Below are 72,089 nucleotides of genomic sequence, written 5' to 3' on the forward strand. Positions count from 1 at the left end.
CACTCTTGTTGCCCAGGCTGGAGTGCAATGGCGCAATCAGCTCACTGCAACTTCTGCCTCCCAGGTTCAAGCAATTCTCCTGCCTCAGCCTCCCAAGTAGCTGGGATTACAGGCATGCACCACCATGCCTGGCTAATTTTGTGTTTTTAGTAGAGACAAGCCTTCTCCATGTTGGTCAGGCTTGTCCTGAACTCCCGACCTCAGGTGATCCACCCACCTTCGCCTCCCAAAGTTCTGGGATTACAGGCGTAAGCCATTGCACTTCCATGCATTTTTTGAAGCAGGTATAGAAAGACAGAATTCCATGACATAACAATTATTCTAGAATATAAAACATAATTTTAGAAAATGATAAATATGACTGGGTTTAAGTATTTATTCATAGTTCTGGAAAATAAAAATACATTCACTATAATATTTAACCAAAAGGATAAACATTCTTTTAAAAAGTAGTACTTGTTATTCATTATGTGCATTTTCTAATTAATTCAATTCTTTTTACTGTATATGATTGTCTCTATATAGATTTCTATTCGGCAGGTTGCATTCTATTTTTTAGTAAAAAATAATACCAGTAAAAAATACAAGCAAATCATTTTTTTAAACTTCAATGTGTTAACTCTCTTGAAGTCGTGTGCTATCAATAAATAATAAATAGTATTGAGACTATTACCTTGAAAAACAAAATAAAATAAACAAGTTATGTTCTTCCAAGATACAATGATGAAACAGAGACTGATAAACATTTCCATTCCAAAATGGAGAAACAGGCCAAAAATAAGGGGCAGCAAGACCCACAGAAATATGCAACCCAGTAGGGCAGACATCCATGTTCCACATCCAGGCCACAGTGGTGCAAGGGGTGTGCTCCTTGCACCCCTCTTGGGCAGCCCCACCCCCATGACTCTGCTGGGTGCAGCTCACTCAGCTGCCCTCAGGGTTGGAGTCGAATGCCTGTGGCTTTTTGAGGCTGAAGATATAAGCTGGCTCTTTCATTCTGGGATCTGGAAGGCAGTGCCTGTTCCTACAGCTCCACTAGGCAATGCCTCAGTGAGGACTCTCCATGGGGGGCTTCAACCTCACATTTCCCCTCAGCACTGCCCTATCAAGTATCTCTACAGGGCCTCCACTCCGGTAGCAGACTTTTTCCTGGGCACCCAGTCTTTCTGCCATATCCTCTGCAATCTAGGGGAAAAGTTGCCAAGCCTCCACCACTCTTGCCTTCTGCCCGCATGCAGACCTAACACCATGTGGAAGTCTACAAGGCTTATGGCTTGTGCCCTCCAGAGCAGTTACTCAAGCAGGATCTGGTGCCTTCTGAACTGAGGGTGGAGCCAAAGCAGGTAGGATTCAGGGAACAGTATCCCGACATTGTGCAGGGCCATAGGGGCCCCAGACTTGGTTCCCAAAACCATTCTTTCCTCCTAGACCTCTGGGCTTGCGAAGGGAGAGGCTGCCTTGAATAATTACCTTCAATAATTTATAACATAACCAGGAATCAAATTTCTTATTACCTTTCTTCGTGGGTTTTCTGGCCTCTAAAATGGAAAAAAGATTAATTCTGTTCCTAGAGCTGTGTATCCAGAAAGAAGATTTGTAACAAGTCAGATACCAAGCAAAGTTAACCACACAGTAGAAAAATGTGCCCATAAATGCTATCACTGGGTGCCAACTTCAACCTCTCATGTGAAATTTAAGTAATGGAAAGAAGAAAAGTATTTTTTAAAAACCAAGAGATTTAAACTGAGGAACAGTTACAGTTACAAATACCCAAAGGAATGATTTGTCTACCTGTGTTTAAAAGTCTTGGTGCTAGACAAACAAGGATGCTTCCAACATGTACCTAGAGGATTCTGACCTTCTAGCCCCTCTGTTCAGATGTTAAACCAGGCCAGTCCTATGTGACTACCTGCGCCTCTCTGTATTCGTCTTTCACTCCCAGCTGCAGCTGGTAGCTGGCAGCACTTTGACCTGCAGTGAGAGCTGCGGCTCATGTTCGTGTAACACTGCCATCCTGTGGATAGATGGGGTCTGCAGCAGCCAATCAGAGCTTCAATTCAAGGTAAGCCTGGGGAGACCTCTACAGGTGCCTGCGGTTTCACAGTAACTAAACTATTCATTCTCTTACCAAGCCCCCAGTCCCAGTATTGTCCAGGTACAGTAAGGAGCTCAATGATAATTTTTTTTAAAGATTAGTTACTGCTATGAAGAAACTAAACTCAGTGTACCCTTGAAGGAGCTCCCTCTAACTTGTCTTATGACGATTAGGGTGGGAATAAAGCACTGTGGCATCTGCAGCACTTAGATTGATGAGAGTATTCTGCAAGACCTGTGCCATTACTTTTCTCCAGTTGGCTCCAAGGGAAAGAGGCCGCCAAAGAAATAGGGGTCTAGGGGAAAGCCTGTACCCAGAGAAAAGACCTTTCTACAACTGCAAACCATACTAAGAAAGCAAACCTATCCATCTACTAGGATTAAAGGGAATACAAAATGAAAAAAAAAAAAGTTACTCCTTGCAAAGCTAGGATGACCAGATGGCCCCTTACCACCTCCTAGAAAGTCATCAAAGCTAATCACCAGCCTGTTTGTGAGAAGGAGCCAGTAAGAACTCCGCCTTTGCACAGCAATCTGTATCATCTATATTATTTTTCCTTCCACTCAGTATCCCTACACCCAGCCAGCATGCACATCAAGGAAATCAGGCTAGTGGTAAACTTCAGGGCAGAGATCCTCCTCTGAGAGCAGCTGATAATGTCTCACCCAGCTAAACCTTGCTTCTAGCCAACAGCACTGCCTCACTCAAGAAATTACCAATCTGTATCAGGCCAGGTGCAGTGGCTCACGCCTGTAATCCCAGCACTTTGGGAAGCTGAGGCGGGCAGATCATTTGAGGCCAGGAGTTTGAGACCAGCCTGGCTAACACGGCGAAACCCTGTCTCTACTGAAAATACAGTAAGTAGCCGGGCATGGTGGTGCGTGCCTGTAGCCTCAGCTACTCAGAAGGCTGAGGCAGGAGAGTAGAAGTTGCAGTGAGCCTAGATCGCACTATTGCATTCCAACCTGGGTGACAGAGCAAGACTGTTTCAAAAGTCACTAATGTGCAAGAGACACAGATGCTTTGACAGAAATTCAGACAGCCGTGGAGAAATACTGATGGTCTACTGAAGCAGTGCTTCGTCCTTGCTAGAATTCTTGACTTTGAAACAGGGGAAGCACCAGAACTTCCAGTGTGTCTGATCATTGCAACTGAGCTCTAGAAAGAGGCTGCTGTTGTCTATGACCTACCCTTTCCCCAACCACCCAGGCATCTCTTTGTCCACTCCAGTGATGTCTGCAGACCTCCCTAATGTCACCTCTTGAGGGGTGATCCAATCTTCCACTGGCCAGCATAGCCCTAGGGTTTCATCCGATTTCATAGTGAATTCGGCTTTCAGGACAGTATTTAGTTTGGGATGAAAAAATGTTTCTATTAAGTACTGTATTTGAATCCTGGGTTCTTCAATGATTGATGAAGACTAATAAAGAAAAGTTTACAAATAATCACATGAACTAAATTAGGACTCCACAAATTTAAGGTGAAATGAATAAATAATACCCATCTCTCTTTCTCTTCTCAATTTATTCACAATCTATATACACAAAAACTCCTTTGGGTTGTCTACAACATCAAAAACAAGAATTTCTATAGTAAGCAAAATAAATGCATTATTCTGACTTTGCAAGTGTTGTTAACGTTTTTGTCAGTGTGGTGTTTATCTTGATTAAATTGCAAAGTTTCCAGCATTAACTAAATTCTGATAAACTTTCTTCTTGTACTGGAGATACATGACATGCAACATTAAATATTGGTGTCCTAGAGCTAAAAGTCACACACCTTGTATGCTGTAGAATTAGAGGCAAGCACCTGGATCCTCAATCCTCTCATAGCCTCATTACCCCAAATAAAGTCTGTCATTAGAGCTGGGGAACCTCTCAGGACACAAGAGAACCTCAGTGGTAACAAAGAATGAAGACCCATGTTGCCAGTCTTAACTTGGATATCTCAGGTGAGGTGCCAGTCCACTTCTGAAACAATGCTTTGCCTCCTATGCCTATGGAGAAACAATTTTATTTTTTTTTCTCATTTAGAATCATATCATTTCAATCTTTTTCTTCTTACTTCAATGTTGGTTCTGGTATCATAGTCTTTCCTGGTAACTACTGTAAAAATGCTGCAAAAGCCTAATCATTCTAATAAAAATTTTAACAGATCCAAAACGATTCTGGTATGTACACAGTGAATTCCCTGTAGCACTGGCCCACACCAAGAATGTATTTTGCCCATTATCTGTCATCTGAGGGATGCTATCACCTTTGATCATGACATCAGATTCCAACAGGTAAGGATATATTTTGGTAACAGTTATGCCCCTCAAAGTTTCTACTCTGTTAATACCTGTCTTCTACCATTCATCTGGATTTATGAGTTCATCAATACACCTTGTGTCATTAATCTAGTTTGCTTAAATTACCCTCCTTAGTACCTATTTTTTTTAGCAATGTCTAGGCCCACACGTTCTACTCCAAAACAACTGGTTTGAAATATAGCAGCACATCCTTTCAAAGAGGTTTGTGTTTTAGATTAAAAGGGATAAAACAAGATGAAGTTTTTTTTCAACTCAGAATTTTTTCTGGAAAACCACAGAGGTGTTTCATCTTTTGTTTTTTTTTTTTTTTTAATCGAGATTCAGAAAGGTACTAAGCCAAAGATCATTTGTATAATCATTTATATAATTAAATGCAGATCAGTTCAAACAATCATTATTTTAAATACTCGAAAGTACAGATTGAGCAATCCTTATCCGAAATCCTTGGAACCAGAGTGTTTTTAACATTTTCCAGACTTCAGAATACTTGCATTATACTTAACAGTTCAGCATCCCTAATCAAAAAATCTGAAATGCCCCAATGAGCATTTCCTTTGGGCATTCAGATCTTGGAGCATTTCTGACTTTAGATTTTTTGATTAGAGATGCTCAACCTGTACTCTATGCCTCGGATTTGCTTCTCTCAACTTTATGAAACTTACACTGTAGGCCAGGTGTGGTGACTCACACCTGTAATCCCAGCACTTTGGCAGGTCGAGGCAAGAGGATAGCCCAAGGTTGGCATTTGGGAGCAGACTGGGCAACATAGCAAGACTCTGTCTCTACAAAAACTAAAAAAAATTTAGCTGGGCATGGTGGTGCACACCTGTAGTCCTAGCTACTTGGGAAGCTGAGGTGGGAGGATCACTTCGGCCCAGAAGTTTGAGGCTGCAGTGAGCTGTGATTGCACCACTGCACTACAGCCTGGGTGACAGGGCAAGATTCTGGCTCTTAAAAAGTAGAAATAAATCTGGGTACGATGGCTCACGCCTATAATCCCAGCACTTTGGGAGGCCGAGGTGGGCAGACCATGAGGTCCAGAGATTGAGACCATCCTGGCCAACATGGTAAAACCCCATCTCTACTAAAATACAAAAATTAGCTGGACGTGGTGGTGTGCACCTGTAGTCCCAGCTGCTCGGGAGGCTGAGGCAGGAGAATCGCCTGAACCCCAAAGACGGAGGTTGCAGAGAGCCGAGATCACACCACTGCATTCCAGCCTGGCAACAGAGCAAGACTCCATCTCAAAAAGAAAAATAGTAATAATAATTACACTTTATAAAAGCTGCCAGCACTTTGTCAGATGTACAATTAAGCACTTTCATGCTTTTTTGTTGTTAAAAAAAAAGACACATTTAATCAGCATCATGATCAGACTATTACATTTAGCAGTCAACAGCATGGATGCAAAACAAACAAAAATCTACATAACACCTGTGTTGGAATGCCTTACACTTTCCACAGAACAGAAACTAAAACCTATTATACAATTAGTCACAAATAGTCATCAAGTTCTGTGGTCGTGGTGGCTTTGGTGGCAGCATTGGTGGTGGTGGTGGTAGACACAGTGGGGATTGCTATAATAGATTTGGTAATAATGGAAGCAATTTTGGAGGTGGTGGAGGCTACAATGATTTTGGCAATTACAACCATCAGTCTTCAAATTTTAGACCCATGAAGGAAGGAAACTTTGGAGGCAGAAGCTCTGTCCCCTGTGGTTGTGAAGGCCAACAGTTTGCCAAACCACAAAACGAAGGTGGCTATGGCAGTTCCGGTAGCAGTAGTAGCTATGGCACTGGCAAAAGATTTTAATCACTGCCAGGAAACAAAAACTTAGCAGGAGAGGAAAGCCAGAGAAGTCACAGGGAAGCTATAGGTTACAAGACATTTGTGAACTCAGCCAAGCACAGTGGTGGCAAGGCCTAGCTGGTTCATGCTTTTTCCAAGTGAGTTTTTCTCTTCACACAGTTTCCATGTGAGTCCCTAAGCTCTCAGAGCTAGCACTATACTTGATTCATTTTGCATTTCCACTGTGTATCTCCCTCCCAGTTTCTCTTCCTCTTGAAAACATCACTTTTGTGACCTCTGTAAGTTTTCTTCAGCCTTACATTTTTTCAATTTCTTTTATACTGAGGTCATAACTGTTACAAATTATTTGTTTCATGAAAAAGGTAACCATTCCTCATGCATGTATTAGACCTTTAACTGTCAAGACTCTAACATTGTATTTAAAAAGTTAATTTTGAGAGAGCACTAAATAAGTTCAAATTAGTTTACAATTTGCCATAAACACTGCGTTTTTGACATTAACAGCAGCAACTCCACATTTCAAGAAATTAAGCAGTATTAGTAATACTGCAGGTATCAGGTTTTTTTTTTTTTAAATCTCCAATTACATGTGGGCAGATGAAAACTACCAATAGAAATTTAAGAGGAAGAAATCCAATTAAGGGAAACATTGTGTCCTAAGGAAAAAAGTGAATTAAAATTGAGAAAAAGATTAATGAAATTGAAAGAAAAGACCACTTTACAGATTATAAAAGTTATATTTATTCACGATGCTACATTTATTGCATTCCCTTAGAAAAATGGAGAACTGTTTATGTACCCAATCTGCACATATAAAATTTTATACAAATTATGTGTAGCACATAAAGGCCTCTGGTACAGCTAAAATCCTGACACTATAATTTGGGTATTCCTGCTTTAGGGTCTCCAGTTTATCAAGTCTGTCCATAGAAAACAAAAACTGGAATTATAGTCAGTCTTGCTAACACTTAGAAATGACTTTAAAATATAATAAAATTTTCATTTACTCTAAAACTCAAAATGGGAGGGGATACATTTTGTTACCAATTTCAATGTAACAGTATGACAAATTCACACTTCATTTTGGCTGGGTCTTTCAAAGTTAAAAAAAAAAAATCACCTTAGTTCTGACATTATCTAAGGCCATGGCTGCTTCAGAAGGTCATGTCAAAATATTTACCAAATAATTAGAAATAACAATATTCCTTTTACAAAATGGTACAGTAATACCTTAAGGAACCAGAAAATACTAAATGTCTTTGGCTATACAACTAAAAGGCCATTCTTCCAAAAGAATAGGGCATATTTATTTCAGAATCACCTATAAAAACAGAAAGCATAACAGAAATATGCATAGAATTTAAGTATACTTTGTCTTGCCTTCTTTTCCCATTCTACCCACATAAGCAAAGAGAATGCAATTTACATAATCTTTCCAGATGAGACTCAATAGCACTACAAAGAAAATACCCAAATTTCTGCAAAGGCAAAGTGGATTAAAATAATTATACAACCAAGTGAAGTCTGAAAGGGACAAATGTTATCTGCAATTTTCTTTTTTTTTAAACTTGCTTGTTTTTAAGCCTTACAAGTGTAGAAATTATAGCTAATAAACAAAAAGTCACAATCTTCACAAATGGAACTACAATAGAAAAATAAATCAAATGAAACATTTAGTAATAAATGAAGCCTATTTTATTACTTCAAGTGTTAATGATAAAAAAATTTCAGCACAGCTGTTGCATTTAAAAAAGTGAAACTACATACTATGTTTCTAGCTCAGTAAACAGATGAACCTGATGTCTTTAAATGACATAACAATTGAGCATTGTACAGTACATCTTATGAAGACCCGTAAATTAAAGTACTACTGGTTTAAAGTTAGTGATTATGAAACAAAAACATATTCATAGTTTCAGCTTCTTTTTTCTTCCTCGACCATCAGGTGCTCCATCCATTTTACGTTTCTGGGTCTACAAACAGAAAGAAGGATTACTTTTCACAACAAGACTAATATAAACATGAAATACAGTTGCAGACACATTATAACACCTTAGTAATAACTAGTACGAAGTAACAGGTGAGATTTTTCTCCCAGACTATATAAATCTTTCAAAGCAAACTATAAAGCCTCCAAATAATCTTATCTACTTATTTTACTTACACAATAAAAACATTTTAATGTTAACGACGTTATCAGAATGCAGAATTAACAATAGTAAATCAATATCAAATAAATGCACTCTTCCCAAAAGAGTGTAAGAAATACTTGAGTTTTTAAAAGGCAGTTACATAAATACCAAATATTATCCAGAGATACTCATTTATTCATGACTCTATAAATTACTTTTTTCATTTTAATTAAATTAACTATTATTAAATAGTAATTTTTTTCCCCTTAAAGTGTTTGCCTTCAGGTTGCTAAAACATCACTGATAAAAATCAAAGCTTAGAAACTAACAGTAAAAGTCATAATGCTATTGTTTTTCTAATGTTTCTTATATTATCCTAAAATTATAACTTGTATTCCCAATGAGATGTGTACACACTTGGCATTCAGAAGACATACCTTTCCAGATTTTCATGAAGACCCATATTAAGGACTACCGCATCATCAAGACGTGATTTTTCCTACACAACCCAATCAAGCTAAATTTGTACTTTTTAAGTATTTCAAGGAAGTCCTAGCTATAGCAATCAGAGAGAGAGAAATATAGAACATCTAAACTGGAAAAAAGAAGTTAAATTGCTGTTTGTAGATGACATAATCTTACATTAAGAAAAACCCAAAGACTTCATCAAAAAACTGTTAGAACTCATAAACAAATTCAGTGATGTTGCAGGATATAAAATCAACATACAACAACCAGTAGCATTTCTATACGCCAACAGTGAAGAATGTACAAAAGAAAAAGTAATCCCATTTACAATAACTACACATGAAATAAAATACCCAGGAATTAACCAAAACAGTGAAAGACTTCTACAATAAACTATAAAATGCTGATGCAAGAAACGGAAGACACAAAAAAATAGAAAGATAATCCATGTTCACGGTTAGAAAAATCAATATTGTTAAAATGTCTATACTACCCAAAGCAATCCACAGAGTCAGTGCAATCCTTATCAAAATATCAATGACATTCTTCACAGAAATATGCAAAAAAAAGAAACTAAAATTTATATGGAACCACAAAAGACCCAGAAATAGCCAAAGCCACCCTAAGCAAAAAGAATAAAACTGAAAGAATCATATTACCTGACTTTAACTTATAGTACAGAGCTATAGTAACCAAAATACCATGGTGCTAGTGTAGAAACAGATACACAGATCAGTGGAACAGTGGAAAAGAACAGAGAAACCAGAGGTAAGTCCATACATCTACAGGGAACTGATTTTTGACAAAGGTACCAAGAACATACACTGGAAAAAAGACAGTCTCTCCAATAAATGGTGCTGAGAAATTTGGATATCCACACACAGAAGAATGAAACATGACCCTATCCCTAACCACATAGAAAAATCAAATCAAAATGGATTAAAGATTGACTCTAACACCTCAAACTATGAAACTACAACAAGAAAACATTGGGGAAACTCTCCAGAACACTGGACTGGGCAAAGATTTCTTGAATAATACCCCACAAGCACAGGCAACCAAAGCAAAAGTGGACAAATGGGATCACATTAAGTTAAAAAGCTTTGGCACAGCAAAGGAAACAATCAACAACAAAGTGAAGAGACATCACACAGAATGGGAGAAAATATCTGCAAACTACCCATTTGTCAAAGGATTAATATTCAGAATATATAAAGAGCTCAAACAACTCTTCTGAAAAAATTCTAATAATCCAATTATAAAATGGGCAAAAGATCTAAATAGATAGACATTTCTCAAAGGAAGACATACAAATGGCAAACAAGTATATGAAAAGCTGCTCAGTATCACTGATCATTAGAGAAATGCAAATCAAAACTACAATGAGGTAACATCTCACCCCAGTTAATATGGCTTTTATCCAAAAGTCAGGCAATAACAAATGCTGGCAAGAATGTGGAGAAAAGGGAATCCTTGTACATTGTTGGTGGGAACACAAATTAGTACAATCACTGTGGAAACAGTTTGGAGGTTCCTCAAAAAACTACAAATAGAGTTCTCATACAATCCACTAATCCCACTCCTAGGCATATACCCAAAAGAAAGTCAGTGTATCAAAGAAGTATCTGTACTCCCATGTTTACTGCAGCATTATTCAAAGTAGCTGAGATCTGAAAGCAACCTAAGTGTCCATCAACAGATACACTGATAAAGAAAACTTAGCATGTATACACAAAATAATACTATTCAGCCATAAACAGTGAGACTCTGTAATTTGCAACAACATGGATGAACTGGAGTTTATTAAGTGAAATAAACCAGGCACAGAAAGACAAACTTGGCATGTTCTCACTTATTTGTGGGAGCAAAAAATTACAATTAAACTCACTGAGATAGAAAGTAAAAGGATGGATATCAGAGGCTGAGAATGTTAGCGCGGGTGGCGCTGGCTAATGGATACAAAAAAATACAGAGTGACTAAGACCTAGTATTTGATAGAACAGGGTGACTACAGCAATAAATAAAATATCTCACGTAACCTATAAATATATATACCTACCCATAAAAATTAAAAATTAGAAGTTTATACCACTACCTAAATTTGAAAAGCGGAAGAAATCTCCAATTATGACCTTAGGTTCCCCCTTAAGGAAAACAAAAGGTAACTCAAGGCAATCTGGGGGAGGGAGACAGGTGGCCAACAGGGACTAACATATCAATGACAGTCAAGCGGTGTTCAAATACTTAAAAAGAAAGGGAAAATTTACATAAGCCACACATTTACATATTCATGAATACTTACTGAAGGCTTTGGTCCTCGTTTCTTTTTCTCTGCCTTCTCCTTTTCTTCTAGTTCCATGTTTTCTCTTTCAATCAAAGTAATTAAGGTGTTACATCTCCTCTGGAGCTCCTAAATTACAAACAAACATGGCACAGGCACTTTCCATCTACAAGTTTCATGATTTCAATTTTAAAACAAGGTATGTTTTTAAAAGGATAATATGAAACCACTACTACACCCCAGATTTTTTAAAAAACTGATTTTCATACACAATTCATGCTATGAAGATTAAAAGCAAGTTATCTGTAAATGTTTTTACTCCATTATTTAAAGCCAAACTACTGTACAGTCTTCAAAAATTCTTCCTTCACTTAGGAATTAAAGCAATAAAAATGAACATCTCATAACACATGCAACACTGCTACTTAGTGTGTATGTCTGAGAACTACTGTGCGACTTATAGCCAAAACTTAAAAAGATTAATACAGTGCATATATGTGAGGGTCAAAAGCAACAAGAACTTTAACAGGTGTGTATAATCTTTCCCTTCAAAGTGTTATCACTAGAATTCTGGTAGTCAATGAATCACATGGCACCTTTCCCAATTTTGGAAAACCAGTCATGGAAGTCTATGGTGAGTTCTACTTTATTTCTCTGGCAAACTGGACGTACAGCCTCCAGAAAAGATTTAAAGTATAATGTAGAAGTAGTAAATAACCCTAAAAGAAAGAGAAGTCCATTTGCATAGTTGCTGGTTAGCAGCTCCCTTTCTTATAGGGCAAAATTATTTTTTTCTTATAGTAAGTAATACTACCATACACACAACCACGGTAAAATAATTTTAAAATACTACTCTAAAGAATACCCCACACAAGGCTTAGAAATAGTATTACAGATAGAAGACTATCATTTTTTGTGCATCTTAACATGACACAAGTTAAGAAGTAACAGTTTTAAACCATGGTATTATACTAGTAAATTAACATGGCACTGTCTTGTTAACAATCACTACAAAACTATTCTTTATTGACTCTATAAATTCTCTCCACTTAAGAAGAAGTAAGACCAAGCTTACAGCAACTGGATCTTTTCTCTAATTATGTATTTATACAGTGTTTTTAATCTTAAAAGTACCTTCATGTATTAAGTTTAGTACACGTCCCAAACTTGGGTATCACAAAACTGTGATGTCTAGTGAAAAAAAAAAAATACTGCTTTAACTATCCACTGTCTTACAAAGTGACATTTTTAATACACAGAGAAATCTTAAGAAAAACAAACACGAAGATGTTTAAACTTTGCTTATCCCAGAATATCCCAAACTTAAAACTACAGAACTTACTAGCATTATCCTCATCTGGCAAAAAAGTTGAAGCTCAAAGTTCAATGGTGGTGAAATAAGGAAGAAAAGCCGTATCAAAGCTAAACTTTTCTGAATTCAAATTTTAGGTTGTTTGAAATGGGGATATTTGGTCAGAAACAGCCAGACATTGAGAATAAAAACAGAACTTAGCATTAAGTCAGTATAAAAATAGTGTTTCACTACATTAAGCCATCTTAAAATAACCCAGACTCAGCATTCTGATGTGCGGATGACTGAATGCAAGAACCATTTTTCTTTATAGAAACGTGTTCATTTGAGAAACCAAAAAGTCATAACATTCAGAAGTTGGAACTGATGATATTTCCTCTCACTTAGAACTTGAAAAGCTAGTTTTAGCATATAGTGACGTTTAAAGATGTAAGATATTAAAGAATGGGACCAATAAACTTATAAGTTATCCATGCTATTAGGTTTTATGATACCAACAATATTTTAACAAAAGTCTACTTCAAAGATTTTTTTAAGGTCATCTTAAAAAATACCAAAGACTTATTCTGAACTTACTCTGAACTTTCTGCTACATTACACAAAAGAAACCCTTGAGCACTCACCATTGCAGTTCTGGACTTAAGAAACCAGTCAAATCTGAACTGAGGAGAGTTGCGAATACACTGTCGCAATTCATCATAAACATTTTCTTTGTCAAATCCAAGTTTGTGAAGCATACAAATCAGAAAACGATCTTCTTCTTCAGTATAGTTTTTTCCTTTGTTAGTACCATATGATATTCTCAGCTGATGAAAAGGTGCTTTGTACCGTCCAATCTAGGAAAGTGAGATTTTATATTATATAAAATACAAATCCTATATAATCTGTATTTTAAACTCAGCTTTAGTAGAATTAGCTAAAATGTTGCATTTCAAATCAGAATTTTCTATCCAGAGCACCTTAACTGCTTTATATATAACCTTTGTCCGGAAAGACCTTTATAGTCTTTATTATTATTATAAAGAGAAAAACAGACTCAGACTTTCTGATACTACTTAGTAAAAAGCTAATCTTAGTGCCTCTGACTATGATCTATCAGTCTAGTATAGAGGTAAATTCTGTTGACAATACCATGTTTGAATGCTACTCTGAAGAAATTTTAAACTTGAAACTCTCACTTCTTTTCCTTTTATAAAAAACTCTCATATTCACAGCTAGGAGTTATTTTATTAACTACCCTACTTATTAACCAGCAAATTACCTTTGTGTCAAGTGCTTTCTTGATGCTTATTCTTCTTTGAATTCTTGCCTCTCCCCTTTCAATCTGAGCCATAATCTTCTCTATGTCCTGGAGCTCGTTGCACCTTTCCCAGAACACAGCTATAAAAGTTGGACAAATGTTAAAAAAAAAAAAAAAAAAAAAAGGGGATCAACTGGATGATTTCAGTTATCTTCTAATTCTTAAATTTCTGCTATTCTAAGTAGATACTCACTACGGCATTCCCTCATATATTAACATGCTAATACAACTGACTTCCGCAAACACACACATAATACTTGGATGTTATGGAGAGAAGTTAAGATAAAAATGAAAATGCAATTATCCTGTGACTTATTCTGATTTTCTTGGCTGTAGCTAGAGTTATCTAGGGTTAAAAATTTTTTTTAAATTATGCCATTTCTGGGAAGGAGACATTTTCTAATTTGTAAAAAAAAAAACGACAGGCCGGATGCAGTGGCTTATGCCTGTAATTCCAGCACTTTGAGAGACAGAGGTGGGTAGATCACCTGAGGGCAGGAGTTCGAAACCAGCCTGGCCAACATTGTAAAACCACGTCTCTACTAAAAATACAAAAAAATTAGCCAGGCGTGGTGGCGCATGCCTGTAATCCCAGCTACTCGGGAGGTTGAGGCAGAATTGCTTGGACCTAGGAGGCGGAGGTTGCAGAGAGCTGAGATCGCACCACTGCACTCCAGCCTGGGCAACAAGAGTGAAACTCTGTCTCAAAAAAAACGAAAAACAAAAAACAACAAAGAACGTACTAACTACACTATGGCAAAATTAGCTAATCACAATATAATTTAGAGTAAGAAAACAAGAATCTTCCAACAGCTCCTACTAACCTCCAACAGCCTGGTTAAAAGAATTACCTGAATATTCAATGACTTCTTCTGGAGTTTTGCCTTCTACTTCTCTAGCTATATTTTCAATATCATCACGACCCCACTTCTCATTAGCTTTGATAAACTGGTTAAAATCTCTCTTATTCCAATTGGTAAATCCCTTCACAGGAATAGAAACAAAACATTTAATCACAGCACATTAAACTTGGAAAACATGCTATTAAAATTTTAGCAATCCTTCTAAATATTACAAAAACAAATTTTGAATTGCTCCTAGTTTTATTTATTAAGTTATTTTAGAATGGCATCTTTTTATTTACATAAATGTACACTTTTGGCAATACGTTATATATTGCTCAAATACCCAAGCAATTAAATGTAAGTGGGAGACAGTAAGAAACACTGTATGAAAAGGTGACAGTTTTGCTGAACTTTGAAAGATTATTAGCAGCTGGCCACAAAGAGTGAATAACCTAAAGGGCAAAAATATGAGCAAGTAGAAAAACGGAAGGAAAATAAAGCTTTAAAGGTAGGTTAAAGGCCAGATTCTAAAAGACCTTGATGAACAACAAAGGACGTTAAGAACATACCAAGCCAAGATTTATAATTGAAAATGGTGACTAGGTAGCAATGTGGAAAATTCATAGGAAAGACAAGAACATTCAAAGTAAGGTGATAAAAAGGATACCCACCCTACCATGGCCAGAGTAGTCTTCTCAACTACCTCAACAACTAGTGACAATCAAATGGAGCATTTATGCCCATGCCCATGCTTTGTTGTCTCCAATTATTCCATCTTTAAAAGCAGAAACCTATACTTATTTGTATGCCCCAACATCACCCAACACAGTACTTTACAATAAACTGTTACTAAAGTTTGTACTGATTAAAGGCTATACCTGTGTTAGAAGCTTCTCTTTTTCCTCTAACTCTTCATCATTAAGGGGTTCAGCTTCATCGATTTTAAGCTGTTCTTCTTTTTGTGTCTGTGCTGCATTAGGCAGCTCAGGATTTCGAGGTACCTAAAAGATATTTTTCTATGCCATCAATAAGTAAATTTTAAAGAGCAAGTGATGAACTAAATTCTTAACCAATTAACTGACATTTCACAAGTTTCCATTCAACCAGGAAAGAAAATATACTGATATCTTGCATTATTACATTAAAAACAACCTAGATTGGTCATGAAATCTTATTTTTCAAGAGTAACAGACACAAAGCTTATGTATATGACATATACAACTAGACTAGGCTAAAGCAATATTCTTTCCCACTAGGTCCAAATTAGATAAATATTAATAACTAATGTTTATACCTTCCATAAATTCTGGATAGCAATGGACAGAAAAGTGGACAATTTCAATTACCTTGTACCCAATAGTTTTTCTGTAAAACAGAATTTCTTTTTCCAGTAATTCAAATAAACGTGGAGGAAAGAACTGGAAATCCTGAACATTGGGTTGTTTTGGAGGTCGAGGAGCCTAAAGAAAAAAAAAACAGTGTTATCTATAAAAAAGAAATTTTGTTTTAAATCCTTAGTTCTTGCTTCATAAACCATGACAGCCAATTTTCCAAGCAAATGAATGCATCTTTCAATAAAACTGAATTGATACCTTAATTTTAAATGCACAGATTCAAAACTGTTTTTAAAAATGTTAACTAAAAACAGAATACAGTCTAAAGAAATACAAAATGTAATTATCAATGTTTTTGCAAGAATATAAGAAAAAAATTACATTTTTTAAATTTTTAGATATTTTTATGCTGTGTCAGTCAACTCACCTTGGGTGCTTTAGGTTCACTAACACGAAGAGCTTCCCTGAAATATGCATCAACGGCATAATTGGCTTTTCTTTCTCGTTTAGGTGGCTCAATCCACTCTGTGAATGCAATCTAGCACGTGGGAAACAATTCAGATCACCAACTTTTATTACACACAGTAACAAATTATCATCAAGAAGGATGTTTGTAAATGGAAAGATACTCAATCCTGGCTATAAGCTCTATGAGGGTGGGGACTACGATACTTTGCTCAATATTATGTATATAATTAACACATGAGACAGTGTCTAATAAACAACGGTGTAAACATTCAGTATTTCTTGCTTAAAGGAACAACTGTTAAATGAGAGGAAGAAACACTATAGAATGTTTGCTATAAATCTAAACTAGGAGAAAACTGTAGACATATGTTTAGCCTAGAACAAATTCTGAAGATATAGACCTAAATGTTAACAAGAAAAACACTGGGTAGAATTATTTTTTTCTTCTACTCTATGGGTATTTTCCAATTTCCCTCTATATTACCAAGTATTACTTATGAAATTAAGAAATTTTTCCCTTTATTACCAGCCACTTCTGCTGTTTAAAATAAAATGAATCAGATTAACATCCCAAATTACTACATTCATCCCATACAAGAATATATTTCACTGTAAACATACACTACAAACTTCATCACAGAAACTGTAAAAATATTTCAGAGCTTCCCAACTCAAAAACCAGCCTTAAATTTTACATAATAAAGATTCAGATGTGAATAAGCAAAAATGACTGCTGTTTTAAGTGAAATTACAAGACATTATAGTGCCACTTAAAATTCCAAGTTTCAAGTAAAATAAAGCTTTCATGTATCCCAAACCTATTTCTAAATTACCTTTTGTTTTTCTCTATAGTCTTCTCCTTCAAAGTTATAAACACTCGACTCTGTATCCATTGTAAAGTTTCTAAGTGAGCTTTCACCCATCTTGGAGAGCTTTTCATTCATCTCTGCAGTCTAGAGAACAAAACAAACAACTTCTTAGACTCACAACAAAGCAAGCATAAACCTGTAGTCAAAATAAATTAACTTCATGTACACAAAAGCCTTTTTAGGGAAATAAAATTATTTATAAGCAACGTAACAAATATTTCCTCAGTTTCTGGTCTGAAACATTTTATATTAAAAGCATTATCGGGCTGGGCGTGGTGGCTCACGCCTGTAATCCCAGCACTTTGGGAGGCCGAGGCAGGTGGATCACAAGGTCAAGAGATCGAGACCATCCTGGTCAACATGGTGAAACCCCGTCTCTACTAAAAATACAAAAAATTAGCTGGGCGTGGTGGCGTGTGCCTGTAATCCCAGCTACTCAGGAGGCTGAGGCAGGAGAATTGCCTGAACCCAGGAGGCGGAGGTTGCGGTGAGCCGAGATCGCGCCATTGCACTCCAGCCTGGGTAAGAAGAGCGAAACTCCGTCTCACAAAAAAAAAAAAAAACAAAAAGCATTATCATTTAATCTACATCTCACCTTCTTTGCACCTCTTTCCAAAATACCATCGATATCTTCATCCGTGATCTCACTTTCCTTTGAAGCAAACACATGTGTTGCCCCATGTCTAATCATTTGAAGCATTTCATCTTTCCCAATTTTGTTCAGATTCTGGTCCACAAGCCTCCCTGAAAAAAGATTGTGTTGTATAATGTTAACTGAACAGACTTTATTTTACTGGTAACTTGAAATTTTAAATGTAAGGTTTAATGCCTTATAATTTTGTCTCACATGTCAATCATTTCTGTTTACTGTTTATTCACATCTGATAATTTTCATTTTTACACTAAATTTAATACCAAATTTTCAGCTGGTAAGCTACAAAAAATTTCTAAAGCTTATATATCATATAATGAACCCTACTGCATACTGTGTCAATGAAATACAATCTTTTGTCAAAGCTGCATATAACAAAATTAATTTTCAAAAATCCAGAAGTTTCAACAGATAGAAACATTACATACACAAGTTTCTGATGAGCAGAAAGGTGTTATTACTAATACTCCCCAAATCAGCTTTTTCTCCTTTAAAAAGTAAAAATATCCTTCACATAGGCCAAACTTTACACTAGAACTGAAATATCTAACATCAGTTTCTTTTTAAAAAAAACTTCCAGAAGAGCTGAAACTCCTAAAATCTTATTATTTTTTTTGCAGTCTTGCTCTGTTGCTTAGGCTGGAGTGCAATGACAGGACCATAGCTCACTGCAGCCCTCAACTCCCTGCTCAAGCCATCCTCCTAACTCAGCTTCCCAAGTAGCTAGGACCAAAGGCATGCACCGCCACACCTGGGGAGAAAATGTATCTGGATCATCAAAGAAACTCAACATTAACAAATTAACAAAGATCTTCAGTTGGCAGGAATTTGGACAACCTTGTAATCTGTGTTTTCAAAAATACAAGTATATATTAAAAAAAAAAAAAAACAGAAACACTTGTTTTCACCCTCCTCAAGGGTCACTCACATACACCTAAACAAAGTTTTGATTTTTATATGCCAACCAACTTGTAGTAAATGGATAAAGATCCAAGTTTTCAATAACTTCTTTCAATATTTGTATCATGGTCTGGAACCCATAACAGAATGCACAATCAAACATTCGTGACTCTGAAGGTGAGGACATATCCACAAAGCATGTTTCTTTGAATTGAAAGCTATCTCATTGCTACCAAAAGTTTCTTAGACTTATACAAACTACTTCCCAGTTGGGTAGGGAGGGAACCTTCAGATGTAAAGTGCTTGGGTACTCTTGTTTTTAATTATGTCCCTCAAACAAAAAACAGTAACAGAGACATGCACTTAAGGCCTGGTGTTCGACTAACATGTCTACAAATGGCACAAGAAAGCTATTAGTCTGAAGGTTTGCTCCCAAAATTGCCACAGTAAATATGAAGTAAAAAACCACAAGATTTCTAAATGTATTATGAATCAATTAATTAAGAGTTTTTTAATGTTTTAAAAAAAAGTGTTCCAGCCAGGCATGGTGGCTCACGCCTGTAATCCCAGCACTTTGGGAGGCCTAGGAGGATGGATACCTGAGGTCAGGAGTTCGAGACCAACCTGGCCAACAAGTTGAAATCCCATCTCTACTAAAAATACAAAAAACTTAGCCAGGTGCAGCGGTGGGCCCCTGTAATCCCAGCTACTAGGGAGGCTGAGGCAGAATTGTTTGAACCTGGCAGGTAGAGGTTGCAGTGAGCTGAGATTGTGCCACTGCACTCCAGCCTGGGCAACAAGAGCAAAATTCTGTCTCAAAAAAAAAAAAACAGTGCTTCATGGATGAAAATAACTCAGAACAAAAGCACATGGCAGGTGTTTTTCAAAACATATGGATGTGTGAAGAAAAATAAGACATTAGCCATTATATCACCCATGAGATAACCTCATGCGATGGCAGCCTTTCCTAATTAAACACTTAATAGTTAACAAAGTTCTTGATTGTGCCCCCCTCCATCACTTCCCAGCTGTATATATAATGAGCAAGTAATTTAACCTCCTCAAAAGTCTTTACCTCTGATGCTAAAATCTCAAGTTGGCACGAAGACTAAAGGAGGAAATGGGCCATGTGCCATGGTCCAGGTCTGTAATCCCAGCACTTTGGGAGGCCGAGGCGGGTGGATCACCTGAGGTCAGGAGTTCAAGACCAGCCTGGCCAACATAGTGAAACCCAGTCTCTACTAAACATACAAAAAATTAGCTGGGCATGGTGATGCATGCCTGTAATCCCAGCTACTCGGGAGGCTGAGGCAGGAGAATCGCTTGAACCCTGGAGGCGGAGGCTGCAGTGAGCCGAGATCACGCCATTGCACTCCAGCCTGGGCAACAAGAGGGAGACTCCGTCTCAAAAAAAAAAAAGAAAATGAAATTTTAAGTATACAGCACACTGCCTGACACAAAATAAACACTTTATTAACAGAAACGATTTGTAAATATAAGCAATAGTTGTCTTCACGTATGCAGACATATGGCTAACACTATGAGTAGCACTACGGATGCCAAAGAAATATAAAATACTCTCTTACATGGAAATTAGAGACTGACAAAATCAAAATACTTACATAATCAGTAAACAATGTACACACGTCTCTCAGCTTTATGGACAGATAGTAAATATATGCTCACAATGCAGTTATAAAGGAAATCAATGTACACTTGAAGTTATTAAGTTCCCCACACCTTTTCTTGCATTTTATATTTCCCATCATCAACTTATAGTAAGCTTCATGAAAACGTAAGTTTTGTCATCCTTAAAAGCTGCTCTGGAATGAGAAGTTTTCTTCAATCCAAAATAAAATCTCACTCTCACCCCCTTCTCTACTTATATCATTGTTTACTTCTTCTTTCCCACCCAACTAAATTGTAAACTCTTTGAAAGTAAGAATACTTGTATTCCATTTACCACTGAATTCTCAGCAACAAGAACAGTGCCTAGCATCTGGGGTACTCATAAGATGCAGACAAGAAAAAATAAAATAAAATCAGACTCTTTGATTTTTATTTCTTCAGTATTCCTCACAGTAATCAAGAGTACCTAGTGCATATAAACCATTAACTACCACATTGAATGTCAGATATTTTATATACATTATCCCCTTTAATCATTTAAAATCCTTAAGTGTAGCTATTTTTATCCTTACTTAACAGATGAGGAAATGGATTCAAGTAATGAGAGAGAACTGCTAACTGGCAGAGTCGTTATTCAAACTTCAACTGTCCTGAGCCCAAAATCCATCTTTTTAATAACAAAACAAAGTTTACTGTATTTGCAATACCAGTCATCTCTACTGGCTGCAAGCTTGACTCAACAAATGCTTAGTAACAAGAATCTTCTGAAACGATTTTCAGACAAAAACAGGTTGTGTCAATCCAACTTGGAAAGTTTTAAAGTTCCATAACTAACCTTGTTGAATGACTATTGAATCCAATCTGAGTTTCATCTCAGCACGTTCTACTATTCTTTCTTCTACGGTGTTATCAGTTATAAAGCGAAACACTCTGACTGTCTTGGTCTGTCCAATTCTATGTGCTCGGTCCTAAATAAATTACATGTTATTTTGAATACAGTTTAAAAGTTAAATAAATAACACTGAAATGGGTACACTGAGAAACAAAATTAAAATATTCTGCAGTATAAAACTTTTACAAATTTGTAGTAACACTGAATCTGTAAGGAATCAGATGAATTCTGCTACGTTACACTAAGATAAGATACGTCTCCAAACAACACACAAAATTGTAACTGTTAAGTCTGATGATAAAAGATTTTAAGTCTTTTTTCCTAGGTTTAAATTCAAAGTGTTTTTCTACATAAATCAAATCATTTGCACTGCTATCAGGCAAAACCAGTGACATTAAACAATGAACTTAGCAAACAACATTAAAATTCTAATATTTAAATAGGGAATGTGACTAATGGGCCAGGTGCGGTGGCTCATTCCTGTAATCCCAGCACTTTGGGAGGTTGAGGTATGTGGATCACCTGAGTAAGAAATTTAAGACCAGCCTGACCAACATGGTGAAACCCCGTCTCTACTAAAAATACAAAATAGCTGGGCATGGTGGCGCACACCTGTAACCCCATCTACCCAAAAGGTTGAGACAGGATAATCACATGAAACTGGGAGGCAGAGGTTACAGTGAGCCAAGATTGCACCATTGCACTCCAGCCTGGGCAACAGGAGCGAAACATCATCTCAAAAAAAAAAAAAGGGGAAGTAACTAATGACAAAGATTAAATAAAGTTGGGTAGTTGGGTTTATGGTCACCAACGTTGTGGGCCAGGCCAACTGCAGTATCAATTTTCTCAATCTAAAAATAATCTTCCTCATCTGACCAGGTATTCTCACATAAGAATATCTTTTAACTATCTAAAGTGGCAGACAAGTTAGTTGCTCATCAAACCCAATTATCTTTCCTCCTGTGATACAACTATACTATCATTTACCAATCCCCTTGCAGTCAGTTATGCTATATGATTTGAGTTCTGTCAACTGTCTGGTCAACGGGGTGAAGAGACAAGGAGGCTTTTTCAAGGTCTGACCCATAAAAAATTTCCCAGGCAATCCCCAACTCTATCCTTTCCCCCTTCTGCCAGTAGGATGCAGAGGATATAGCAGAGGACTCCAGGGTCCTAAGATACGGCAGAGGCCTGAGATGGACATATCCTTATTTAGATGGAAGATCACCTCAAAATACTCTCACTAAATCATTAGAGAAAAATAAAATTCTATTGGGTTAAGTCACTGATATTTGTAGAATTAGCTTGCCCTAATTAATGTATCTACTAAGCACAGAATACATTTATTTGTTATCTCTTACCATAGCCTGAAGATCTACTTGGGGATTCCAATCAGAATCATACAAAATTACTACATCAGCAGTTGCAAGATTGATCCCAAGACCACCAGCACGCGTGCTTAACATGAAAACAAACTTTGTGCTGTTTGGTTCATTGTAGGCATTGATGGAGTCCTATGGATAAAATAAAATGAGTGTCAGAAATTCATGATTCTTTTTTATCTCCCTCCCCATATTTTACTCACTTGTCTTTCATCATGGGGCGTCTGACCATCCAACCTGCAGTACTCGTAATTTCTCCACATGCAATAATCTTCCAAAATGTCCAAAACCCTTGTCATTTGACTGAAGATTAGTACTCGTGAACCTGTTGGTGAATATAATAATCCATTATCAGTGGCTTCAAAAAAGCAAACTTCAAGGGTAACCAAAACTAAGACTAACCAATTATCCCTTAATTCCAAAGTTATCTACTTGGTTACAAGCGGGAAAAAAATCTACATTATTATTAAAGTCAGTCGTTCCCCACTTTTTTCACACCATGGCACAAATAAAAAAGGGTAACATTTGTACAGAAAAGCCTATTTGCCACTGGTGTGGGAGGCTTGGCTATCCCAAAGGGTAAGATAATCATCATCTTGTTATCCCATATATGTTTAAAAATAACCTTCCACTACTCCACAACAACTTTTCCATGCATACAAGTCCTCCAACCCCAACACACACCGAATACTCCTGGTCTCAGCCTGGTTCTGAAGACCCATTCCAGATGAAAGGACCATAGTATGTGTCTCGTGTATCTACAGTGATTATCCTTCACTTATCTGACATGATTCAAATTATCTCACTGCCTTCCATTTCTTTAGGCAGCTACATAATACCCTTCAGTAGAATGTATCAAGACAAAGGATTATTTTGAAAAGTAATGATTATAAAATGATCCTGTCTTCAAAGCAGAGGCTGAACATCTGCTGTTGCCACACATTCCTGCATCTCTCAAATACATAAGAATTTCTTTTTTTTTTTTTTTTTTGAGACGGAGTCTCGCTCTGACACCCAGGCTGGAGTGCAGTGGCATCATCTCAGCTCACTGCAACCTCCACCTGTCAGGTTCAAGTGATTCTCCTGTCTCAGTCTTCCACATAACTAGGACTACAGGCACATGCCACCAAGCCCAGATAATTTTTTTCTATTTTTGGTAGAGGTGGGGTTTCACCATGTTGGCCAGGCTGGTCTCAAACTCTCGACCCCAAATGATCCACCCACCTCAGCCTCCCAAAAAGTGCCGGGACATGAGAATATTTCATAGTCTCCATTTTCCCTGCAGAGCTTAATAAAGCTTTTGTTATAGCTGAGTATTCCCACTAAGTTTCTGCCACTCCTCCCCGCCAATTCCTTTAATTACTTTGCTTTCAAGGAAAACATTTTTAAAAAATCTATCTCCACAAAAAGGTATAAAAAGGAAAAAGTAAACCCATTCACTGACAACTCTTAAATATGTTTTTGACAGCAGCATAGAGTAGATTCATTTACTGGTACAACTGTCATTCTTATTAAAATACAGAAACAAAAACAACCTTGAAACTGTATACTTGATAATATAACAGTGATATGTCTTATCTTTAAGAGATACATAATAATTTATGAAATGCTATAGTGTCTGAGGTTTGCTTCAAATAATCTGGGAGGAGGAAAGCTGTAGTAGACTAAAGATGTTTTTTATTAGTTAAAATCGTAAGCTGGCTTCTTACTAAGTTCTTTCTACATGTAATTTTAAATATATTCAAACACTCACCAGCGACATATAAGAAGTCAGCATACTATAAATAAAAATGTTTTGGGTCCATGTAAATGGTACTTAATTAAATTAAAATTCCACATAAATAACTGAAAAACAGTATCATGAACACATCTCCACTATCTAACAATGGATCTGGGAACCATGTATGGGAGGGAGGTGCATTCTTCACATTTTATGACAGAAAGCTATGATTTCTAGGAAGGCATATATAAAGTGCAAACTCTTCCCAAAATCCAGGGAGTGTGGTTGCTCTAACTATTGCTTACCTTCTAAGAGACTTAAGGCCTAAAACCAGGAATGGGGGTTAGCATTCAAATAATGAACAGGTTTTTACTGCTCTACACTTCAACTTTACAAAGTGTCAGAGCAGTCATTTCAAAGTATAGTGCTCCTTCCTTTTAACATGAACATTTTAAAACTGTTTTGATAATTTGATATGAGTAACAGATACCTTGTTCTTTTAATTTAGGGAGCAGTTTGTCTAAAACCACCATTTTGCCACTGTTAGTTACTAGATGCATATCTGTTGTATAAGGAGGACCAGGTTCTGCTCCATCAAAGAGATATGGATGATTACAGCATTTTCTCAACTGCATCAGGATGTTCAATAACCTCATTTTGTCCATCTTGCCTGCTGAGTTGAGTATATCTATATCCTTCATTAATATCCGAGTATACCTATTCAAAGAAGAAAAATATTTTAAGAGCTCAAATGTTACTTGATCGATCCCTGCCACTTTACATACTTAATCGCCTTCCCCACTGGAACCCTCAAATACCTATAAGAAACTACTCATCAACATATAGGTATGGTTAGGAATTTAACATCTGTACCCTCTTTCTTTTTGTTTCCATTTTTCTTTATTGTCCATAGTGTTCTAATGTTTATACTTATGCCTTGGGCTTTGAGGATATATATATTTTTTAAAGTACAAAAAAAGTTCCCTTGGGTAGAATTAAAACAATGCAGTAAGTTATAACATTTTTAAGTAAGCAAAACTTAAAAAAAAGTTAGGTGTAGTTTTTTGCAACAGAAAGTGCCGCTATTCAATTACAATATACCCCGTAGCTAGTGCAACATTTAGGTAAGAACCCTAAGATCTGAGAAGAGAGGAAGAATAATGAGATGGTAAGGCATGATGATGAGAACAGTATGAATAAAGTGCGATTAAAACATACATATAAATACATAGGGGGAGGGAGATTTGTCTGTGAGACAGTTCGGTGATGCTATAGTCATAAGCTAAGGCTAGATTATAAAAAGCCTTGAATGTATACTGAGAACTTAGACATTATTATGTAAGAATGAGTAATTTGAGCAACAAAGTTTTAGGCGCCTTGGATCCTTTGAACAAAATAAGTTCAAAGGCAATCTCTGCTTAAACAACAAGGCAGACCTTTTCATCTCAATTCTGATATAAAGTTCACTCACGTTTAACTAAAAAAGATTTGTCTTCCCTTAGCATTAACTCGTCTTAGTTCTGTTTTAGGGATATCCAAGGTAAGCCTATTACCTGCTACCCTTTTAAAAGTTTTGAAGACATTTAGGACTGACCACCTTCTACAGATAACCTCTTACTCAGATAACATGCCCAGTTCTCTAGATGATATTAAGTCCTTTAACCAAATAACCCTGGCCTCCTGCAAATACTTATCACAATTTAAGTATCCAATTAAATACACTTGAAATATAATGAGACCAGTAAATAAAAAGGTAGCTATATTTATTTCCCTCCTTTGAACACTACACTTACATTAAGGTTAACAGTATCTTTTTCTGCAGCCACTTTACACTGACCCAAGTATTTATGAACTTCCAATTGAACCGTATGTCTCCCCTACTGTGCTATCACAGTTTCCTTTTAGAAAACCCAAGTAGATGGCTTCATGTGAACCCTATTCAATTAAATCCCAATTTTAATGTTGGATTCATAAGTCTTCCATCCTGATTCTGTCATCTAATAGGTTCAAAACTTTCCGTAATGAATTTAATGAGCAAGCCTATACTACATGACAAAAAAAGCTTTCAGGTTGAGTTCAATCCAGCAAACTGGAATTCCATGAAAACACAAATTAGGAAAACAAAATACAAATGAAATTTAGGGAAGAATCAATAGTGCTATCAGATACATCTGAGAACACATACCATTCTCTTTGCATTTTGCTGAGACCCACATAGATTTTTACTTCCTTCTTTGGAGGCAAACTCTTTTCAACATCAGCCTTAATTCGGCGAAGAAGGAATGGACGCAAAACCTTAGGAAGGACAAAAATAAATAGGTAATACCAATATTACACATAAGGTCATATTTCAGAATCTCAGAATTATATATAAAATATATGAAAAAGAAATTTGTGTGTGCATATCAAGTGATTTTTAGGATTTCTCCTTGCTAATACAGTCATATCTCAGTGTCTATGGGAGACTAGTTCCCGTCCCCTTCCCTTTGAATACAAAAATCCACAAATGCTTGAGTCCCTTATATAAAATGTAGTGATTGCACATAACCTACAAACAACCTCCCATATACTTTAAATCATCTCTAGATTACTTATAATAGTTAATAGAATGTAAATGCTATGTAAATAGTTGTTACACTATACTGTTTAGGGAATAATGACAAAGAAAAGGTCAGTATGTTTAACACAGATAAAACCATCCATTTTAATCTTTTTTGGGGGCAAATATTTCCAATCCACAGTGGACTGAATCTATTGATGTGGAACCTAAGGATATGAAGGGCTAACTGTATATAATTTGTGACTACTGGGTTCCAAGATCATTACTTATTCAATACAGGTACACCTCAGAGATAGTGTAGGCTCAGTTCCAAACTACCTCAATAAAGCAAGTCACGTTTCCCAGTGCATCTGACTTACGCTTACACTATTAAGTGTGCAATAGCATTATGTCTAAAAAAAAAAAACAACATACATACCTTAATTTAAAAATACATTATTGCTTTAAAAATGCTAACAAAGTGAACACATGCTGTTGGAAAAATGGCGTTCACAGACTTCCTTCACAGAGGGTTGCCACAAACCATCTATTTGTTTTGCAAAATCAATTTTTTTAAAAAAAATGCAGTATCTGTGAAGCATGCAAAACGTAATAAAATGAGGTGTGCCTATATATATTATTAGTATATACTTGTTATACTACCATAAAATACTAAAAACAATAGTAAATTTTTAAAACGGTGTTTTTAACAATTCACTGCCTTTCAGGTCTAAAACTAGTAACTTGCATGCAAACTGTCTAATGTTGTTTAAGAATGGGCCAGGGTCTCATTAAGATCTCTTTATGGTTAGTCTTTAAATTTACTGTCCTAACTTATGGAAGGAATATGAAACTATATAATTCAATAAATCATGACTGTACAGTGTTACAAATTTTATTCAAGTACTGTAAAAAATACCCATGTAATTATTACCTAAATTGAACACTCCAGAAATCCTTTTTTGTGTCCCTTCCAGTCACTATCCCCTCCTCATTTCCTTCCTAAGAGTAAGCAATACTCTGACTTTTAGACACCATAGATTAATTCTGCCTGTCATTTTTAACTTTATATACATGGACTCATTCGAGATACACACATTTATATCTGGTTTCTTTTATTAAACAATGAGACATTTCCACGTTATATGCAGTAGTTCACTCATTTTCATAAAACAGTAAGTTTTAAAATTACCCATACAACTAAAAATATCCTTTTTTTGTACCTTTGTTCTATTTACACTGATTTTTTAAAAATACTATTATCACAAAACGAATTAGACATTAGTGAGAAAAATAATCAGCATCACCTCTCTAATATCGCCATGTAGAAAAGCTAATTTAGCCCTAGTCAACAGATAACAGCAACTGCCAGATGTGTAAGTGAAGACCCTTACCCTGACTGGTGCTCTCTAGCATTGTCCAGCTAAATGCAACTAGATAAACCCAGGTGTAACCCATAAGAAACCATCCAGTCAACCCATAAGTTCTGGGGTTGTTAACAAAATATAAGATATTAAGTGTTTGTGGGGTGGGGGAAATAAGGGGTTCTAAGATGTTTTGAAGGGTGGGGTACATAAGGGTTTCTTATTAACCCCTAAGGGGGGGTTATTAACGTATTTCGGGGGGTGGAGGAAATAAGGGGTTCTTTTGTAGCATTAGATAACTAATACATAAAGTAAGAGTTATCTCATTCTTAAGCATATCCATACTGACTTCTAAATCTTCCTTTCATTATAGAACACAGGTGTTATTGTAGAAACTTCAGAGTAAAGATCAGGACAAAGTAGAGAGATAGCTACAAGACCTCTTCTCTCCGACTTGAGAAGCATTTTCAAAATGCCCTGTGAACAAAATAGAGTTTCCAAATCTGGTTGATTCTGCTGTGTGGGTTGTTCATTTGCTTTACCTAGATGTACCTACGTATTAAAGGAAAGCCAAGAGCAGAAGAATAAGGGGGAAAAAATGCATGAAGGAAAATCAAGTTCTTCTGCCTTCTTTTCTACCCCCAAGATTACACATAACACTACACAATCCTTGGTCTAAGTACCAAGAGAGTCTTAGATGCTTGAATGCCATCTGAATTGAAATAAAGGTAGCTAGAAAATTACTACCTATAATGTTTAGCAAAACTCTCAGTATTTGAGAATTTTAAAGTACCTTATAATGAAATATGTGAACATTCATGAACTTAAATTTTTTTCCCTGTTTAAATATCCACTCTAACCAGGCATTGTGTCAGGTATACAAAGACAAATAAATATATATTTCCTGCCTTTATGCTTACAATCCAGTATGGAAAACACTTGTGAATCATCTAAATAACCTCTGCAAAGTCCTATAACGTTAGAATTCTCAGATTATTAAAGATAGAATATACAAAAGAGCACCTAAGCCAGCCTCAGCCTGGGTGGGTCAGTGGAGGTGATGCTACTGAGTCTTGGACTAGATATTATTAGTAAAGAGACCAGGAAAAAAGATTCTAGATGTAGCAAAAACGTATCTAGAACACAAAAACACATTCTACAAATCTACATTGTGTAGAATTAGCACAATGTTTACAGAAAAGTAACAGTGGGGTCAGTAATCTATCAAACTAAAGCTCAATATATGAAGAAATAAAACAGATGCCAAAGAACGTTAAAAAGGTTAGATCATGGAGGGTCACAATTTTGTCCCCCAGGGGACATTTGCAATGTCTAGAGATATTTTTGGTTGTCACAACTGGAGGAATGTTACTATCGGCATCTAGTGAGTAGAAGTGTCAGGGATGGTACTAAACATACTACAATACACAGGACAATCACATTCTCCCATCTTACCTTACCCCTAAAAGACATATCCAGACCAAAATGACAAAAGAGGCTGAGAATTCCTGAGTTAAGTCATTAAGGGCTTTATATGACATTCTTATAAGCTCCTGCTTCAACCTGCTGACCAGGGTATTTTAATCTGGAGTCTGTCAGAGAAGTTTCTCTACCTACCAACTTTTACTTGTAAACTGTCATAGGAAGCTTATGTAGACACAAAGCCATACAGCAAAGCAAAAACATACCATAAAAAACATACTCTGCTCATAATGCAGTATTAGCAGTTGCTTATACACAGTCACTAAATTTAAAAAAAAAAACAGATATATCTTTAGCCTTTTCAAAAGTGAACCTGTTAGATTCTTCTATGGAATATAAATGGAATTAAGTTTTAAAAACTTGTCTACAAGGCTGGGCGTGGTGGCTTACACCTGTAATCCCAACACTTTGGGAGGCCAAGGCAGGCAGGTTGGTATAACTTGAATTCAGAAATTCGAGACTAGCCTGGGCAACATGGTGAAACACTGTCTCTACAATAAATACAAAAATTAGCTGGGTATGGTGGCAGGTGCCTGTAGTCCCAGCTATTCTAGATGCTGAGGTAGGAGAGACTGCTTGAGCCTGGGAGGCAGAGATTGCAGTGAGCCAAGATCATGCCACTGCACTCCAGTCTCCAGTGAGACTCTGTCTCAAAAACAGTAACAAAAACCTGTCTACATTATTATGCAATTCTTCTTTCCTCCACTGTACTTTTTATAACTACAAGAGATTACTTTTTCCCTTAAGTCAGGATTCCATTCTAGGTTCTAACACTGAAACAACCACACATCACCCCCTACATTGATTGTAAGATGCAACACTTAAGTGGAAGAATTCAAACAGATCTGATTCTTAAGCCATTACGCTTTTTGCTAACAGGAAAATAATTTACTAATTTAAACCTCTAACCTTTTTCCCATCAGAAGTATGCTTTAACATTACTCCAAAATACTTACCATATGAAGCCTCTCAACTAGCTTTTGATCCCCAAGGCAGTTGTTTGTATCAAACCAGGAATCAAAGTCCTAGATTAACAAACAAAAAATATACTCAGGTCAGAGATAATATTAACAAATACCCTATAATAACAGACACAAAAATGATTTCTAGAATTAGTATATTTGAATTGTAATCCCCCAAAAAAATCACTTAGTCCAACCCCATTTTTTATGTGTCATTATTACCAACTAATTTTAAAACAAGTTTAGAAACCATACTACCTTCTAAACATTCTTCTCAAAAACATCAAAATAACAAGTTTCACGGTGAAAGTTGGAAAGCAAATTCTATAGAATCAGAAAATATTCTTGAAAAATATCTTTCAAGTTTCATAAAAGCTTTAAAATTAAACCATTTTATAGTTTGCTCTCTAAGACCATTCAGACTACTCAAATACAAGGTTACAGAACAATGTCAATTTTAATCAAACTTACTAAATGAAACTAAAATTACCAGCATTTCATTAATATTTGGTTAGGATTTCAACAAGGACAGTTTCCCTAACCTCATCTCTTGAACATATGGAGTTCTTTTGTTGGTTGTTTTTTTTTTTTTCTTTTGAAACGGAGATTCGCTCTTGTTGCCCACATTGGAATGCAATAGCACAATCTCAGCTAACTGCAACCTCCGCCTCTCCCTGGTTCAAGCCATTCTTCTGCCTCAGCCTCCCAAGCAGCTGCTCAGCTAACTTTTTGTATCTTTAGTAGAGACGGGGTTTCACCATGTTGGCCAGGCTGGTCTTGAACTCCTGACCTCCGGTGATCCACTCGCCTCGGCCTCCTAAAGTGCTGGGATTAAAGGAGTGAGCCACCACTTCCAGCCTGAACACATGTATCATTATGTGTGCTTTATTTTTGAGTAAACATAATCTTAGAATTCACTGCTATAACTAAAGCAAATGAAAGTGTCAATGTGGTGAGAAAAAGGAATTATCTCAAAAACATCAAAATATGTAAAATCAAAACTAAAACTGCTTTTGGAGTTAGTTTAAGTATCTTTTTACAACACAAAATCTTTCTTCTTTTAAAATAATCTTCAGAGAACAAACCAAAATTAATACCTTTTTATAACTTAATTGTACAAAAACATACTAACGTGGAGCTCTTCAAATCCCCCTAATACACAGTACGCCAGCTAGGCAAGCAAAGCTTCAAAAATAAACGCTGGTACAGAAAAAAAAAAAAACCCTGCAATTATTAATAGCACAAATTCTTGACATACATAGTTATCACATTACTATTAACAGTTCAAACAGCTAACTAACCATCGCTATCATTTCTATGACTACAAATAATCCATAAAGATTAGGTTCTATTTGTTTGTTAGACTATAAGAAATGCCAGACAGACTTTACTATATTTGACAGTCACCCTTGAGACTTAGAACATAAGCAATGTGAGGTATACAAATCACTTCAGGAATACATTTAGCAGCACCTTAAAAACACAACCAGTCAACTTAGAGCCACTGAAACAAAGTCAGGCCAACATGACTTACCAAATAGGAGTGATAATTTATGCCATTTCAGAGAGAGAAAACAATGATTTAAAGTAGACTGAAGCCTGGTGTGGTGGCTCACACCTGTAAACCCAGCACTTTGGGAGGCCAAGGCAAGCAGATCACTTGAGGCCAGGAGTTTGATACCAGCCTGGACAACCTGGCAAAACCTATCTCTACAAAAAATACAAAAACTAGCCAGGCATGGTGGCACACACCTGTAATCTCAGCTACTCAGAAGGCTGAAGCACAAAAATCACTTGAACCCCTGAAGTAGAGGGTACAGTGAGCCAAGATCACACCACTGCACGTCAGCCTGGGCAACAGAGTGAGACTCTGTCTCAAAAAAATATAAAATAACAATAATAAAGCAAGATTGAAACCAAAGGCACAAAAGTAAATTCCCATTATACAGAGACAACCTAATAGATAATACCAGGCTAACTATGTAAATAAAAGCATGAAAAATTAATGATAATCTCAAGCTGTGCTATAAAAAGCCACTTTTATTACAAAAATATATAGCATTAAACAAAATATTATTAGCCAGAAAGCACCAGGAAATACTTACATCTGCAGAATTAAACACATCTGGCAACAAAAAGTTAAGAAGTGACCACAGTTCATGCAAGTTGTTCTGAAGAGGTGTTCCAGTTAATAATAGTCTATTTGTAGTCTTGAATTCCCTCACTATTTCTGACAACTGAAAGAAAAGAACCAAATACACCATTATAATAGTCTGCACGTTGCACTAGTTACAATAGCAAAGACTTGGAACCAACCGAAATGCCCATCAGTGACAGACTGGATAAAGAAGATGTGGCATGTATACACCATGAAATACTATGCAGCCATAAAAGAGAATGAGTTCATGTTCTTTGCAGGGACCCGAGAATGACAGCCATCATTCTCAGCAAACTAACACAGGAACAGAAAACCAAATACTGCATGTTCTCACTTGCAAGTGGAAGCTGAACAACAAGAACACATGGACAAAGGGAGCAGAACATCACACCAGCGCCTGCTGGAGGGGGTGTGGAAAAAGGGGAGAGCATTAGGACAAATACCTAATGCATGCTGGGTTTAAAACTTAGATGATGGGTTGATAGATGCAGCAAACCACCATGGCACATGCACACTTATGTAACAAACCCGCACATTTCACATATGTATCGCAGAACTTAAATTAAAAAAAAAAAAATTCTGCATTTTAGTCAAATTCTTACATGAAGGCTTTTCACATGTAAGTATCAAATTACCTTAGATTTTTCATTTTTGATCCTGTGAGCTTCATCTATTACTAAGTATCTCCAATTAAATTTTTTGAACACAGACTTCTCTTTAATAAGCATTTCGTAAGATGTTACACATACATCCCATTCTCCCGGTAATAAAACGTCTCTGACAAAAGCAGCCTGTGTAACAAAACAAAAAAATTACATCATGCAGAAATAAATTACACATGAAATTTACCAATGACAAGTAATCTAGTACATAAAAGGTGGGAATATTAAAAAGGAGTGGAGTAGCTACCATTTAGAACCAGCTTTCCTAACACTAAAGTAACTTCATTAATCATTTAAATGTCAGAGCCATAGAGTTTTTAAAAACTGACAAAGTTAACCAGTGCAAAATTCAACAGACTTAAAATAGAAAGACTTTAAGTGTCTTTTCACAATTCCAGCAGATCTGGAAATTCTTGAGAGACAGGTTTAGACAAAAAAAGAGGGTTGTTTTAACATAAAGAAAGGAAGAGGGCAGAAAGATAGTTAGCATTAGTAGTCATTTTCATTCCTTTCAGGTTTTTAAATGTATTAACACACTGCTAATAGTATTACTTTACAGGTAAGAAAACTGAAGCAAAGAGTGACTAAGTAACTACCACTCTTTGGGCCCCAAAACAAAACAACTTGATAATTCAAAATATCCAACGTAACTAGAAAGGGAGAGAAAAAAATCTAGGCTTATCACTCACAGCTAAATGAAGGGTAAAAGAAAACAAGTACACAGCCGTTCAGTAGAGTCTGAATAAATTTCCAAATCTGAGCTCTATATTCTAATGTTATTATTTCCATCTCTTCTTCCCACAAGGATGATGTCAACTGATCAAAATTTTAACTTATTTCATTAGACATCATAACAAATCATCAAATTTCTGTAATTGACTCAATCTGCCTTTAAAAACTATAATCCTATTACTATTACTACACACATTAATCTAAAAATGTGGCTCCTTAAATTTCCAACCACCTCACATTTCGAAGCATCTTTTAAAAACAAGAAAACACTTAATGAGAGCACAACCAATGATTTTAAACAACCACTCCCAAAAGGGAGAAAAATAAACTACATTCTAACAGCTTTCTGCAGTTTCTAACATCTTCCCAATATAATTTTCGTGGGTTTTTTTTTGAGACGGAGTCTCACTCTGTCGCCCAGGCTGGAGCATAATGGTGCAATCTCGGCTCACTGCAACCTCCACTTCCTGGGTTCAAGTGATTCTCCTGCCTCAGCCTGCTGAGTAGTTGGGACTACAGGCGCATGCCACCATGCCTGACTACTCTTTTTGTATTTTTAGTAGAGACATGGTTTCACTATGGCAGCCAGGATGGTCTAAATCTCCTGACATCGTGATCCACCTGCCTCGGCTTCCCAAAGTGCTGGGATTACAGGCATGAGCCACCATACCCGTCACTCAGTATGATTTTTATCCACTAAGACAATGTTACATTTGTAAATACTAGTATTTGCAAAGATCCCATCTCTTTTATCCTTCCCCTGCTATACCCATACCCAAGCCTGAAGTCAAATTATTTTAACATCAAAAATGTAACAAAATACTAGAAACTTACTCGTTGTTCTTTATCTCCTATCAAACAAACAGATCTAAGTGTTGGTACCCATCTCTTGAATTCACTCATCCAGTTGTGTAATGTAGACTTAGGAACCAAAACCATATGAGGACCAGGAATGTTTCTATAATGTTTCATGTACCCAAGAAGAGAAATTGTTTGAAGAGTCTTTCCTAGGCCCTGAAAGATTTCAAAATAACCACAAAGCAATGAATAACCACAAAAACATTATTTCACAATTATACCTCCATATGTAACAGAAATGCTACATATTTTCAATAGTTAATAAATGGCAAAAATTTAATATATGTGAAAGTTTGTAAGTGTTATGTCATATAATCTTCACAAGTCTCTAAGGGAAGTATTATCACCCACATAAGGCCCAAACAGTTTAAATGACTTTCTCAAAGCCATCTAGCAGAGCTAGCATTGAAACGCAATTCTTTTAACTTTGTACTTTCTCCAGCCAATTAAATGTTTTAGCACCAGAACAATAAAGAAACTTTTTAAAATACTCATTACATAACTAGTAGTTAAATAAGAGATAAAATGTCTTTTAAGAATTGTACAAGCTGCCACCCTGAAAAAAATATTTATCAGCTATAAACAATTAATGATCTCTTTTGTGTTTTACAGAAGTGGAAAGTATCATTGTACTACAAAAGTCATCCAAAAATATGTTTCTCAAAATGTATTGTTTTTAAATTTATTGTATTTTCACAGACGGAGATTTCTCACAATTCAAGTACAGATCACACTTAGGCAACTAAGGCAGGATGCTTATATCAGTTTCAGAGCGGATCAGTTTGCTAACAATTCTAGACTATAAGAAACAAAACTGTGTTATATATTTTTATCAATTTAATGTATCAGATATTTTAAATACAAAACATACCCTTCAAAAAACTACCAAACACATACCATTTCATCTGCAAGGATACCATTGATGCCATTCTCATACAAGGAAATGAGCCAATTTAATCCTCGGACCTGATAATCTCTCAGTTTACCCCATTTTACATCTAAGAACAAAAGAAAAGCACAATACGCATTTTAAGAGAAGAAATACAAGGCAATCTCTTTCATGTATGTCTACACGTATCTACTGACTTCATTTTCATTACTAAAGGATTCCTGAACAATAGGAACTCTGCATTTACAAAATACTAGAGGTAGCTGCTATGGTCTGAAGTGAAAAGGGTGGGCATGGAAGATAACCAAGTGCAAGAAGCATAACTGCGGGCATCAGAGTACCCACTCCAGCAATTCAGTTCTTAAGTTACACATATACTGGTTGGAGAGACTCTTTGGCCTCTTGTCTTTTTAATGACAACCCAAGTGTTCCTAACCAAGTATTTACAGCTTTCATAAAGACTAGATATAGATTCTTTGGGTGTTTTATTTTCTTTCCATTAAAACAAAGGAAATAGGATATTCCTAAGTTACTTTTCCAATATATCTTATACATTCCAGTGTACTCTTTTCTTTCAAGGTATACTACTTATTTTGCTTCCCAGAATAATTATCAAATATACATAATAGTCATCTGATTTTTTTTCATATGTACACAATGTACCCCCATCTCCTTTTGAAAAACACCTGAGATAAAAAAAGCTAACCAATAAACAAATACATGTCACAAAAAATTAAAACTAATATAAAAACATTAGGTGATAAGTAAGCAAATGTCTCCATAAAGTACCTTTTTAAAAATAAATTAGTCTTCTTATCTGGAACAAATATAAAGCAAAACCATCTGTAGTTTTACATATACCTCAGGGCAGTAACAAACACAATGACATTTTACATAACTTTGAAATACAGCACTACTATCATATAATATGCTATCATCTCCATCAAAAGCTGAAGCTTATTTCACAACCAATAAATATCTAAGATTACTACAAATTTGCTTTACAAATAGTAGCCAACACAAATCCAAAACATTAACCAAAGGATGTCTCGAAGGGCAACTTTTTTAAAAAATCAAGTGTGTTTAACATACATGATGGAGAGTCTTCAAATCGTGTGCAAACGTTGGTTGCTTTGGAGCTCTCTGTTAATAGTTCTTCATCCTCCTCTTGCTCTGTTCTACGGTGTCGGTAACTGTTAAGTTGAAAATAAAATCACTTGATTTAAGTTTTGGCTTTAATTATCAGCTACTATTTCAACATAATAGTCAAGCAGCTGACCAAGATTCCACAAAATTAAAATTTTTAACAGGCATCAACCAGTGAACAGTAGCAAATACAAAAAAACTGGCCAGGCGCAGTGGTTCTTGCCTGTAATCCCAGCACTTCAGGAGGCTGAGGCAGGAAGATCACGAGGTCAGGAGTTCAAGACCAGCCTGATCAACATGAAGAAACCCCATCTTACAAAAAATACAAAAATTAGCCAGGCGTGGTGGCGAGTGCCTGTAATCCCACAGTTACTCGGGAGGCTGAGGCAGGAGATTCACTTGAACCCGGGAGGCGGAGGTTGCAGTGAGCCTAGATCGTGCCATTGCACTCCAGCCTGGAGGACAGAGCGATACTCTATCTCAAAAAAAAAAGAGAAAAAAGAAAATATGAGTAAATTTAAATCTGAAATGTTTTAAATATTTAAAATATACATTAAATTGTTATTAAAATAACAGTAGTACTGTAGACTAACCAGATCCCAATAAACAGAAATATGATAGTCAAATTTCAAAAACTATGTAGTCAGAAAATCTCATTATTTGTACTTTAAAGTGTACCTTTTAAAAAATCTTTTTGCCAAGGGAAAAACGTTCCAGAAACCACATTTTTTAAAACTACAACTTTGAGCAAAACCTGCAGCATAAAAACTCAGAAATTAAAGCAGTGACCAGGAATTCATCAAAAAGCTTTATAAATACACGTATAAATTCTACATCCTAAGAGAATCAGATATACCCCCCTTAAAAACTGATTTTCGCAAGTTTAATACTGCCAATGAATGTCCAAAGGGCTCGGTTCAGTAACACTATTAATACTTACTCCCCACTTCTGATACTTCCAACTTTACACTTTCATACATCCAGCAAATACTTTCATTTCATTTAGAAAAAAGCAAGTTATTCCCCTATTGAGATCCCGAATCTAATTTATAACTTCATTCTACCAAAACTACACGCTTGGTGAAAGGATAATAGGCCTTCCAAGATAGAAGAAGCATTCCTCAGAAATTCAAGGGCTTTATTTGTTATATATGCTTCTAATCAGAACATCCTAGTCTTATTCCTTCTACTTCTCTGCATTCTGAGCCTATGAAATTGAGTACAAAGATCTACTTCCATCCCCAATTTATTCTCCATAAACTGGGAGATAATTTTAACATTATTTTTATAAAATCTTCTTTACGATTATTTTCAAAATGCTTATTACAGTTGTAAAACTCAAAATAAAAGCTGAGGTGTGCTTTATTGTTAAAAATTGAATATAATTGTGAATGACTAAAAGAAAAAAAAGGATTTTGGCCAGGCATGGTGGCTCACACCTCTAATCCCAGCACTTTAGGAGGTTGAGGTAGGTGGGTCACTTGAGGTCAGAAGTTCGAGACTAGCCTGGCCAACTTGGTGAAACTCCATTTCTACTAAAAATACAAAAATGAGCTGGGTGTGGTGGCGTTAGCCTGTAAACCCAGCTACTTAGGGGGCTGAGGTACAATAATCGCTTGAACCCCAGAGGCAGAGGTGGCAGTGACACGATATTACACCACTGCACTCCAGCCTGGGCAACAAAATGAGACTCTGCCTCAAAAAAAAAAAAAAAAAAATTTTTTTTAAATATATTCCTGATACTCAAAGATAGTAGTCATCCTCATTACTTTAGGTAAATTAGCTTCCCATTTAAGATGGTTTTAAAAGTAAAGAAATCTGTTAACTAGGACTCTTCTTCCCCAATAACACTATTTAATAGATCAAGATGAACAATTTATTATGTATTTCCAACAGAATCTTTTTTCTTATAAAAAAGATAAATTAGGATAAAAACAAAATAGAAAAGAATAACAGAATTGTTTCTTTTTGTGACATCATATTGTCTATCCATACGATATTCATTACAGTCGTTTCTAGTTGCATGCCATGACACTGGTATCCGCAAACTTCTGACGTCTGAAACGTTTTAAACACAGCTGAAGTGCAAAGTTGTCTCTTACAAAGTTTCCTAAGTATTAAAATAGTGCTTTGGTCACAATGAATAAGAAATAAGATATACTGGATGAGTGGAATACTCCAAATAAAACGTATTATGCTTACAACAATAATCCCTTCAAGATGAAGATCATACTTCCCTCTTACAATAAACTGTGTAGTGAATTTAACCTTGTTGATATTTCTTCTTCTAGATAATCTTTTATATTTTAATTGCTAATTAGTTTTCACTTGGGAATTACACAAAGCTATTTCAGGGAGCCAAGATAGCCCTAAATCTACTATTACTAATTAAACATCTTAGTTATCCAACCAGAATGCAAATTCTAGAGAATTCTCAATTCAACATGTAAGAATTATTTTCAACAACCACCAAAGGATGGCATACAATTTGACACTTTAGTTTATATAAAAACAACTAAGTATGCAACAAAAATTTTAAACAAGCTGCTGTGACCTAGGTCATCACAATATCCCACACACTAGACTTCAAACAAAATACTGTCAATATATGCATGTGATGTAGGCACCTACAGCACACCCAAGTCAGATCCAAATTCAAGTCTGGATCATTCTTACTATTTCAATGTGATGTTAAGCCACTTAACCTCAGCATTTGTTTCCTCTCTGAGGAATGACATGACATCTAAATTCCATACTCAATATGTTACAATTCATAAACTATATAATGCTATAAAAAGTAAGGCGTTATGCACATTTTTCTTTTTTTTTTCTGTAGAGATGGGATCTCCCTATGTTGCCCAGGCTGCTCTCATATTCCCAGAGTCAAGCAATCCTCCCACCTCGGCCTCCCAAAATGCTGGGATTACAGGCAATAGCACTGCGCCCTAACAATTATGCATATTTTTATATGCTTATACATTTATGGCTAAAGCATGCCAAGCCAAGCAGGGCCTAATAAATAATGGCACTAAAATAATTTTTTAAATTATTTAGTTATCATAAAAGTGACTTTATGCCTCTACTGAATACTATCAAAAGTAAGTTTGGTTGAACTAAATTACTTACTCTCCAACTGATAGTAAGTTCTGCTTCTCATCTTTTTTTATTCGTGGGCGCCCTGGTTTCATCTTCAAAGGTGAAGTTGGAGTCTTCTGAGCAGCAGGTTGAATGAAATGTGCAAACAGTTCTGTCTGCTTTAATAAATACTCAAATCTATTTGCCCGGTCAGTTTGCTGAAAAAAAAAAAAAAAATTAAGATACATTTTATCAAAGTATCCATTAAAACTCCAGAAATCAAAGTTTCAGCATGCCTCCATACAATGAACTCAGCAAAAAAAAAAAAAAAGAACTACTGATACATCCAATAACATGGATGAGTTTCAAAAGCACTATGCAAAGTCAAAGAAGCCAAACACAAAAGACTACATGCTATATGATTCCACTTAAATGAAACACTAACTAGTGACAGAAAGCAGATCAAAAGTGGCAAGGAGGTAGGAGCGAGAACTGATTGCAAAGGAGCAGGAGCAAATTTTTTTGAGATGATGGAACTACTGTGCATGATGACTGTGACAGTATTTAAGTAACTGCATATATTTGCTAAAACTCATTGAATTACAAACTTAAAATTATTTTATGTCAATTAAACTTCAACATAGTTGATTGGAACAATTTTTAAAATATTAAGAGGCATTGTGCAATACAAGTGAATTTATTCAGAAGCAGGGAAAAATGCATTGGTCATTCATTAGTTAGGCTGTGACAAGTTTTAAAAAGGTATTAGGTTGTTATTATTCCTTCCTTTCATATCTGCCAGCTGCTCCTTTGAATGTTTCCTAATACCAAGAGAATGGAAGAAATTTACTTGGACAAAAAAAAATTTAAAAGCTTTGAAGACAAGTTTTCATAAAAATAATGAAGTTGAGAGCCTAAAAATTTAGGCAGCCTTTATACAGAAAGAATCATAGTTTGATGAAACAAAGAAGAAGACAAGAAAAGCTCAATAAACATGGAAACCAACCACCCAACATCTCTGTCTATAAATGTTTAAAATGTCAGTTTTGGAATGAATCACAAAAAGACATTTTACCTAGCCCAGAAGTATCCAAATGCCATAATGCTGTTAAAAACTACGTATTTTTAAAAGGAACACAATCCTTTTTTAAGGTCACAACAATGTAAAAACTGAAGCCCAATTTACTATTAGGAAGACACATGGTTACAGGGTTTCATTGGGTCACAAATGACCAAATGGATCTGCACAATAACAACACTGTGAACATGCCAGAACCTAGTAATGTCCCACAGATGACAAGCCTCCGTTGTTCATGTTTTTCAAGATTACAGACTGTTTTAAAGTACTGAACAAGATACATATGTGAGTACATATTTTACATAATTACATTTCTTAATTTATATATAAAAGAAAAGCCAAGAGTATGCAACTAGAAGATGTTAGGACTGAAAAAATACTAAATTATTGTAATTTTGTTTGGACTCAAGATAAACTGCTTGAGAGAAGGTTAAAATTGAAATGTCTTGAGGGAGAAAAACTAACAAGTATGATTAGGAACCTGAAAAAAATCACTTATAAAATCAAATGGAGATTAAAGTGAATAGCCTTGGACTAGCTTCTTTCTTTGAGACAGGAAGAAATGATGTAGGACAATAGAGGCTATGTTTCATAAGAGAAAGAAAATAAAGACAGGCCTGCAATTCTTTGTGGAGGAAGATTGAAAATGACGGCATGATAGAAATGGAGCAGAAAGACTGATCAGAGCGGGCACATTTTAGAATGGCTAAATGAGATTGATAGGCAATAAATACTCAAGGTCCAAGAAAATAAAAACCATAAATTTATTCTGGCACCAATCAGCATTATTACTTAGTTTTCTGAAGTAGTACTCAGCATTCTGGGTTCAAGAATCAAGAGTGGATAGTGAACTTATCTATGGTTAGGAACTAGCAGATGACAAGGGAGCTTGCTTAGAAGAAAACTGTTCAGGTGAAGATCACGATGTCAAAAAAGAAAATGATGCTGGGAGACTGAAAAACCTGGAAGAAATGAGAAGAGTTCCAATAAAGGCCACAAAGGAAATAAAAAGCACTGTAGAGAACCACTGAAAAACCTCCATTTTATAGTCAGATTTGTGTCATAAATAATACTTTCCAAACATGTTAAGAAACTTGGAAGAGACCAGATCATAAGAAAGAAGGCAAATAAAGAAGCACAAAATAACCCATGCAGTAATAGAAAAATACTGAACTAGGGTGATATGGAAAAGAGAATAAACTCATAAGTAAATTTACTATTAAAAGGTATGCAGTACTGTCATGGACATCTTAAGCACACCTGAAGAGGAACTTTCATTCATTGAGGAACACTACGGTATGTGGAGTAAAACTTGCGAATTCAGTTTCTGATATTTTCAAGTAAGAGGTACGAATAGGATTTTAAAGCAAATGAAAATATTGATTACAGGCTTCTGGGCTAGAGGTTAAGTATTTGAAAGTATTTAGTTAAAGATAGCAGATGAAAACCAGTAAGAATCAAACTGTCTAGGAAGAAACGTTCAAAATTTAACAGAGAAGAACAAAGGAATAAAAAAGCAAAGAGGATGTCATCAAGGGAAAAAATGTCTTACAAGTCAAGATTTCTGAAGAATGGTCAACAATGTCAAGCACAAATCAAGAAACTAAAACTAAAACTAAGCCTCAGAATCGGCAATTAGATTCACCAGTATAGTGTTAGTGTCAGAATCTAAACTGTAAAGGTTAGTTAAAGCAGTATTAAAATATGTAGACTGTATTCAGTTCAAAGTAGCATTCACTTTAAAAAAGAGTGGCAAATATATTTTTTTCTAAGTTTAATAACAAAAAAAGATGAGACAGTTTATACATATGTAACGAATCAAATCTAAAAATGTATCATTTATAATTTACATAGTGTTATATGTATTGTGCATATTGTATGTGTGCTTAAAATACATATCATAATTTTAGGATTTTGAAGCTATTTAAGAGATTCAAAAATATTTACTGATTTGGAAGAGAAAGTCAAAAGACAAGAAAAAAGTATGTTTTAAAAAATAGGTAGTATCTGCTATATGCCAGCTATTGTTCTGCTGAAGATAGACAGATTAAGATACTGTTCCTACCTTAGAGGAGCACACTGTGTAGTGCTATTCTTATTTAATATATTGTTATTTCAACTTTCAAGATTTCAATACAATTAAATGAGTTCAATCCATATAAAGCATTCAGAAAAGGGCCTGATACAGAGTAAACATTCACTGTTAGCCACTGTTACTATTATTAAAACTGAATTTAAATTTAAGGCTCTGTGGTGGTATTGTTTAAATCAAGTCATAGTTTTGAGAGGTTTCTTAGAAGATATGGGATGTGAACTGGGACTTAAATGACTCCAGTATAATGTCATATTATTTTTGTAAAGATCCCATCTATAATACAAAAATGCTGTAAGCAAGGAGCACATATTTTTTCTTTGTAACCAGCAGAGTATAATGCTAGAGTATAGGTGCAGAAGAAACATACACTGGATAAACCATTCTGGTCCTCACCTCACTTTCAAGGTTAAATTTTTAAAGGTATTGTTAATATAACTAGATAATGACATTATGTTAATTCATACAATACTTCCATTTGGTTTACATAGGCAAATAAGATATGGAAGTTATAGTATTCTATGTTACTTACACATATTTCAAATGGATATTTGTGTGCTCATTGTAAAAATTAAACAGACGTTGCTATGGTTTGACTGTGCCGCTGTCCAAATCTCCCGTGTTGTAATTTAATCCCCAATGCAACAGAGTTGGGAGGTGGGGCCTAATAAAGAGGTGATTAGGAAAAACTTGCTGTCATTATCTCAGGAGGTGGTTAGTTATCACCAGAGTGGGCTTGTTATAAAAGAAAGCTCAGTCCTGTCTTCCTCTCTTCTCTTGGCCTTCTTCCATACAATGACACTGCAAGAAAGCCCTTAGCAAATGCTGGCCTTGACATTGGACTTCCCAGCCTCCAGAACTATTAAGAAATATATTTCCTTTCTTTATAAACTACCCAGTCTGTAGTATTGTTATAACACAAAATGACCTAAGACAGATGTTTAGTACATTTAATCACCTAACAAAAAGTTTTCCTTATAGACTATTCATAAGCCTAGAACATACCATTTTTTCTTCGTAAGTAGGATCTGGTTCTTGGATTTCTTTTTGCTTTCCAGGTGATGTATCATCAAATACTTCCTAGTAGGAAGAAAAAAATTAAATGGAATTGTTCTTCAAAAAATTTAAACATACCATTATAAACCAATTTCTGCCCAAAACACATTTTAAATAATATATTCTCACCCAAATTTCCTAGAAACTTAAATCGTTGTCATCTAACCTAACAGAAAAACTGATAAAATGAAATGAAACACCATGGGGATAATAACCTGTTTAACCCCTATATATATACTGTATGGTTGCCAAGATTAGAACAAGATTATCTTCACCATCCTAAAAGAAAACTACATTTAATACAATGTTTCTCTTTTTTGTAATAACCATGAAACGAAATTAAATAGTTGTGCAAAAAAGTTCCCTTTTTATCATAAAACTACAATATCTGCTGTGCTACTACACAAATGTAAGCAAAGAAATCAGGATCAGTCACCCTGATTTCCATCTTCTGGAATATTACAAAAAATTTATCTTGCAGCCTAAACTGAATAACTACAGTCTGATTCCTAAACTAGTAATAAGTATGTTATTCTTGCAAATGTATTTATCCTGACATTCATATGTCACAAGCAACAAAAATCAGCAACTTATATACTGCCAAGTTCTGTTCATCCATTAAAGAAAAACTGGCAGAAGTATAATCTTCATTAATAATGATGCACAAATCTATGCTTGGCAATACATGCTATAACATAACTATCTGTGACTAAAAAGTTGTGGGGAAGAGACCTGGTATGGTACTTGAACAAAAGGTAAATGACCTTAAGGCAAGCATAACTTCATTGCTAAGACCCTTGGCATTTGTGTGAACTTATGTTCATCATAAATCTCTGGTCTCCATATGTAAGTGACAAAGCCACCTACCCAGTCCAGTTTGCAAAATTCCAAAATGCCATGAAATGCAACATACAAAAATAAAATGTGCTTTCCAATGGTTGTCATTATTTCTTCCACAGTTAAAAAAAAAAACAATTCCAGGCATCTTGACATCATTATCATTATTGGCAAATAGGTGGTTATTTAATCAGTCTAGTCAATAGAGATGAGGATCAATACAGAAGAGTTCCACATTGCCAGAAGAATAATTAAAAAACAAGTTGCTCCATTGACCTATCAGTATCAAGCAAAAAGAAAAAAGTAACTGAATATATAGGAAGGCTATTTCTGAGAAAATCAGCTTTGTCACACAAAAAATTCATGAATGCTGTTTATTCTGTCCTTTTAGAAAAACACCTTAGACCACACTTTCAAACAAGAAAAAAGCATTTATAGAATACTCATTTTCCAAGTGCAAAACAGATTAAGTTGTGACATATATTAGGTATGTGTGCTGAAACTTAGTTTTTATCAGTGAATTGCAGTGATTCTGAATTTTGTTAAACAGAAAACTGACAGTACATTTTAAGAGAAAAAAAAAAAAACACACACACTATAATGTGAAAAGAAAAAAATTAAAATGAGTCAGTGATAAGATGGACGAAAAATAAAACTCCTGGTCCAATACAGGGCCGCACAGTGGCAGTGCGAACTGTGAGTTCGCTGAGTTTCAGGAGTTACTCAAGGTGATGAGGACAACTGATGACAGAATAGTACATGAATTAAACATTATGGTTCCAACAGCTTCCTCTGAAGGAAAAATTGATGCCAGCCAAAACTGTAAACAACTTTATGAGTCTCTGATGGCAGTTCATGCCAGTAGAGTCAGAATCATAAAAAATTGTATAGTCCAGACCTCAGGAGTAGTAAAAAAGCTCCAAGAAGAGAGAGAAAAGAATTTGGACAATTTAACGTTATAAAAGCAACTTAGGGAAGAACAGACAAAGTTTGCTATGAAGATTATGGAATCAGGGAGCTCTTGTAGATGTTACAGCTCTACCTCTTTATTTTCTTTCTAAGGAAAAAGACTCAGAGATACCGACATCCCCAAACCCAGAAGCTATCGCAATGGATGCAGTCAGAACTGAATGTTTAAGAAGTGGTAAACAGTATGAGCTGGAAGGTGTTTAACGAACGCTGCCAAATTCATTTCAAGCCTCCAAAGAATGAATAAAGAGAGATAATTTTTTTTTTAAGGACCAGGACATCTCATAAGAGCTAAGCATAACAGATATGAACAGGGCGGGCTTCCTAGGATGATTTCTGAGCCAACAGTCCAAGACCTTTTGTTGATTTCTGCCCCACTTAGCCAAGACCTCAAAGTATAAATAATTCCGATAATTATGGGGAAATCAACTATTTTTATACTGATTCTGTTAAAAAAAATTGTAACTATTAAAATAATTTTCTGAAAACGAAATAAAATTCCTAATATTTCTATACTAGGAAGGTAAAAACGACTATGGTATTGAATAAATTCAACTGCCAATTTTTTTTTTTTTTTTTTGGTAAGAACATGACAGAGCAAGATACGTGAGAAAAGGCTCACTTTTAAAGGCAGACCCGAGTTTCATTACAGGTTCTACCTACCAGAACTCTATTTCCCCATCTGGCAAATGAAAATATCACTAATTTAATACGGTAGTGATAACATCTATACTCATGTTTAAACTTTAATTCAATTTTCATTTAAAATAGCAACTTCAAGTCAAAATACTTTAGGCTTAAAACTACTCTGCATTCAGATACTAAGACATTTATTTTTCCAAAATTTGGATGGCAGACCCTTTTGAGAAACTGAGGAATACTATAAACAACTTTTTGTAGAGAACTGCACATTTACACACAATTGCTTTGTGTCTCGGGTTTTCAAACCCCTGAAGTCTTGAAACAGGAATCCAAGTTAAAGAGCCCTGGTAACCCGAAAGAACCATTTCCTTAAGAAAAAAAAAAGGCAACACAACATATTTTAATTTGAAAGAAATCTTAATCACTGAAAACTACAGGACCTACCAGGAGTTCCTATGTCAATAAACCTACCCTCACCACCAAAAGTTCTTTAAAAGATTACTAACATTAATGTTACTTAACCCCAACTACCCAAATACAACTACTGTGCCAAATACCTCAATGGTAAACTACCCTACAATTTCCTTATCTTACCGTATAATAATTCTGCATCAAGACTCATCTTCGGAGCAGTATTACTTTCATTCTGTCTAAGGATAGGAAAATCCCATAAAGCGTTGGGCTCCGACTTACAAAGTATCTCAAAACATGTCGAAGGCCAAGAACAAAAATTGGAAGGAGCAATTACTTTGTTCGCAGATATCGCAAAGCCTGGGAGCATATCCAAGAGATCCGCCTGGCAGCTCCCCCATCTTTCCAGCCCCCTCAGTACTGTCAGCATCCCTTGGCCAACCCAAACCCAGAAGTCTCGGCAGCCACTGGTACTAATTTTTGTTCTTCTTAAGGCCAGAAGCTAAAGAGAAAAAGTGCCAGATTGAGAGCCTATCAACTACGCCTGGTTCTCTAATTCATTCATACACTTATTCATCCCCCCTAAATTAGATGGGGATCCGAGGCAGCTGCTGCTGCCTTGGTCACCACCCTCCCAAAGGAACAGTGCCTGGGAGGGGCCACCTCTCCCTTCACAGAAGCAGCTGCGCCCCGCTTATCCCCACTGCGCACTCGGCCATCCAGCTCTCGCCATTGTTTCGGCCCAGAACAGATACCGCCCCGCAAGGACCGGGAGGAAGAAAAGGAGGCCCGAGTCCTTGGACGCGCTTTTAAATGCCTCCTTCACCCCGCCTGTGCATCCCGCTCCGAAGGGGTCATCTCCCCGCCCTTCCCCGAAGTTTGGTGGAAACTAAAACCCATATTCAGAGATAGGAGTGGGAATTGCGGGAGTCTAGAGGAGGAAAAAAAAAAACGGATGGGTTCCCCTGGGCCACCGTAACCAAGAACATCTGTTCACTGAGGGTGTTCGAAGATTTGTCAAGATTCACCAAAGAGACAACTTAAATGTGAGAAGCCAGAAATTCATTTTGCTTGGCCTGAGTAGGTTAAGAACAAGGGAGCAAGGGTGAGAGCTGCGCTTCGTATCCACAGGATGGGAGGCTGAGTCTGGTGCAGACAGAGAAGCCCGGCTCTGCGTCCGATCGCCAAGATCCGGCGAGGGAGCCAGCTCCTCCTCCCCGCTGCGCCCGCTCCCCATGCCGCAAGCCGCCCTCACCTCCATCTCTGCGTCTGCGGAACCCGCGCTGGCCGCAGACGCAACCGCCTGCGCCGCGACGCCCTCAGGGCCGCCTTTGTTGCTGCTGTTGCTCCCGCCGCTGGCGGCTAAGGCTGCTGGCTTTGAAGGCGCGCTCTCGGGAGGCGGGGGTGGCGGAGGCTCGGCCGCGGAGGACATGATGTTCCGTCTGCGTCACCCGCTGCTGCCAGAGGCCGGGTCCGGCGGGGATGGACGGGGAGGCCTAGGCCTGGGTGGCTACGTCGCAATAAACTGGTGGAGAAGCGAGACTCCCACCCGAGCGCTCCCCCGCGCCGCGCCTCCGCGACGGGCCTGAGCCAGGATCAGGAGCTGCACACTCTAAGACGTTCTGCTCTTCCGCAAGACTCTGGGTTCCACCGACGCTTACCTCACGGCGGGAATCACATCGACGAGGGTGGGCGGGGCCAGACAGGTCACTGAGGTCAAGGAAGGCGGGCTGATTTAGAGGATGGGGGAGGGTTGAGGGAAGGGAAAAGGAAAACGAAAGACAGACTGAGGCTGGGAAAATGCTTCGCCGCCTCCTCTTCCTCTGGTAGATACCGTCTATCTCGCCAGCATTCAGGACGACTACTTACGCCACCGACTTTCAACCCTCGCGAGATTCCCTATTGGCTCACTGGCTGGGTCCCGGGCGCGCATGCGCATGCTGCCCTTCTTCCCTCTGGCTCCTCCTCCGGACCTCTAGTGGTCTCGAGAGAGGAGTGGGCGGGACCTCGAGGGATCGCTCAGAGAAGTAGCTTTGTGCTTGGGCTTCCTGGTAGGACGCGAGCTCAGTGTTTTAGGATTCCATAACCGCTCACTATTGTCGTTGTGTCATCTGGTCCTGGCCGGGTCAGAGTGGCCTGGCCGGGGTGGGCGGCACTTCCTGAAAACTTGTCTTGGTCTTGCGCTGCCCATTCAAACTTGCAAGTCTGTGTCTGGCCCCAATACTTCTGTGGTATCCGCTTAGAGGCGTGACGCCACAGCCTTGACGACGCTATGTTTACCCCAAGTGACGTCACACTGTTTTGTTGTTAAAAAAAAAAAAAAAGGGTCCGTTACTGTGTGTGTGTATGTGTGTGTGTGTGTGTGTGTGTGTGTGGTTTTTTTTTGCCGCTTCATGTTGGCTACGTCAGTCATTTCTAAATACCCTCTTTCCTTTAGGTACAGAGTTAAATGTTACTTCTGAATTTATATGCTAAAAGTAAGCAAATAGCGTGCACACTACCATGTAAGTGAAACACAAGTAATATATGGGGAAGATAGGTGGTGCGATGTAATCTTTTCCTCAAGCATCAAACATGAAAATTAAAACGTATATTCTCCTTAAAGAAGTGTTAACAAATAGCACTAATTACTTGTTTTTTTTTACTTCTTTTTTTTTTTTTTTGGAGACGGTGTTTTGCTCTCTCACCCAGGCTGGAGTGCAGTGGCGTGATCTCGGGTCACTGCAACCTCTGCTCCCACGTTCAAGCGATTCTCCTACCTTAGCCTTCTGAGTAACTGAGACTACAGGCGTGCGCCACCACACCCAGCTAATTTTTGTATTTTTAGTAGAGACAGGGTTTCACCATATTGGCCAGACTGGTCTAGAACTCCTGACCTCGTGATCCGTCTGCCTGGGGCCCTCCAAAGTGCTGGGATTACAGGCATAAACCACCTCGCCCAGCAGCACTAATTGCTTTGTATACTGCTTTAGGCAGTCTTCAATGCAGCTTAAGGGCCTTCTGCATTCATCTCCTATGAAATTTAAATATAGTGTAGTCTATTTGATAACAAATATGCATACTGCAGTAGATTATCTATATCCAGCACAGGGTTTTATTTAGCTTTTTTATTCCCCATATCCAGTACTCTAAAAATGTTCGTTGAATAAAGGAGACAACATTTTTCAAGAATTGAAGTTTGAGCTGACTGGTGATGTTGAATTCCAAACAGAAGAGATCCCTTTTGAATATATATCCTGCAATTTTTTTAACTAATGGAATGACAATTCTTTCAGGTCTGGAAAAATGTCCCCAGTCCACTAGAAATGCTAGTTCTTAGACTAAAAGGAAATGTCTAAGGATATATGTAAAGATAAATACCTGCAATGATGTTCATCACAGTCTTCATATGTAACTGCAAAAAGCTAACAAGAGTAGGCTGAATCCAACATTAAAAGTTATGAGTTTAAAACTGTCATACACCCAGAAAATGAACTGTTAACCTTCAACAACTGTTAATGTTAAATAATGGTTGTGGTGTTGTTTTGTTTTGTTTTGCTTTGTGACAGAGTTTCTGTCTGTCACCCAAGCTGGAGTGCAGTGATGCCATCTCAGCTCTCTGCAATCTCCAACTCAAACGATTCTCAACTTCAAACGATTCTCATGACTTAGCCTCCCGAATAGCTGGAATTACAGGCATGTACCACCACGCCCGGCTTATTTTTGTATTTTCAGTAGCGACAAGGTTTTGCTGTGTTGGCCAGGCTAGTCTCAAACTCCTGGTTTCAAGTGATCTGCCCGCCTAGGCCTCCCAAAGTGCTGGGATTACAGGCGTGAGCCACCGCACCCAGCCGAAAAATGTTAATTATAAAGTGTTAACTGAAAAACAAATGTTTTGAAGTTCAAAAATGTACATAAAAGTTGGAAGCATATTTACAAAAGTATTGAAAATAATTGCTGTTGGTATTTCCCAATTCTTATTTGCTTGACTGCATTTTTTTCATTTGTCCAAAATGAATTTGCCATTTTTTTTTTTTCAGACTGTATCTTGCTCTGTTGCCAGGCTGGAATGCAATCGTGAGATCTTGGCTTATCGCAACCTCCACCTCCTGGGTTCAAGTGATTCTCCTCCGTGAGCCTCCCAAATAACTGGGACTACAGGTGCGCACCACCACACCCAGCTAATTCTTGTATTTTTAGTAGAGATGGGGTTTCACCACGTTGGCCAGGATGGTCTCAATCTCTTGACCTCATGATCTGCCCACCTCGGCCTTCCAAAGTGCTGGGAGCCACCGCAACCGGCCCTTTTGTTTTTTAGACAGTGGTTTGCTCTGTCTCCTAGGCTGCAGTGCAGTGTCACAATCATGATTCACTGCAGCCTCAGCTTCTTGGGGTCCAGCAATTCTCCCACCTCAGTCTCCCAAGTAGCTGGGACTACAGGTGCATGCCATCACACCCAGCTAATTTTTGTATTTTTTGTGTGTAGACAGGGATTGACATGTTGCCCAGACTGGTCCTGAACAACAATCAGAGCTCAATCTATCTACCTGCCTCAGTCTCTCAAAGTGATGGGATTACAGGTGAGAACCACTGTGCCAGGCCGCTGAATTTTCATATTATTGCATTAAGAAAACTTTTTTTAAATTTTCAGCTTTATTGAGGCATAATTGACAAAAATTGCATATATTTAAGGCATACAATGTAATGTTTTGATATATAAACACATTGTGAAATGATTACCAGAACTAAGCTAATAAGCATATCCATCACCTCATGTATTTACTGCCTTCCAGCATGGTGAGAACATTTAAGATCTACTCTCAACAAATTTCAACTATGCAAACAGTATTATTAACAATAGTTATTATGCCATACATTACATCTCCAGAAGTTATTGATCCTGTATAACCAAAACGTTGCATCCTTTGACCATCATCTCCCCATTTTAAGAAAACTTAATTTTAAAAAATATTCTTTCAACAAAAAAATTATGTGGAAGGGTAAGAAAGTAGTGTCTAGGGTGGAACGTGACATATAGATACTTAAGAAATAGTTGATGAATAGTTTTTTAGTATTTACATTAAATGTTTCTTCACTTTTTATAGTCTTAGGTAGAAATCTTGGGTCTTGGTCTAGAAACCTTAAAGTTATACATAGATATATAAAAGGAAGGATCTTAAGTCTGATAACTATAAGGAAAGCAATAAATAGCAAGGAAAACAATGCACATAATTAAATAAAAATTGCCTCCAAAATGGGGATTGTCTTTTAACCTGTGCATTTATATGTGAGTTTTTCTTAGGATCGTATGAAAGCTGTATTCGGATCATCTGGGGGGAAATTATAGAGAAAAGATAGAAACTAGAAAGAGGACACAAAATGTTTGAACTCAGTTATCTAGCATAAGGGATAGAGAAAAGGCTTTTTGGCACAGTCCAGAACAAGAAAGGAAAAGCAGAGAGGAGCTACAGAAAAGACAGGATGCCTAGAAACAGCTACAGGGGCATTAGCTGTGTTCCTCAGGCAGATAGCAGTACTAATATGATGGCCAAATCACAAAATCCTGCTAAAAGACTAAAGCTAGCAGCTAGTTGTGGAATTGATCACATCATATAGAATTCATGTGTTGGTAAAAGAGTAGGTTGGGGAGCAGGCAAGCCTAAATTCCAGTGCAGGCTCTGGAACTTCGTAGCTGTGTGAATGCAGACAAGTTATCTAAACTCTTTGAAATCAGTTTTCTCATCTTTTTATTATTATATTATCCTAGCTTTAGTTTGAGATAATGTTCTTATTATGATGTCATAAGAGTTAAATGAGACAGTACAAGGTGCTTGATACAGTGCCTGACATATAGTGAGCTCTGGGTTCAAGTGTTAGATAGTCTTATCCTTAAGAATCTTAACTCTGAGGTTCAGAGTGTAGTTGGAAGAAGTGGAACCAAAGAAGGAGGAGGGTCAGGGGTGTGGTAGTAAGAAAACACCAGAAAGGATTAGAGCTTTAGCCATGTTCCCAACAACAGACTGCTACAATGTAAAACAATGTTAGTGTTCTATCTCCAATACGTATATACACAGTTTCCACCTAAAATTTCTTCTGTTAGATTTAATGTGCTAGAACAGCATGTACAGTACAGAAATACAATGGAACAAAGAGATGTTGCCAGAGGACAAAATATGCCAAAGAGCCAGAGCTCTCAGCATGTGTCCTTGAATGGTAACAGAAAGGAGTTAAAGTTTTCTCGAGGACAAAGTAGAAATGCAGCACCTCTCTTCCTTGCATACTTATTTTGTCAAAGCCTAAGAAAATAATCTCTGATTACTACAAGACAATAAAACAGTATTGAGTTTGTATATAAGAATGGGTATTTCCAACACCAGATACCAATGATTACACCTTGTATGTATCTTTTTTAAAGTTCTCCCACTTAGGTCATTTGTCAATGTACAGAGATTTCAGTTAAAGAGAAACATCAACTGTACTGTTAATAAATAGGCAAGAATATATTCCCTTAATTCCCCTCATATTTAGTAATCAAATAAATAGTGGGGGACTTTGTATCTGCTAGGCATATATGCATATATTTATATAGTCAAAGTTGTTCAAGTTCTCTCTGCATTTCTTCCTGCTCATGAAAAAAATAATTTCTTTTTTGTTGAACTGGTTAGTCTAGGTAAAATATTTCTAGGAACTCAAATATTATGGTCCAAAGTTATATTTTAACCACAATTCTTGAAACATTATTGAAAGAAGAAACTACGAAGCTTCAATTAAGAAATTAGAGATTATTTATTTTTTATCTCATTTATTAAAAGGAACTTCAGACAAAGAAAATTAGGTGGCCTTTTGCTCAAAGTATTGAAAGTAGAAAGAAGGGAAAGATATATCATTAAAACATTAGTAAAAAGAAAACAAAAGTTGCTGTATCATTACCAGATAAAGTAGATTTCAAAGCAAAGAAAATTATGAGACAGAGGGACATTATATAATGATGAGAGTGTCAACCCAGAAGACATAGCAATTTTAAATTTATATGTACCAAATAGCAGAGCTGCAAAATATGTGAAGCAAAAAGTGATAGAACTGAAATGAGAACTAACAAATCCACAATTATATGTGGAGACTACAGCATCTCTCAACAACAGATAGTACAACTAGGCAGAAAACCAGCAAGGGTATAGAAGAACTTAACAAAAGCCAATAGGATCTAATTGACGTTTGCAGAACGCTGCACAAACTTTGTTTCTTCTACAAAAGTAGGACTATACACATTCTTTTCAAGAACCCACAGAAAATATAGCAAGATAGACCATAAACAAACCTCAACAAATTTAAAAAATTTGAAATCATAGAGAGTATGTTTTTTAACCACAATGGAATCAAACCAGAAATCAATAACAAAATGTTACCAGGGATATATTCAAACTAAATGACATGCTTCTAAATAATCCATGGGTCAAAGAGAGGTCCCAAGAAATCAAAAAGCACATTGAATAGAGTAAAAATATAATATATCAAAATTTGTGGAACACAGCTAAAGCAGTCTTAAAGGGAAATTATACACTAAATACTTAAATTCAGAAAAGAGAATAGTCTCAGAGATAAGCTTTCACCTCGAAAACCTAAAAAAAGCAGAGCAAAGATAAATCCAAAGTAAGCAAAAGGAAGGAAATAATAAAAGTAAGAGCAGAAGCTGGGTGTGGTGGCTCACGCCTGTAATCCCAGCACTTTGGAAGGCCGAGGTGGGCAGATCACAAGGTCAGGAATTCAAGACCAGCCTGACCAACATGATGAAAGCCCGTCTCTACTAAAAATACAAATATTAGCCAAGCATGGTGGCGGGCGCCTGTAATCCCAACTACTCAGGAGGCTGAGGCAGGGGAATGGCTTGAATCCAGGAAGTGGAGGTTGTGGTGAGCCGAGATTGTGCCATTGCACTCCAGCCTGGGCAACAAGAGCAAAACTCCATCTTAAAAAAAAAGTAAGAGCAGAGGTCAGTGAAATTAAATACAGAAAATAAAAAGCAAAGAACTGGTTTTTTGAAAAGATACATAAAATTGGCAAACCTCCAGGAAGTCTGACAAGAAAGGAAGAAAGGAAAAAGAGGGAAAGAAGAAAGGAAGGAAGAAAGAAGACTCAAATCACTAATATCAGGAATAAAATAGGACCTATCATTATAGAACTTGAAAACATCAAAAGAATAATAAGGGAATACAACACATATAAATTTAACAACTTAAGTAGAACACTTCCTTGAAAAATACAAGCCACTTTAACTCAAACAATATAAAAAAGATCATTTGAATAGCACTATAACTATTTAGGAAATTAAATTTATAATTTAAAAACTCCCAAAAAAGAAATCTCTAGGCACAGATAGTTTCAATGAAAAATTCTACCAAAATTTAAAGATGAATTAATACCAATTCTATGCTATTTCCTACAGATAATAGAATAGGATGATATGCTTTGTAATTCATTTTATATATGAATTATATTTCTAATACCAAATCAGACAGACACTACAAAAAAAGAAAATGACAGACCAAAATTGCTGATGAATATAGATACATAAATCCTTAACAAAATATTATCAGATACAATTAAATTATGTGTAAAAAGAATTATGCACCCTGACCAAATTTGATGAATATTCCAGATATTCAACACTGATTCAATATTTGAGAATTATTCAATGTTGTCTGCCATATTAACAGGCTAGAGAAGAAAACTCACATAATTATATTGATTGATGAGGAAAAAGCATCTGACAAAATTCTAACACCCGTTTATTACAAAACTCTCAGACAAAAAAAAAGAGAGAAAGCAGAAATAGGACGGCACTTCCTCCTCTTAATAAGAAGCATCTGCAAAATACCTGTAGCAAACATTATTCTTAGTGAGATTGAATCCTCTCCCCTTAAGATCTAAACAGGGAAGGTTTACTGCTTATACCATTCCTATTCAACACAGTGCTGAAAAGGAAAAATAGAGATCACTGAAATTATCTTCAATCTGATATAAAGCTTTTGTTGAAAATCAGAATAATGATTCAATTTGGCCAAATACAAATTTATATTTTTCATAATCTTTAACAATAAAGTGGAAGTAATGCTAGCTTATTTGATCAATAAATCAGTATAAATTTAGGAAAAAATTCCCAACTAAAATTCGTATAGGATTGCATTATATTTAACATTGATAAATCAGAGAAGACAGATGATTTTATTAAAATGAAAATATTAAATTAGTCTTGTTGCCAAATATTCACCTAAACTTTGTGAACATGACTTCTCTACTTGTCAGTTTCAGTAAGAATACTTTTCTTTTAGATTTTAGCACACTTAAATTATTAGAAGTTTATTATTTTCTAGGAATTTTTGGAATGCTCAATCCATATAAGTGCTCTATTAGTCAATCAGAACAGGCCCCTTTAAGAGGTTGTAATTGAACTTATTGATAACATCCTGAAATGAAAAACATTACACACCCATGCAAGGAAAGTAAAATTCTGTCTGAATTAGAGACACATATACAGACAGAGAGCACTTAGAGTTTTAATCCTGAAATTTCACCCACTGGTCAACTCAACAGTAAATACAACATCACAACAACTTCCCATTTCAGATACTAAAGAGCTTTTCTCCTTCCTGATAGGTAGGAAATTTTGAATTGATTTGAGCCCTAAATAGATAAATTGACAAACAAACCAAAAGACTAACAAATCCAACACTTTGTTGTCTCTCACTCAGCAGAGACTAGATCTTTATCAGCCACTAATTCTTCTACAAAAATCAACAAACGGTCAGATAATAAAAACCAAATTGCCAATTATTGCTGCCACTAATGGGAAATAATTTATCAGCTGCAAAAGAATAAAAAACACCTGTAATCCCAGCTACTCAGGAGGCTGAGGCAGGAGAATTGCCTGAACCCAGGAGGCGGAGGTTGGGGTGAGCCGAGATGGCGCCATTGCACTCCAGCCTGGGTAACGAGTGAAACTCTGTCTCAAAAAAAAAAAAGAACAAAAACCAAAACATAAAATTAGTAGAGAAGAAAACTAAAAATCGAAAAACATCATCAGCAAATTTCTATTGCTGCTTTGGATTTAAGTCTGGAAGCCAAGATATGCTGGGTTTAAACTACCCATGAGGTGCACTTCTCTGGTGACAGTTTACCTGGTGATATGGTTTGGCTGTGTCCCCACCCAAATCACCTCTTGAATTGTAATCCCCATAATCCCTGCGTTTCTAGGGAGAGACCTGATAGGAGGTGACTGGACCATGGGGGCTTTTCCCCTATGCTGTTCTTGTGATAGCAAGTGAGTTCTCACAAGATCTGATGGTTTTATAAGGGGCTTTTCTCCCTTCACTCCTCTCTCTCTCGCCTGCTACCATGTAAGATGTGCCTTTTCCCATTCTGCCAGGATTGTACATTTCCTGTGGCCTCCCCAGCCATGCAGAACTGTGAGTCAATTAAACCTTTCCTTTATAAATTACCCAGTCTCCAGTATTTCTTTTTTATTTATTTATTTATTTATTTATTTTGAGATGGAGTTTCGCTCTTGTTACCCAGGCTGGAGTGCAATGGCGCGATCTCGGCTCACCACAACCTCCGCCTCCTGGGTTCAGGCAATTCTCCTGCCTCAGCCTCCTGAGTAGCTGGGATTACAGGCACGCGCCACCATGCCCAGCTAATTTTTGTATTTTTAGTGGAGACGGGGTTTCACCATGTTGACCAGGATGATCTCGATCTCTTGACCTCGTGATCTGCCCGCCTCAGCCTCCCAAAGTGCTGGGATTACAGGCTTGAGCCACCGCACCCGGCCTCCAGTATTTCTTTTTTTTTTTTTTTTTTTTTTTTTTTTTTTTTTATTATTATTATTTTTTTATTTATTGCATTTTAGGTTTTGGGGTACATGTGAAAAACATGCAAGGTTGTTGCATAGGTGCATACGTGGCAGTGTGATTTGCTGCCTTCCTCCCCTTCACCCATATCTGGCATTTCTCCCCATGCTATCCCTCCCCAATTCCCCACCCCCCCGCTGTCCCCCCCACTCCCCCACAACAGACCCCCATGTATAGTGCTCCCCTCCCTGTGTCCATATGTTCTCCTTGTTCAACACCCGCCTATGAGTGAGAACATGTGGTGTTTGATTTTGTGTTCTTGTGTCAGTTTGCTGAGAATGATGGTTTCCAGGTTCATCCATGTCCCTACAAAGGACGCGAACTCCTCGTTTTTAATGGCTGCATAATATTCCATGGTGTATATGTGCCACATTTTTCCTGTCCAGTCTATCATCGATGGGCATTTGGGTTGGTTCCAGGTCTTTGCTATTGTAAACTGTGCTGCTATGAACATTCGTGTGCATGTGTCCTTATAGTAGAACGATTTATAATCCTTTGGATATATGCCCAGTAATGGGATTGCTGGGTCAAATGGAATTTCTATTTCTAGGTCCTTGAGGAATCGCCACACTGTTTTCCACAATGGTTGAACTAATTTACACTCCCACCAACAGTGTAAAAGTGTTCCTATTTCTCCACATCCTCTCCAGCATCTGTTGTCTCCAGATTTTTTAATGATTGCCATTCTAACTGGTGTGAGATGGTATCTCAATGTAGTTTTGATTTGCATTTCTCTAATGGCCAGTGATGATGAGCATTTTTTCATATGCTTGTTGGCCTCATGTATGTCTTCTTTTGTAAAGTATCTGTTCATATCCTTCGCCCACTTTTGAATGGGCTTGTTTGTTTTTTTCTTGTAAATCTTTTTTAGCTCGTTGTAAATTCTGGATATCAGCCCTTTGTCAGATGGGTAGGCTGCAAAAATTTTTTCCCATTCTGTTGGTTGCCGATTCACTCTATTGACTGTTTCTTTTGCTGTGCAGAAGCTGTGGAGTTTGATTAGGTCCCATTTGTCTATTTTGGCTTTTGTTGCCAATGCTTTTGGTGTTTTGGTCATGAAGTCCTTGCCTACGCCTATGTCCTGAATGGTTTTGCCTAGGTTTCCTTCTAGTGATTTTATGGTGTTAGGTCTTATGTTTAAGTCTTTAATCCATCTGGAGTCAATTTTAGTGTAAGGTGTCAGGAAGGGGTCCAGTTTCTGCTTTCTGCATATGGCTAGCCAGTTTTCCCAACACCACTTATTGAACAGGGAATCCTTTCCCCATTGCTTGTTTTTATCAGGTTTGTCAAAGATCGGGTGGTTGTAGATATGTTGTGTTGCCTCCGACGCCTCTGTTCTGTTCCATTGGTCTATATCTCTGTTTTGGTACCAGTACCATGCTGTTTTGATTACTGTAGCCTTGTAGTAGAGTTTGATGTCTGGTAGTGTGATGCCTCCTGCTTTGTTCTTTTTGCTTAGAATTGACTTGGCTATGCGGGCTCTCTTTTGGTTCCATATGAAGTTTAAGGTGGTTTTTTCCAGTTCTGTGAAGAAGGTCATTGGTAGCTTGATGGGGATAGCATTGAATCTGTATATTACTTTGGGCAGTATGGCCATTTTCACGATATTAATTCTTCCTAACCATGAACATGGAATGTTTCTCCATCTGTTTGTGTCCTCTCTTATTTCGTTGAGCAGTGATTTGTAGTTCTCCTTGAAGAGGTCCTTTACATTCCTTGTTAGTTGTATTCCTAGGTATTTTATTCTCTTTGTAGCAATTGTGAATGGCAGTTCGTTCTTGATTTGGCTCTCTTTAAGTCTGTTATTGGTGTATAGGAATGCCTGTGATTTTTGCACATTGATTTTGTATCCTGAGACTTTGCTGAAGTTGCTTATCAGTTTCAGGAGCTTTTGGGCTGAGATGAGGGGGTCTTCTAGATATACAATCATGTCGTCTGCAAATAGAGACAATTTGACTTCCTCCTTTCCTAATTGAATACCCTTTATTTCTTTTTCTTGCCTGATTGCTCTGGCTAGAACTTCCAGTACTATATTGAATAGGAGTGGTGAGAGAGGGCATCCTTGTCTAGTGCCAGATTTCAAAGGGAATGCTTCCAGTTTTTGCCCGTTCAGTATGATATTGGCTGTCGGTTTGTCGTAAATAGCTTTTATTATTTTGAGATACGTTCCATCGATACCTAGTTTATTGAGGGTTTTTAGCATAAAGGGCTGTTGAATTTTGTCGAAGGCCTTCTCTGCATCGATTGAGATAATCATGTGGTTTTTGTCTTTGGTTCTGTTTATGTGGTGAATTACATTTATAGACTTGCGTATATTGAACCAGCCTTGCATCCCCGGGATGAATCCTACTTGATCATGGTGGATAAGCTTTTTGATGTGCTGTTGTAATCGGCTTGCCATTATTTTATTGAAGATTTTTGCATCTATGTTCATCATGGATATTGGCCTGTAGTTTTCTTTTCTTGTTGAGTCTCTGCCAGGTTTTGGTATTAGGATGATGTTGGTCTCATAAAATGATTTGGGAAGGATTCCCTCTTTTTGGATTATTTGGAATAGTTTCAGTAGGAATGGTATCAGTTCCTCTTTGTATGTCTGGTAGAATTCGGCTGTGAACCCATCTGCACCTGGGCTTTTTTTGGGTGGTAGGCTCTTAATTGCTGCCTCGACTTCAGACCTTGTTATTGGTCTATTCAGGGTTTCGGCTTCTTCCTGGTTTAGGCTTGGGAGGAGGCAGCTGTCCAGGAATTTATCCATTTCCTCCAGGTTTTCTAATTTATGTGCATAGAGTTGTTTGTAATAATCTCTGATGATGGTTTGAATTTCTGTGGAATCTGTGGTGATATCCCCTTTGTCATTTTTTATTGCATCTATTTGATTATTCTCTCTTTTCTTTTTTATTAGTCTGGCTAGTGGTCTGTCTATTTTGTTGATCTTTTCAAAAAACCAGCTCCTGGATTTATTGATTTTTTGAAGGGTTTTTCGTGTCTCTATCTCCTTCAATTCTGCTTTGATCTTAGTTATTTCTTGTCTTCTGCTAGGTTTTGAGTTTTTTTGATCTTGCTCCTCTAGCTCTTTCAATTTTGACGATAGGGTGTCAATTTTAGATCTCTCCCTTCGTCTCATGTGGGCACTTATTGCTATATATTTTCCTCTAGAGACTGCTTTAAATGTGTCCCAGAGATTCTGGTATGTGGTGTCTTCATTCTCGTTGGTTTCAAAGAACGTCTTTATTTCTGCCTTCATTTCATTGTTTATCCAGTCAACATTCAGGAGAAAGTTGTTCATTTTCCATGAGGCTGTGCGGTTCTGGGTTGGTTTCTGAATTCTGAGTTCTAACTTGATTGCACTGTGGTCTGAGAGACTGTTTGTTATGGTTTCCGTTCTTTTGCATTTGCTGAGGAGTGATTTACTTCCAATTATGTGGTCAATTTTAGAGTAGGTGTGATGTGGTGCTGAGAAGAATGTATATTCTGTGGATTTGGGGTGGAGAGTTCTGTAAATGTCTATTAGGTTTGCTTGTTCCAGGTCTGAGTTCAAGTCCTGGATATCCTTGTTAATTTTCTGTCTCGTTGATCTGTCTAATATTGACAATGGTGTGTTGAAGTCTCCCACTATTATTGTGTGGGAGTCTAAGTCTCTTTGTAAGTCTTTAAGAACTTGCCTTATGTATCTGGGTGCTCCTGTATTAGGTGCATATATATTTAGGATCGTTAGCTCTTCTTGCTGCATTGATCCTTTTACCATTATGTAATGTCCTTCTTTGTCTCTTTTGATCTTTGTTGCTTTAAAGTCTATTTTATCAGAGATGAGAATTGCAACTCCTGCTTTTTTTTTCTCTCCATTTGCTTGGTAAATCTTCCTCCATCCCTTTATTATGAGCCTTTGTGTATCCTTGCATGCGAGATGGGTTTCCTGGATACAGCACACTGATGGGTTTTGGCTTTTTATCCAATTTGCCAGTCTGTGTCTTTTGATTGGGGCATTTAGTCCGTTTACATTTAGGGTTAATATTGTTATGTGTGAATTCGATCCTGTCATTTTGGTGCTAGGTGGCTGTTTTGCCCTTTGGTTGATGCAGATTCTTCATTGTGTTGATGCTCTTTACCTTTTCGTGTGTTTTTGGAGTGGCTGGTACTGGTTGTTCTTTTCTATGTGTAGTGCCTCCTTCAGGAGCTCTTGTAGAGCTGGTCTGGTGGTGATGAACTCTCTGAGTTCTTGCTTGTTCACAAAGGATTTTATTTTTCCTTCACTTATGAAGCTTAGTTTGGCTGGATATGAAATTCTGGGTTGAAAGTTCTTTTCCTTAAGGATGTTGAATATCAGCCCCCACTCTCTTCTGGCCTGTAGGGTTTCTGCTGAGAGATCTGCAGTGAGTCTGATGGGCTTCCCTTTGTGGGTAACCCGACCTTTCTCTCTGGCTGCCCTTAGTATTTTCTCCTTCATTTCAACCCTGGTGAATCTGATGATTATGTGTCTTGGGGTTGCTCTTCTAGAGGAGTATCTTTGTGGTGTTCTCTGTATTTCCTGGACTTGAATCTTGGCCTGCCTTGTTAGGTTGGGGAAGTTTTCCTGGATAATATCCTGAAGAGTATTTTCCAGCTTGGATGCATTCTCTTCGTCACATTCAGGTACACCTATCAAACGTAGATTAGGTCTTTTCACATAGTCCCATATTTCTTGTTGACTTTGTTCATTCCTTTTTACCCTGTTTTCTCTAATCTTGCCTTCTCGTTTTATTTCATTCAGTTGATCTTCAACCTCTGATATCCTTTCTTCTGCTTGGTCAATTCGGCTGTTGAAACTTGTGCATGCTTCACGAAGTTCTCGTGTTGTGTTTTTCAGCTCCATCAATTCGCTCATATTCCTCTCTAAGTTGTCCATTCTTGTTAGCATTTCGTCAAGTCTTTTTTCAAGGTTCTTAGTTTCTTTGCATTGGGTTAGAACATGTTCTTTTAGCTCACGGAAGTTTCTTATTATCCACTTTCTGAAAGCTGATTCTGTCATTTCATCACACTCATTCTCCATCCAGTCTTGTTCCCTTGCTGGTGAGGAGTTGTGATCCCTTGTAGGAGGAGAAGTGTTCTGGTTTTGGGTGTTTTCATCCTTTTTGCGCTGGTTTCTTCCCATCTTTGTGGATTTATCCACCTGTTGACTTTGTAGTTGTTGTCTTTCTGATTTTGGTAATTTTAAGTCTGCTGTGGCAGAACTCATAAACCCCCTGCTCTTCCCCCCAGGGGTTCTGTCCCAGGGAGTTACGGTTTTATGATGTTCCCCTGTGCGGTTGCTGTTTTTCCTGCCCACAAGGTGGCAGCCTAGTCACACTCAGTTTGCAGAGGCTTCGCTAAGCTGCTGTGGGCTCCACCCAGCTTCCGTGTGAACTTCTGGGTGTAGTTAGAACTGCTTCCGCGATGTTGGCCCGCCCCTGTAGTGACCCAGTATTTCTTTATAACGCTGTGAAAACAGACTAATACACCTGGTCTTATTAAGTTAATCCACTGGACGTGTTTGTGGAAAACTCCGTTAAAAGAAGTTTTTCAAAAAAGTAAAAGCATGATTTTCATACATATATAAAAAAGAACATTTGTTAAAGATTTTATGTAACTCACTAATAAGGAAGTTAGTGAGGTGTTACAATCAATTTAAAGATTTAAAAAATAAAAACAAATCTATAATGGGTAAAGAAAAGTTGAAATTAATGTTCAAGTGGAGGTAAAATTATCTTCTTCCACACTAGAGGAAGAAAGTCAGTTTACCTTCTACTGCATAGGACGACACTCACATATATACAGACAAGAATTATTTTGCACTTGTATAAGTTATTTACAATTTACAGGGTTATAAAATAGTTCCTGCAGAGTCAGAAAACCCAAAAGTTTGTCCTCTAGAGTCAAGACAATTCAAGATTTTCTATTTAAGTGCATGTTTTCCCCATGTGCTATTATTTTAGTTTTATTGTAAATAATTCTCATTTGGACTCTTAAATAACCTACTAATTTGTCTTTATTTTACACTAAGTGAAAGAACTGAAATTCAACCCATATGCAAGCTTGTAACCATTGCAGCATAGATTTTTGTCATTCTGCATCTCTCCAGAATAGCTTGCTTTCTCTTGGTTTTCTCTGCTTCTAAACAAGTGCACTGTGTTTAGTCTATTTCAACTCCAATTGGCTTCACATTATAGTACCTCACTGATAACAGTCAGTGTTTCAATTACAAATCCCAAAGTCTGGAGATCAATTAGTTCAGTTTAGATCAGTTGCCAATCCCAGATTCATCAGGTGTGAATACAGATCAGGGCACTAGATGTAAACATGGCTACCTAGGCCACCTCTTGAGCAGCAACGGAGAATGGAGGTAGGCTCTCTTAGAAAGAAGAGTGGATTAGTGCAAAGCATTGACTGGCATCTCTAGCATGTTTGTGGTCTGTTTATGTCACAGAAAAGTAAACTATCTTTAATAGAAAAATCTATTAATGTTCCCATTCAATCATTATGATCCTTTTAATTTTCATTCATGGTTCAATGTTCATCCAAGTTGCCAATTCTAAGTTGCACTTGAAACTGAGTTATTCAGTTAAAATGTATTTGAAGTATGTTTTTGTGAGAGCTAGGGATTAATTCTGACCTTTTGAAAATTTGATTCTTAACACTTGTAGGTATATAATTATTATTCTGTAATAACTCATAATGAAACATTATATGGATTTAGTACCTTATAAATTCAAAAAAACATTTTTTTAGTTTCTGATTTATTTCAAAGTACCTGTTCTTCACAAGTGTTGAACTTAAACTTCTCTATATGGTAAGTGCTCCAGAAGGCACGTAAGGAGGAAGCCCTGCGACTCTGTTACTGGTCAGAAGACCCACTGAGTTGTGTTCTTAACAAGAGTCCACTTTTGGTTTTGCCCTAGCAAGATAAGCCACTTCAGGGTCTTAGTGGAAAGAGGTAGAGATTTTGTAAGTCTTGCATTCAGAAACAAAAGAGAGGATGTAAGTCAATGGAATTTTCCACTTACTGTTTTGTAAAGAAGCAGGAATTATAGGACAGAGACCTTGACAATAAATACTGTGTAAGACTGTAACCTTTGCAGCTTGTTCTTGCTTGTCACTTTTGTCACAGCTTGTGCTGAACATTTCAAAACTAAATTCCTTATCATTGAATTTTCTTTTTTTACAGTTCTTTCAGTAACCTGAATTGATGAATCATGATATTTGGAAGTAGACCGAATTTTAATTCTAGATTTATAGTTGAACTCACAATGAAGTAGTAATTTATGGAGCTGCAATTTCCTTTATAAAATGAGTATATCTTATGCACTTTCATTCTAAACTAGAACCTGTGGTAGAGATTGCAATAATATCATTTAGCTGTTTTGTGTTTTATTTACATATTATGTTTGTGTCCGCACAGAAACAGACACCAAGACAGGGTTAAGCTTGCAAGATATTTACTGGGGGAACTAACTTAAGAATAAAGGGAGGAAGTATGAGTAAGGAAGGAGTGACTTGAGACAGAGAGACAACTAATATTTGTAAAGACAAGGGAAAGATGGAGGATTGTGAAAGAAGAATTTCAGTTTATAGCAGAGCTCTGAGAAAGTTTTGGCCAGGCTGAGGGGGCATATTTAAGCCAAAGTCACTCATTAGATGAGTAGTATGTTCCGTGAGAATGTTCCTGCACTGGTACCACTGCCTGCTGGGGGTAGCCTGAAAAAAGTTGGCCCTAAGCGCAAGCATGGAGTAAGTAGGGGTAGGGATGAGAGGATGGAGGGATGGGGAGGTAGATCCAGAGGAGCTACAGCTGGGGCTGCCAGAGTAGATTTAAGTGTCATAGTTTCATGGTCACCACAAGAATATGCAGACATATTATAGAAAGAGAAAGAAGTATACTTTCAATAAATTCATCTCAAATTTAATTAACTAATTTCAGCTAATTTTACACACACTATGCAATCTTCAGGGTGAAAAATAAAACATATATTTATCATTGAACCCTGATTTGGGACTCACAGAGATCCCAGGTACTCAGATAAACTTTAGATGAAAGATTTGTATTTTGATGATGATAGTGATGATAATAATGATAACTAAAGTTTTATTAGTTGTGTGTAGTGTATCAAGTTTTTTATGTTTTGACTTAATTTACCCTCACATTAGCCCTTATGAAGGGGTAATATTTTTCCCCATTTTGCAGACAGAGAAACAGACTCAGAAGATAGAATGTCTTACATAGTATTATACAATCAATGTGTGATATGACAGATTGATTAGACTAAATTGCCTAAGAGTATAAGATGAACCCTGTAGCTCAAGGATGGTAGCTTATTGAGATCATAGAAATAAATGAAGGTCACCCAATAAGAACAAACAGATGCTATTTATTCAGAACTTGTTTATCAAGGGACGTAACCACCATTACTTGCTTTTGGCAAAGTGGGAAAGTGGTAGAATATGAACTGGAAAAACTTCATAGTGTTGTGTTCTGAGTAGAGCTCATGGGCATGGAGGAACTGGAGGCAGGCTAAATAAAATAAGACATCTAGGATGACTGGTTTGGAAAGTATATTTGGCTTTCTCTCATTGATCCTGAGTTGAAAGTTGTACTGATGCAAAAAATAGGGAAGTAAGCAGTCACTGACCACATTGTGACCATACTGAGCTGTTGCTAAAGAGGTCAGGGTATAGCTCCTGCAGTGGTTTGGATGTCTGTGTCTCCCCAAAATTCATATATTGAAATTCTAACTCTCAAGGTTATGGTTTTAGGAGGTAGGGCCTTTTGGGATGTGATTAGGTCATGATAACTCCACAGAATAGGATTAGTTTTCTGATAAAATAGGCCCAACGGAGCTCGTTTGTCTTTTCTGCCATGTGAGAAGGCTCCATTTGTGAACCAGGAAGTGGGCCCTCACCAGATACTAAATCTGCCACCACCTGCCTGGATCCTTGCCTTCCCAGTCTTCAACATTATGTTAAATAAATTTCTAGTTTTCTTTTTTTTCAATCAACACAGTTGTTGATATTTGGTTATAGCAGCCCAAAGGGACTAAGATAGTTTCTCAAACTAGTTGCCACAGACGTTATGTGTCACAATTCTGTTATAAAAAGTCAGTTTGTGGCTGGGCGCAGTGGCTCACGCCTGTAATCCCAGAACTTTGGGAGGCTGAGGCGGGCAGATCACGAGGTCAAGAGATTAAGACCATCCTGGCCAACATGGTGAAACCCCGTCTCTACTAAAAATACAAAAATTAGCTGGGTGCGGTCGTGTGCGCCTGTAGTCCCAGCTGCTCGGGAGGCTGAGGCAGGAGAATTGCTTGAACCCCGGAGGCAGAGGTTGCAGTGAGCAAAGATGATGCCACTGCACTCCAGCCTGGTGCCTGGTGACGGAGCAAGACTCTGTCTCAAAAAAAGAAAAAAAAAAAAAAAAGTCAGTTTGTATATTCAGTCTCTCAACAGGAAAATCACCCAACTTAATAATTCTGCTGACTATAGTTTGCTTCTATTTAATAGTAATATCAATAAAATACTATTTAGGTTATCTTAAATGCCAATATAAATTTAACATATTCATGTTTAATTTTTTTTTTTTTTGAGACAGAGTTGTGCACTGTTGCCTGGGCTGGAATGCAATGGCACAATCTCATTGCAACCTCTGCCTCCCGGGTTCATGTGATTCTTCTGCCTCAGCCTCTCAAGTAGCTGGGATTGCAGGCGCATACCACCACCCCGGCTAATTTTTTGTATTTTTAGTAGAGATGGGGTTTCACTATATTGGCCAGCCTGCCTTGGCCTCACAAAGTGCTGGGATTACAGGTGTGAGCTACTGCACCCAGCCTAGTGTTTAATTTTTAATAAAAGTATGATTAATAAAAATATTAATATATATACACGTATGTATATATATTGTACTGTTTGTACATATGTATATATACACTTATATAGTATATGTAAATACAACAGTGAAGAATCCTAGTTCTATGAAAACTCAAAAGGTTAATGCCTCTGCTAGTTCCTATATTAAATTCTACCTGAGAAAGTGTTTTACAATGTGTGATTGTGACCAACTGAGAGCTGTCCTCCAGCAACCATTCTCCAGTACTCTCTCAGTTAACCAGGCATCTGCCCATCCTGAATAAAGACTTCATTTTCATCCTCCTGTGCTGTCAGAGGTACCCATGTGTATTAGTCTGTTCTTACACTGCTATAAGGAAATATAGCAGTGACTCTATATTTCTGGGCATGGTGACTTACGCCTGTAATCCCAGCACTTTGGGAGGCCAAGGCAGGTGGATCAGGAGGTCAGGAGTTCAAGACCAGCCTGACCAACATGGTGAAACCCATCTCTACTAAAAATACAAAAATTAGCCAGGCATGGTGTTGCATGACTGTAATCCCAGTTACTCGGGAGGCTGAGGCAGGAGAATTGCTTGAACCCAGGAGATAGAGGCTGCAGTGAGCCGAGATCATACCACTGCACTCCAGTCTGGAAAACAGAGTGAGACTCCACATCAAAAAAAAAAAAAAAGAAAAAAAGAAAAAGAAAGTAATACCCATACCCGAGGCTGGGTAATTTATAAAGGAAAGCAGTTTAATTGACTCACAGTTTCACATGGCTGGGGAGGCCTCAGAAAACTTACAATCATGGTGGAAGGTGAAGAGGAAGCAAGGACCTTCTTTACATGGTGGCAGGAGAGAGAAGTGTGGGTAGTGAAGGGGGAAGAGCCCCTTATAAAACCATCAGATCTTGTGAGAACTCACTATCATGAGAACAGCATGAGAAAGCTACCCCCATGATCCAGTCACCTCCCACTGGATTCGTCCCTTGATACATGGGATTATAAGGATTACAATTCAAGATGAGATTTGGTTTGGGACACAGAGCCAAACCGTATTACCATGTGAGTGATGGATGAGTGCAATTCCTCATGCTTCACTCAGATAACAAAGAACTTCTATCTGTGTAAGCCACTGTTATTTTGAGCCCCTACTGCACACCACTAAACTACGTTCAATAATACCACATTTAATTTTTCTCCTTTGCATAATGCTAGCCTTTGAGACTATGATTTTCAAAACTAACCAAGATCAAGGGAAAAAAGAAAAAACTATTTAGAGGCAGAGACTCTAAATGTTTTTATACATGCAGTAGGTGCCCTTTAATGAAAACCAAAAGGACATGATTGACACATAAAATTCATACTTCTCAAACATCCAACAATTCTATTTGTAAAAATCCTGCTTTATAGATAAATGTGTCTATGTCCCCTGTCCAGACACAATGGCAAATGTTTGTTTAAAATACATTTAATATATCATAATTAAAAGGTTCTTCAATTCCGAGTGAGCCACAGTTTTTACATTTACTGAAATCAAACTGTATTGACACTATGTCAAAATATTAAATAACTTTCTATTTCATATATAATTTTAAGTAAAACTTACTTTACCAGGCTGAGATAAGTAGGAGAAGCTAAGCACATGGCTGAAAATCACCAATTTTTTAAGTCTTGGAGGAAAAAAATAGTACAATGGCTTATATTAGCTGTGAGCTTGCCCTGTATCTATGGCTTCTGTCAATTTAGAGACATAGAGATGGTGAAAATGGAGTTGGGGGTGGGCAGAATTTTGAGACTGTGCCTTCCTCTTCTTCAGCAAAAGATGGAAAGGTGTTAAATGACCAATATTAAAGAGAGGAAAAACCATTTCTCAGTTTATTAACAAGGTATTATTACAGATTGTTACCAGAAACCTGAAAAAGGAATGAGGCTCTGGAGCAAGCTTGTGCCTCCCTACTATAGGTTGGAGCTCCAAACAGGCTGTAGGGTTCCTTGCCCAGCTTCATGCCACATAATTAGAAAGGACATGGAGTATTAGCTGTGTTTCCAGATTTTTGCTGAAAGAAAAATTCAAGCACCAGAATGAGGAGGGGAAAAATACAGGCTCAGAAGAAAAATTGCTGAAAACCAAGGACATTCACAAGGGCTTATCAACTCTGTTCCAATGAAGAGTTAAGAGGAGACCCAGGAACCTGGCTGCACCCTGGGACACAGGCAGCTCTTTGTGAAATGACTGTTAAAATAGCCTGATGAGGTTGAGTGTGGTGGCTCAGGACTGTAATCCCAGGACTTTGAGAGGCCGAGGAGGGTGGATTCTTTGAGTCCAGGAGTTCTAGACTAGCCTGAGCAACATAAGGAGATCCCCATCTCTACAAAAAACTAACTAAATAAAAATTAACTGGACATGGTGGCATGCACCTTTAGTCCCAGGTTTTGAGAGGCTGAGGCAGGAGGATTGCTTAGCCCAGGAGTTCAAGATTGCAGTGAGCTATGATCCCCAGTACACTACAGCCTGGATGACAGAGCAAGACACTGTCTCAAGAAAGAAAGAAGAAAAGAAAGAGAAAGGAGGAGGAGGAGGAGAGAAGAAAAGGAAAAATGATTATAAGTGTATTGGGGCCTAACTAAATGTAGTGTAAATATTAAGTTGCAACTGAAATATCCCATGATGAGTATGGTTAATGTATCTTACGTTAGTCCTTATGGAACCTAAGCAATGTTCCAAAACAGATCCACCAAATTTGTTCTACATTTTTTTAGATCAGGTTTTTTGAAAAGTCTTTGACAGCTCTTAATATCAATTAATACTTGATCTTAATTTGTTTCATTTATGTCTGCTAACTACCTTAATTGACATTTAACAGTTGAGCCAGTAGAGTAATAAGATCATAAATATCTGGACTTAAAATAAAGGCCTTTTTAAAACGTGGAATTCAACAACAATGCCACTAATAGTAAAAGATAAAAGAGAACATCAGTATCCATAAAAGTAAAGAGTTAAATGAGAACTTAAGGCAAAATTTCAAAGGCTTGTTGCCTTTTTGGCTATTTCATTTCATTTTAGGTTAGTTATATGGATTTCTATCTAAAGGATTGCTACGATCTGAATGTTTGTGCCCCCTGAAAATTCATATGTTAAACTTCATCACCAGTGCAGTGGTGTTGGGAGGTAGGGCATCTGTAAGGTGATTAGGTCATGAGGTCAGAGCTCTCTTGAATGGAATTAGTGCCCTAATAAAAGAGGCCAGAGATACCTTGTTTGCTCCTTCTTTCATTTGAGGATAGACAGAAGGTACCATCTATGAGGAATATGAAGATTAGAACACTAAATCTTCTGGTGCCTTCATATTGAACTTCCTGGCTTCCCTAACTGTGAGAAATAAATTTCTGTTGTTTATAAATTACCCAGTCTAAGCTATTTTGTTATATTAGGTTGGTGCAAAAGGAATTGTGGGTTTTGCCATTGAAAGTAATAGCCAAAACCATAATTCCTTTTGCACCAATCTACTAGCAGCCTGAATTGACTAAGACAAGTACTTTCTGTTTTTGAATTCTCCAGTATGCTCTGTGGGGAGAGAAACACATCTTTTCTATTTTAAAGTATGAGATGCTGTCTTAATTTGCTAACAGGAAGCAAAACCTTGACCAATATGCTGTGAATTTGATTCCAGGATGATTTGGATTAAAAGTAAAGAAATGTAAAAAGCCTCAGCTGATTCTGGAACTAAGGCAGCAGCCTTTTTCTCCCTTCTCTCAACCTCCATTTCCTTGTGAAAAATGATAGCACAAAGAACAGGCAGTTGAAACATTAGAGAAATGCATAGTAGTAAGGTCAAATCACATGCTATGTATGAGAATGACAGATGAGTTGATCTTGTTGATAGCATTTTAAATAATACTCTTGATTACTTCTATGTTTTATGCCAAGTAACTCTTTCTTGCCACCACCTATGCCTGAATACAGATGCCTTCAGCCAAGTGGTACTGCTCTGACTACAAACAACCCTGGGTTTGTTTTTTTT

The 72,089-nt window shown here is 37.0% G+C and overlaps 1 protein-coding gene and 1 pseudogene across 3 annotated transcripts; one reads left to right on the top strand and one right to left on the bottom strand.

Moving 5' to 3' along the window:
* Positions 1-6,932: 6,932 nt before the first annotated feature.
* On the bottom strand, positions 6,933-49,097 carry SMARCA5 (SWI/SNF related, matrix associated, actin dependent regulator of chromatin, subfamily a, member 5). 3 transcript variants are annotated; one of them, XM_012453986.2, is made up of 24 exons: positions 48,607-49,097; positions 44,442-44,516; positions 40,318-40,484; positions 37,138-37,238; positions 36,054-36,154; positions 35,133-35,312; positions 33,540-33,695; positions 32,852-32,983; positions 30,741-30,809; positions 26,585-26,694; positions 24,890-25,116; positions 22,883-23,004; positions 22,659-22,811; positions 21,241-21,373; positions 17,820-17,968; positions 17,189-17,308; positions 16,315-16,425; positions 15,900-16,013; positions 15,432-15,554; positions 14,560-14,692; positions 13,670-13,788; positions 13,032-13,244; positions 11,118-11,225; positions 6,933-8,188 (listed from the first exon to the last, which is right to left on the bottom strand). In XM_012453986.2, exons 1-24 carry the CDS (start codon positions 48,781-48,783, stop codon positions 8,123-8,125), a joined length of 3,159 nt encoding a protein of 1,052 aa, XP_012309409.1. In that variant the 5' UTR covers positions 48,784-49,097; the 3' UTR covers positions 6,933-8,122. The 3 variants fall into 3 exon arrangements, with proteins under 3 accessions (XP_012309409.1, XP_064239914.1, XP_012309410.1); XM_064383844.1 differs by having other exon boundaries at positions 49,013-49,017; XM_012453987.2 differs by lacking the exon at positions 48,607-49,097 and adding an exon at positions 45,360-45,452.
* On the top strand, positions 45,952-46,545 carry LOC105718347 (protein MIX23-like; annotated as a pseudogene).
* Positions 49,098-72,089: the final 22,992 nt, after the last annotated feature.

Source organism: Aotus nancymaae, unplaced genomic scaffold (assembly GCF_030222135.1).
Source record: "Aotus nancymaae isolate 86718 unplaced genomic scaffold, 86718_ANA_hifiasm-v0.15.2.pri h1tg000033l, whole genome shotgun sequence".
NCBI classification, from domain to species: domain Eukaryota; kingdom Metazoa; phylum Chordata; class Mammalia; order Primates; family Aotidae; genus Aotus; species Aotus nancymaae.

Coding starts and splice junctions, on each gene's coding strand:
- SMARCA5 (XM_012453986.2), bottom strand. CDS start 48,783: ATGTCCTCCGCGGCCGAGCCTCCGCCACCCCCGCCTCCCGAGAGCGCG. Junction 35,313..36,053: donor GTATCCTTGCAGATGAAATG/GTATGTGTTTGG, acceptor GAAATCTTTCAG/GGCCTAGGAAAGACTCTTCA. Junction 33,696..35,132: donor TAGGAGATAAAGAACAACGA/GTAAGTTTCTAG, acceptor TTTGTTACACAG/GCTGCTTTTGTCAGAGACGT.